This window comes from Patiria miniata, unplaced genomic scaffold, assembly GCF_015706575.1.
Source record: "Patiria miniata isolate m_02_andy unplaced genomic scaffold, ASM1570657v1 HiC_scaffold_16, whole genome shotgun sequence".
NCBI lineage: Eukaryota > Metazoa > Echinodermata > Asteroidea > Valvatida > Asterinidae > Patiria > Patiria miniata.
This window is the reverse complement of record NW_024037054.1, coordinates 4,593,562-4,665,650: the sequence shown is the minus strand read 5'-3', so window position 1 is coordinate 4,665,650 and position 72,089 is coordinate 4,593,562. Positions and strand designations below refer to the sequence as shown.

At 39.6% G+C, this 72,089-nt stretch overlaps 2 protein-coding genes and 1 non-coding gene across 7 annotated transcripts in view; 1 reads left to right on the top strand and 2 right to left on the bottom strand.

Moving 5' to 3' along the window:
- The first annotated feature begins 12,104 nt into the window (after positions 1 to 12,104).
- Positions 12,105 to 68,136, top strand: LOC119722725 (collagen alpha-1(I) chain-like). Of its 5 annotated transcripts, none has more exons than XM_038192998.1 (40): positions 12,105 to 12,662; positions 13,831 to 13,905; positions 16,706 to 16,741; positions 17,929 to 17,958; positions 22,276 to 22,965; positions 23,595 to 23,958; positions 26,595 to 26,648; positions 32,113 to 32,246; positions 35,174 to 35,260; positions 36,202 to 36,237; positions 36,728 to 36,799; positions 37,289 to 37,387; positions 37,942 to 37,986; positions 38,399 to 38,641; positions 39,727 to 39,789; positions 41,028 to 41,072; positions 41,833 to 41,937; positions 42,581 to 42,637; positions 43,105 to 43,260; positions 43,707 to 43,742; positions 44,479 to 44,523; positions 45,636 to 45,779; positions 47,193 to 47,276; positions 48,600 to 48,707; positions 49,742 to 49,822; positions 50,940 to 51,056; positions 52,025 to 52,087; positions 52,277 to 52,300; positions 53,450 to 53,530; positions 54,264 to 54,342; positions 55,713 to 55,792; positions 56,663 to 56,725; positions 57,648 to 57,786; positions 58,970 to 59,148; positions 60,754 to 60,882; positions 62,943 to 63,026; positions 64,078 to 64,155; positions 65,613 to 65,810; positions 66,481 to 66,596; positions 67,156 to 68,136. In XM_038192998.1, the coding sequence occupies exons 1-40, from the start codon at positions 12,177 to 12,179 to the stop codon at positions 67,355 to 67,357; spliced, it is 5,007 nt and encodes a 1,668-aa protein (XP_038048926.1). In that variant the 5' UTR covers positions 12,105 to 12,176; the 3' UTR covers positions 67,358 to 68,136. The 5 variants fall into 5 exon arrangements, with proteins under 5 accessions (XP_038048926.1, XP_038048924.1, XP_038048923.1 ...); XM_038192996.1 differs by lacking the exon at positions 16,706 to 16,741 and adding an exon at positions 15,484 to 15,600; XM_038192995.1 differs by lacking the exon at positions 17,929 to 17,958 and adding an exon at positions 15,484 to 15,600.
- On the bottom strand, positions 31,347 to 31,419 carry Trnaa-agc. Its single transcript has one exon. It is a non-coding gene; the product is annotated as a tRNA-Ala (tRNA).
- Positions 68,137 to 70,945: 2,809 nt separating the features above from the next.
- LOC119722724 (NADH dehydrogenase [ubiquinone] 1 beta subcomplex subunit 3-like) overlaps positions 70,946 to 72,089 on the bottom strand; it is a 2,130-nt gene continuing 986 nt past the window's right edge. Inside the window, exon 2 of the mRNA XM_038192994.1 lies at positions 70,946 to 72,049. Coding sequence (XP_038048922.1) covers positions 71,887 to 72,049 — 163 coding nt within the window. The 3' untranslated portion in view covers positions 70,946 to 71,886. The remainder of the gene's footprint in view (positions 72,050 to 72,089) is intronic.

Below are 72,089 nucleotides of genomic sequence, written 5' to 3'. Positions count from 1 at the left end.
TTTACAATTCCTCAAAGTCTATAAATTGCTCCGTTTCATCTTAAGTGGGGTCAAGGAACCAGACTACAAGAATATGATTGGTTTTCTTGGTTTTTCCAGCATCTACGAACCCAAAACGTGAAACAAGTCAGTGTAACAATATTTGCTATAACATATTAATCCTCCAAATCCATTTATTTCTGAAAATGGCATGTTGTACATTCCCTTTAAAGGCATCTATATTGGATCATTTGCATTTATCTCAAAAGTACTGAATTATTATCAAAAAGGTTACTTAGTTAAACGATTGCACTGGTACTAAACACCCGGTGAAATTATTCCGTCTGGCTTGCTGTCATTTAGAAGAAATCTAGAAATGTAGGTGATTTCCAATGATCAGTCAACTGACTGATTTTTGGAAGTAAAGAGTGCTATCGGTGAAATCGTGTTTCGTGATCAAAAGGTTGTGCGTATAGTATTTCATTGTTTTCCTGAAAAGTGTCATATCCACTGAGCTGAAACTTCAAAGGGTTAGATTTTGAACATTCTTCTTTTTTGAGTAGTGTTGGAAATGAACACAGGGCATGAAATGCAAATGAGCCCATTTTGCCAGCAGTGGAACTTGTGATGATTGGTGGGGGGGGGGGGGGGAATGCAAAGGAGTTATCTGATCATAACCTTTATGTCTTGAACATTGTCTGCTTATTTTTATCACTTCCTATCCTTTCCCCATAACCCAAACACACAGACTCTCAGCCTCCAGACTTATCAACAGGATGTTGTTCTTATTTTCCAGACAACAATAGGCTTTTTGTTGCAATTGGGGGAGAAGAATTATTTTCACACTATGAAACTAATAAATTGGGAAGTGGCCTGTGAAACCACAAGACTGCGCAGGTCCCCTGTGGAGCACAATAAAATGTTTGTATTTCCAGCACACTGGGACAGGCTTCTTCAAAATGATGTAATCCAGGGAGACGCAGCTAAATAGGCAGTTAAAGGGAATGTACAACATTTGCTTTTGCTGGAATTTTCAGAAACAAATGGATTTGGAGGATTAGTATGTTAGAGAAAATATTGTTAAACTGACTTGTTTCACGTTTTGGGCTTGTAGATGCTGGAAAAACAAAGAAAACCTATCATGTTCTTGTAGTCTGGTTCCCTGACCCCATTTAAGATGAAACGGAGCAATTAATTCACTTTGGGGAATTGTAAGGTCAGAGAATCAGTCTAGCAGGCTTGTACCCCTTCACAGGTGTGTAATCAATTGCAAAGAAAAGTCAGAATAACTAAATATGAAAAATTGGGAATAGTTGTTGGAAAAAAGCCAGTTTTCTCCAACGCTGGTCGACCGACCAGCGTTGGAAAAATACAGGTTTTCTTAAAAATGTCAGCACACCAGGAGCCACGATTTTAAAGGATGCTTTAGAATGTCAGTCCCTAACAAGTCAGTCCCTAACAATTCAGTAAGGTATTTCGTGAAAATTTGATCATTTCGTTTTTTGATGTGTGCAAATGTTGTATCTTCCCTTTAAAATACAATATTTGCAAACATCAAAAAAACGAATTGATCGAGTTATCACGAAATACCATACTGGATTGTTAGGGAATGACTGTCTAAAGCATCCGGTACAATCTTGGCTCTTGGTGTGCTGACATTTTATGTAAAGTGGTGTTTTTGTATCAATTTCCAACCAACATAGGAGAAAACTGTTGTTTTTTTCTCAAAAACTGCTCCTTATTTTCATATTTAGTTATTCCGCATTTTCTTTGCAATTGATTACACACCTGTGATGGGGTTCTCTGGATTCTCTGACCTTATAAATTCCCCGACCAATCAATTGCTCAGTTTCATCTTAAGTGGGGTCAGGGAACCAGACTACAGGATTTTTCTTGGTTTTTCTAGCATCTACGAACCTAAAACATCAAACAAGTCAGTGTAGCAATATTTGCTATAAAATACTAACCCCCAAATCCATCCATTTCAGAAAATTACAGCAAAATCAAATGATGTATATTCCCTTTAAAATGTAAGCTCCAGGAAAACAATTTTTGATTCCGAAAAATTTCAGAAGACCTAATGTAAAATCAAAAAGATTTTAGAAATAGTATCTTTTACAAAATTATTTTCAAAGCTCCAACCATGTGCTCCCCCACTGTGTTCTGTTGTACCATGCTTGGGAGTTTTCAAAACTGATTACACTGATACTAGCTGATAGCAAATAGATATTTAGAAGATTAGCTCTAAGTGTTTGTTGGCAATGCAAATATAAACAAGGGCTCTGGCATGCCTGAGTGTGTTTGCTCCACTTGGACTGAATCAATATTAATTACATACAGGGGGATAATAGTTGGAACATTCCTTTGATACCCTAACAATACATGTACCTTATGTCATTGTCAGTCCTTTTTTATATTACGATTTAAGAATAGGGCAGGTCTTAACCTGCAAAATTTTTACTTTGAAAACAAGTGAATGCATACTATGTATCGGTCCTTTCACAAAGTGACAAAAACTTGGAAAATCGATAATTTTTCGATGTTGAGTTTTGCTGGCCGGTTTCACGAAGGGACGGGCACGTCAAAATTGACAATTTTTTTCGATTTCGAGTTTTTCACTATTTTGCTTTAAAACATGGTGCTTATGCATTCTGACATGTTTCCGTAAGCAAGACATCATTAATTCCTGAATAACATTCATGACGTCAGGGGCAGGCATCTCAATAATTGCATTTTGCGATTTCACGAAGAGACGCGAACATGCCTGCCCCCGTGAACACGTAATAATAATAATAATAATAACTGGATTTGTATAGCGCCAAATTACCAAAGGATACAAGGCGCTAGAAAAGAAGAAAGAGGAACAGAAGACAAAAAACAACAAAAGAAGGACATGCAGCTACGTTTGGGGGAAAAGGTAGGTCTTGAGAGCCTTTTTGAAGGAAAAGACACTGCATGAGTACAAAATGTATTGCACGGAAAGGCGATAAAAGTAGGTCAACGGAGATTTTCATTTTCATGAAGGGACGGGCATCTTTGTTACATTCTCAGCTGTGTGCGTAATCGAACACGCGCGCCCTTCCCTATGGAAAAGCACATTAAACAAGAAGGGCGTCGATGTGGAACAGTTGGGTTTTCGCTTTCATGAAGGGACGGGCATCTTTACTAATTAATTTTAGCTAATTAAACACTCTATTAATTATAATTACTGGGTTCAAATTAAAGTTTACCTATCAAAGAATTACGTCAAGGTTTCCTTATTGCATAAAGTTGTTGCAAAGTAGTAGTTTTGCTGTTTTAAAAACGGCGAAACTTCTCTTGCGATTATCTCGAAAACGGTTTTTCCTCAAAATCCACATGCCCGTCCCTTAATGAAACTGGTGACGATTTTATTGCATTTGACAAAAAGAACAATTTGACCAAGTGTCAAAGCATAATATTGTTTACTTTTGTAATTATCGTAAACAAGCATTTGACAAAAAGTCTGAACTCTTGTGTTTTTCTGTTTTCACGAAGTGACAAAAACTCACCTTGTTAGCAGGGCCAGAGGGATTACGCATTTCTCTACATGCGTTATGACGGGAGTGGACTTGCAACAGCGAACGATGTTGATAAAGAACAGACGCGCGCGCTCTGCGCTGACTTACGACGCATAAATGTAACAATTTCTCACAATGATTTATGTTTTCACAGAGTGACAGAGAGTGTGAACAAAGTAATAGGGAAAAAATATAAAGGTCTCTTCCAGTGTTGTAGTCGAGTACTTTTTTTCCGAGTGCCGAGTACTGCCGAGTACTAAGGTTGCCGAGTACGAGAACGAGTACTTGTACCTCTGAGTACAAGAACGGGTCTCCGAGTACGAGTACTTCGAATATGGCCATACGGCAAATGGTTCATTGTGCGTAATTGGCGTAATTGGCCCAGGCCCAGTCAGACCGATATACAGACCCACTCACGGCTAGCTGTTAAATGTGTTTGTCCGGACGTGCACAGAGGAAAATCAGGAAATCTTGATTTCTCCACGAGCCAATCAACCTTTTCAAACTGAAAGTGTGATAAAATAAGGCCATGGTAAGTGAAGCTATATACCATTTCCGCCCCCCCCCCCCCCCCCCCCCCCCCCGAGTACTGCTATTCGAGTACGAGTACTTTAATGATTGAGTACAATTTTGATATGTTGAGTACGAGTACTTTGCTGCCCGAGTACGAGTACCGTCATTTCGAGTACAAGTACTTTGACATTCGAGTACGAGAACAAGTACTCTAAAAAAGTACTCGAGTAGTACTCGAGTACGAGTACCGAGTACGAGTACTACAACACTGGTCTCTACATAGTGCTGTTTTCACAAAGTGTAAAAGATCTTTATTAACGAATTACTGTTTAATTAAGAGAGACTTTTAACAAACAACTTTGAATTAGCAAAGAACAAAGCATACGTTACTTGACTATGCCCAAATTTCCCAAATCTGTAACTACAAACTAGTCCAAAATGTGTTTTGAATTTTTTTTTTTTTTAAAACAGTGACTTGATTGATTTTGACTGAAAGGACAACTTTTTAAAGTGTATGTTTGCGTCTTGTAGGAGGATTACTCCCTAGGGGGTGTGCAAAATTATATTGAAATTGGAGGATTCAGGACTGTTAGGGTTAAGCCTTCTTGTGTTCATTGATGCTGTTGCATTAGCACATACCCCCCCCCCCCATTTCAGTTAAAAGGGTTCTTCTTATCACTGTTTCACAGCACTTGAACCAGTCAAACACTTGATGCATTTTTGTCAAGAGCTTTTCTTGTAAATACCAGACACTTACTACCAGCAGTCATGTGCATTATACTCATTGACAGAGTTCGTTGACTCATCCAGGCACAATTTATCACTCCAAAATGACGAAAAACAAAACGATAAGCTCTCGTCAAATACAGTGATACTTGTATTTCTTTCTTCCTACAAAGTTAGATAACCCAGATAAAAGTACAACTACAAACTGATTTCTGGTGCCCCGGAGAGGGCAAGAAAAATCAGGGTGATCAAATTTTATAGACAACCATAATAGATACATGTAGATTATTTATGGGCTGGTGCATACACTTTTTATTGTGGCTTATCTTTGTTGTTTAGAATTGTATACTTTTCATATAGCTGTTTATTTTGGGTAAAACTCTTTGTTATGTTGCTGCTTTGTAACATTGTATCAGTACTGATTCCCACAGGTAGGGGATCGATGCCGAATATGTACAAATATTTTTTTTCCCCGTAAACTTTTTCAATCTGAAATCAGTCATGTACATCATATTGATCATTTCACATTATACTTCTCCTACCTTAATTTATTTACATTTACACATTCATTCATTGTTCAAACTCATTTTAAAAATAATGATGATCTTTAGAATTTGGGCCCAATCGATTTCCCCTTTGCAACCTTGCACCGGTTCCTAGAAATAACACCATGTATGCCTCGGAAACTCTTTTCAAAGGGAAATGTGTTTGGCCTGCTGCGTTAGTGAGGGCCACATGTACAAAGAAATTGTTGTGTTTTTAATAAGTGATTTTTTGGACCCTGCATAGTCTGGTTCCCAGACCAAAAGATTTTGACTATTCCCGATGAATCTTAGGTCCGGTAGCCTCCGGTAATACATTGTATTACAATTAACGTCACGTGACTAAAACGGGAGGAATTACTCTTTTGGTCTGGGAACCAGACTAGACCCTGCACTGCAGCCCATCGAACAAAAAAAAATGAGCAACAGCACACAAGCCATCAAAATGTATTGCTGTCATTGCTCAGTCAAACGTGTCCTCAACAAAAAATGGCACAGATGTGATAAGGTTATCAAAATGTATGGGGCAGCATTGAACTTTTGAAAGTGTTACTACTTGAGGTAGATTGCACTGATACTGCCATCTTGACAAGCTATCCTACTTGAACACTTGTACTTTTGTAGGTTAGCTTTCAGGACGCCTGTATCAGTAGTGTTTTCTAGGACCAACGTATCAAGACAGGGAAGTGGAATGTGTGTGCAAACAAGCATTAACCCTGTGGAAATCAATCATTATGTTAAACCACCCTGGGATGACATTCGCTTTCCAAAGTCTGTTGGCTTGCCCAGTGTACACTTTACACTTGCATATTCATGTGACCAGCTCCACAAAAAAGTCAAAAGTGAAATCAAGCTACATAACCTTGTTAGAATGCTCACAACGTAGGCTTTCATTTGGTATATAATAGAGCTTCATAGCACCTCCCGTTCTGGAGATATGACATATTTGCATATTAATTACTTCCTTGGAATTCGAATTACACAACTGAGAATTTCTAACAGGCTTTGAAATAGCTGGCTCTGTTGTAGAATTGGGCACGATGCACTCAAAATTGTGTTTTTTCCCCCTCTCTGTTCATCAAAATCAACACTTCTGTGAATGAACCCTGAAACCTTAGGCATTAAAGATATCATTCATGACAAAAACTGTAAATCACATTTTGACGAAATTGTCACCTTCTCAATGTTGAGTGGGCCATTACATGATAATGCCCAGCGGGACTAATAATACACTTTTTTTGTGGAGTGGGTCGCATATGATCAGGAATCACAAAATGAGGCAGGAAGTATCTTACTCAGGTTGGCGTAGCGGTACTTTCCTCGTCTTCCACCGCTGTGACCCGGGTTCGAATCCCGCCTGGGCCAACATGTGGATTGGGTTTTCAGTCCCTTCCTGATTCCGTGGGTTTTCCTCAGAATATCCTTCTGGGCTTTTCCTCCCACCTCTAAAACTGTAATTTCTTCTCATTGTCTTCTCTCTACAGGTTTCTTCAGGCTTGTGTGCTTACAGTGCCTAGGGCGCTCTTGAGGATTCCTTGGTTTCATTACCAGAAATAAAATAATAATAATAATTAAAAGTGGACAATTTTTTTGTGTGTGTGTGGATTATTCACGATTTGCAGAGGTCTCACCTCACCTGGTTTGTAAACATAATGAAGGTGTTTCAGTTCATTTAAAAGTTAGTTCATCATTTTTTTCTTCCAACTCCCCCCCCCCCCCCCCCCCCACCGCCTTGAAATTTATGATTGAGCTGTCAAAAAATTTCCTCACTGTTGAGGAGAATTCTTGGAATTAATTCTGTTATAAAATATGGTGGCCTACCCGTCGGCAATATTTTGCGTTAAAATAAACACGTTGTCCACTCTCGAATGTGATTTAAACCTTCTAGGGGTGATCTGTGATTTTACTGGAATTGCATACCGCGATTCGTGACATGTAAATAAAGAGACACCGCTTGGGTCAGTTGGAAATTATAAACAGAAAATGCTGTTTACGGTGGGGAACGTTTCCACTGGAATTTGAAGTAGCCGAACTTGTCCAAACAGAGAGATGTATACAACGTCTTTTCGAAGAAGAAATATTGAAGGGAGTGGAATTTGGGAGGCATCGATTGAGGTCAACTAGAGGTGTTCCAAGGAAGACTGAAGATTTAAACCCACATCGCGGTGGAGGCAATTTTTATACTGCCCATTTAAGACGATTGTCTTTTTCATTCAGAGAAAATGACTTTGTATCTTATTATTGAAGCATTTTTTAATAATGAAATCAAGCTTTCATCATTTGCTCTAGTCTAGGGCACATTGTTCCAACGGTGGTGTGAAACACGCCGTAGGCTTGAGCTGCTTATGTTGGTTGGTAGGTGGGTGGGTTGGTTGATTGGTTAGTTAGTTGGTGGACACTTTACTCGGCCATATATTGTTTTCATACAACTCAAGTATTACAGCTTTGCAAGTATCACAGCTTTGCATTCGAAGACCAGTTTGAATAACACTGTTGTGCATGCATCTAATTTGCATACTTTTTTGCATATTAGATCACGCCCCATTCCTTTTCATTTTGTGTACTCTTGAGGTACCGGTACGGCCCGGGTGCACGGACAGTGCCGTATAGCCGTCTTCACACGTTACCTGGCCTCGCTGCTACCCGACCGCCGTGGGTTGTACCACTTAGTTTTTCCTTTTCCCAAATAACAAACAAAGCAACTCTCAAAATCTATTGCAAAACCACCAACACAGTGCTGGATATAGCTCAGTTGATAGAGCACCGAGGGCTGCAGGTTCAAATCCTGTTCTAGTCAATTTCTTGATCAACTTTATAATTTCAAAATCCTTTGATTAAATTTTGTATTGGATACTGAAATGTATTTGTACATGTACAGTGAACCAGTCAGGGGTGGATTATGAAAAGATTTGAAACTGCATGGTGGTGTTACCGCTGGTTACCAGTGCTGTGCACAGTAAGCTTTTATTGAGAAATAAGTGAACTTGTAGACAAATTTGTAGCTGAAATAAAGTGATCAATGGGCCTGAGACCTCATGATGTCACGCTTTGTTTAAAGGTGCACTTTCCTATGAGTGGCAGCGTACCTACTTCGTCTGGTGTCCCGACTTCGCTCCCACAGGAAAGCGCATATATGGAAACAAACTAACAAAGCCTTTACGTCATTACGTCGTAGGTCTATAAAGTGGAAAAAGAGTTGAAAATAAAAATGCTGCACACATCCAGCTCTACAGTGCATAGGACATAACATGATATTTTGGGATACTTCATCAATCACAGCTCATTCTAGCACGAGATGCAAAATTGTCCTCCATTGTAACTGTCTGTTTCAAGTGAATTACAAAAACAGAAAAAATTTCAGGTTTTGATCTTATTTGGAAAGCAAGGGGAATGTTGCCCGGTTGTACATTCTACCGTTAGGTAGTCGGTCTTCTTGCATACCGCCATTGGCAATCATGCCCTCCCCACCTCCCTAAATTGGAAGCAAATGTTCAAACCGCAAAGCGTGTAACGGGGTCAGCTTCCTGCTGGTTCGCACCCTGTAACCCCCTCCTGTAGCCCTGGTGACCCCCTCATGAGCACCCTAACGGCTCTGCTTGCCAGAAACTATTATTTCACCAAAAGCTCTGCGACGAGTGTCAAACTTTTTTTTTTTTTCCAAAAATCAGAAGCATGGCGTGGCATCATTTCCTGGGTCACATGAGTTGATACGCTGTGATCGCTTGCGGTCTTAGATGGCCTGCGATAATTTGAGTGGAATTTTTGGAGGTGTGTTTGTGTGTGGTACCGACTGCTGTGCGAGGGGTCGACATTAATGTGCAGAAATGCAATGCGTGATTCGCACATTAGTTGTGGTAACAGCTGCGCTGCTTATTTTGCACAGTTGTGTCGATTTTGACATGAGGTACGATTTGATGTACTTCTTGTAGGGCTCAATCTAAACGTCTGTACATTGCACTAAAGAAACGTTTTCTTTTACGACTTTTTCATGGGGCATATACATGTATGTTAGAAGATTGTAAAAAAATGTTTGGAAAAAGGTTCTAAAATGATTACAATGTAATCACGGAGAACAAATTGAAAACATACATATGTACATTAACCCTAACGTACCACTACCAGAATCCATCAAAATCCACACCCCTGTTTCAGGGGATTTTGGCGGATTCAGGATACCTCCATATTGCTCAAACTGCGGGATTTTGATGGATTCAGGATTGTAAGCCTAGGGGAACTGCAGGATTTTGATGGATTCAGGATACCTCTATATTGAGCTGTTGGGGGCCTTTGGCGGATTCAGGATCTCAACAGATTTACTCCCGCCTAACTGGTGGATTCTGATGGACTCACTGGCCACCAACATTTTTTTGCATGGCAAAATTGATGGATTTTGGCGGATTCAGGATACTTTCTAGTAAAAGAGCCCAAGGGGTTAGGGTTAAAAAAGTACTAGTCTAGGTCGAAAAAGTACTAGCTTTTTGACCAGGTTTCACTAGCGGATCCAGGTCGATAAAAGTGCTAGCTTTTTGACAAGACAGTTGTGACTTTGGAAGTTTGCCCTCAAATTAATAAACTTGGATCCACCACTGGTACAGGGTGTACATTTTGTATGATCTTGCTCATTTGACAGTTCACAATTGTGCAAGATAAAAATCAATCATTTAAGTGAAAAGGTGTAAATTTTACTTGGGCCACTCTCACCTGGACATGCTGAATCTGGGTTAAGCAGTGAATAGGCATTTAAGTTGGCGACATCAGAGGCGAGAGTGGCCCAAGTAAAATTTACACCCTTTCTCCAAAAAGGAGTGGATTGAGAAATAGTCAGCCTTTAATGTAATATGTAATTTCATTGAAGAAATAAAATTAGACAACTTTAATTATATGTTTCCTGAAGGTTGCACTTTTTTTGGCACTCTCTTTAGTTTCCTCTGAGTTATTTAAACGTGTCATTTTCAATAAGTTTCTCAAGCTATTACCTCACGTCCCACAAATACATCACAGATGTGGAGAGTGGGAACTGCTGTTTGCAGTGGGTCAGGCACTCAAAGCTTTGTCAAGGTCATAGGATACATGTACATGTACTGTACTCTATCAAGTTGCAGATTAGTTTTCCTCTGAATGTGACAACAGCAAATCCAAATACATGTAGTATTAAAGGGAAGATACAACATTTGCAAACATCAAAAAACGAAATGGTCAAATTTTTACAAAATACCTTACTGGATTGTTAGGCCCAAAAAAAAGTCTCCGGTTTCTGGTATGCGCGCGCGTCGCCGTAGCCATGCGCGTCGGCAAAATGAAAAGGTTTTTTTTTCAATAAAAGATGATGTCTCAAAACCGCCAAACTCACTGGTTTGACTGGAATCCTGCTGCTGCACAATTTTAACGTGTTTTTAGATGGGGTTATGATCGAGAATAAGCTTTATGTGGCCTCTCTGGACTCCCATCTTTATGTGGCCTCTCTGGACTCCCATATATTTGCACTAAGTTTAGTCGGGCACCATTTGCAGTCATCAGCCGACAATTGAAGCAAAAAAAAACAGGTAAAAAAAAAAAAAAGCCGCGTCGCCGCACCACTTTTTGGGCAAGCTCCATACCAGAAACCGGAGACTTTTTGTTTGGGCCTTAGGGAATGACAGTCTAAAGCATCCTGTAAAATTGTGGCTCCTTGTGTTTGACATTTTCAAGAAAAAGTGTATTTTCCAATGCTGGTCAGCCGACCAGCGTTGGAAGAAAACTGGCTTTTTTTTAAATGCTCCTAATTTTTTTCATATTTAATTATTCCGCATTTTCTTTGCAATTGATTACTTACCTGTAAGGGTACAAGCCTGCTAGACTGATTCTCTGACCTTACACTTTCCCAAAGTCTATAAACTGCTCTGTTTCATCTTAAGTGGGGTCAGGGAACCAGACTACAAGAACATGATTGGTTTTCTTGGTTTTTCCAGCATCTACAAGCCCAAAATGTGAAACAAGTCAATTTAACAATATTTGCTATATCATACTAATCCTCCAAATCCATTTATTTTTGAAAATTGCAGCAAAGGTAAATGTTGTGCATTCCCTTTAAGCGCTCGGGGCTGCCACTGTACAATGTACTTGTGCTTTTAACATTTATTGATGTTTTGGCGAAAATAAATGAATATATTTTTCTTATCAATTGACTTGTGCTTTGAGCTGTGATTGAATATTACAATCAGTTACAACTTTGTAGAAACTAAGGAAATTAAAACTGGCTGTTGGTTTCCATTTTATTGTGTCGTCTAAACAAATTTTTTGGGGCACTTACCGGTCCTAAATTCTGACCATATTTATGTTAAAGTTTGGGTTAACTTTTTGTAACAAAATGTATAACTTCTACATGCTTTCATGGATTTTGATGAAACTTAGATGCAGTGACCCTAAAAAAGCCTGAGGTCAAAGGTTATGTAGGGGTCATTGTTCAAATATGCTTCAAATGTTTCTTTGTCTACAGACTCCCATGGACTTTAATGTAACTTGGATGGAGTGATCCTTAGGTTGGGGTTCATGACAACTCTTCCGAAATTGCGGGTCAAAGGCCATCCACGGGTCAATTGAGGTCATAACTCACGATGGAAAAAATGTGAAAATGCTATTGTTTCATAAAAACAAATATATTCCAGGAGCCAATCATTTCTTCAACTGAACATGAACAGCTTCTCTAAGAATAAGAACACGAAACATGTATGTAAAGGGATCGACTGCGTATAAAGGCGACACCTTGTTTTCAAATTTATTGTCTTCTGTCATAACTTTCTAATTTTCTTTTATTTCTGCAGGTCTGAGCTATGACAGGTTAAACTTTCTAAGTTTGACCGGGTACCCTCTACCGGAAGGGGTTACATTCGCAGAGGGGATGCGTCGCGGGGACCCAGCGTTCCATCTGGACAGAGACACAAACATTGGCCGTCTGGCAGATTATATCTTTCCCCTGGACTTCACCGAGAGGTTTTCGGACTTCACCCTCCTGGTGACGTTCAAGCCCGAGTCGGAGGACGTGGGCCCATTACTCGTGGTCACCGACAACCTTCAGACGACGGTCATCCTGGCACTCAACGTGACCCGAGCCGAGGAGGGCCGCCATCGAGTCACGCTTCTCATGACGGACGTCTCGGCGGGGACTCCCAGCAAGGCCTCCTTCGTGGTACCCTCCCTGACCGGCCACTGGTCCCAGTTCTCGCTGAGCGTCATCAACGACATGGCCACCTTGTTCTTTAACTGCAGCACGTACACCAGCACGTCGCTGATGCGGCCGGAGGGCTGGAAGCTGGCCATTCCGCAGCAGGCCGCGGTCTTCGTCGGCAGCCAGGGATTTGCACTGGATAATACGGCCACGTTTGCGGTAATAATTCTGTATCATTTGAATTCCTGGAAATGGGGGAGTGTTGCCCAGTTGCTAGAGTTTGTGAAGTTATAATCAGGGCCCGATTTCATGGATTCTCTAATCCCGGATTCTGTGCTTACGGCCTGCAATTCTCCGCTAACGGAGCTAGCAAAGAAATAATGCGCTGGCCCTATTAGCACAAAAGCCTTTCTTACGGGATGTATGCATGCGCTCAAGCCAAAGTTCTGTGAAATACACTAACCATTAGCTTAGACTTTTCTGCTTTAGTAAGCGGCGATTTTTCGCTAACGGTAGGCAGAGCCTTGAAATTGGGCCCAGTTTGTCAGAGGTTCAAATCTAGCATCTGGCCAGATGTTGTATGCTAGGAAACCCAGAATATTAACCCTAACTCCCTACTGAGTTTTACTAAGAGCCGTGGGCATCAATCACTTTTCAAAGTGGGGGGATATCATATCATCCCCCCCCACTTTGTTCGTCCCCAAATAAAAATTGTAGCCTATATTTGATTGAATGACTCCAAACTCGAAAATGGTGTTTAAATGATGATCTTTTGCTCCATAAAAATGGTAAATATGGTCAGAAATTGCCTCAGATCAAACCATAGAGCATCGAATTCAAAAACAAATTCGGGACCCTTAAGCTGTCTAGTGGGTGATGGGTTAACCCTAACCCACCTCACTCCTCCAAAATCCTCCTGGAGGTTTTGGAGGATTCTAGAGGATTGAGGATGAATGGTGATTGAATCAAATGAGGATTCTGGAGGATTGAGGATGAATGGTGATTGAAGCACATGAGGATTTTGGAGGATTGAGGATGAATGGTGAATGAAGCACAAGAGGATTTTGGAGGATTGAGGATGAATACGTTTTGAGGCAGGACTGTCTGATGATTTTGAAGGATTTGGCGTTGGTTATCCTTCATTTAAACACGAGTGCAAAGTTTTGGGATGAGGAGGATTTTGGAGGATTGAGGATGAATGCATTTTGAGGCAGGACTGTCTGACAATTTTGAAAAATTTAGGCGGAGTTGAAAAATTTTGGAGGATTTTGGAGGATTGAGGATGGTTGTAAGCAACAAGGGCCTAGGGGGTTAGGGTTAATCTGTCCAGTTTGTGATGTTTCACTGTTTATTTTTGTAATACATTGTTTTTCCCTCTGTTTATCAGGGTACGATTCAGACCTTGGAGATGTCCAACGACCCGGATGAGGCTGAGTTGGGCTGTGATGATGGTGACCAGGAGGTATAACAAACTTTCAGGCCCTGTACAAATATCCCCTGAATTTTGAAGTTTCAAGTCCCGAACCAGTACTATTTTCTTGACTAGGTGGAGGGGGGGGGGGGGGGGAGGGAGGACAACCTTTTAAAGAATTGGCCCTTTGGTTCAGTAAACTTTGACACATTTGTAGAAGTCCTCGTGTTAACAAAAATTGCCCAGAATTTTGAGGTAACACAATGTGGTTGATATTGTCCCTAATTTTGTTTCACATTTTTTTGTAATTCTTGAAGTTTTCAAAGGTTCCTTGCAAGTTGAATAACAAATCGATTATCAGAAAATTTATTATTCTTGAAAAATAACCCTTCAGACATTCATTACAATTTCTCTTAGATAAACAAAAAAATACCGTTTGGGACGAGGATTTTGTGACAGAGTATTGTTGACTTATTTTTGGAGTTGTTTCAAAGTCCTGCAAGAAATTGTTACTATTGACAGGTGTGGTCCTACGTGTAAATCCATTGTATTATTTGGATTCGTTTAAAAAAAATATCTTTTTCTTGTTTTTAGTCAAATTCAGGCCTTTGCTGTGAGATGAGCAGGAACCAATTTTGACCAATTTCTTTTTTCTGGCTATTTTGGGCTAAAAAGGCAATAAAGCGGGAACCATTTACAGTCCGGGAATTCTCTGGGAACATTTGGTATACTTTCCTTACCACCAGGATCACAAGGCTTTACACGATTGTTTTGTTTTTCTGAAATCATTTGGAACTGAGATTTTGCCCTGGCATTCCCAGTGGCTGCAGGTGACGGGAAAATAGTTGTGGCAAACTGTCTTTCTCAATGACGCAAGTTATATGATCTCTAGTGGCATAACTTTTATTATTTAACTGACATACAGATCCTTGTCATTTGATTGCATTCACAGAGCTAAAACTTTATCGGGTTAGTTGTTAAGCACCCTTCTTTAGATTTTAAGCACCTTTGTTGCTCCAAACGAAAAAAAACTGCACAAATGACAAATTATTATCTACCCTACATTACGTGACATTCGTTATTGCTCCCATTCACGCCGGGGCTCAAAAAGTCCCATTCGCCCATGGTGAATGGGATTTACTATTCAACAGCTAGGATTTACTTGTTCCATGGCGCGGTATGTGTGTGCAAATGCATGCTGGTGTGCGCATTGAGCTTTGCGCGTAGTGCGTATTGTTCCCAAGAGCCAGTAGCTACAGAGTTGGGTTCAAACATTTTTGTGAAGGGGTGGTTTAGAAGAGAGCAATACATTTCCCACCAATCTTGTATTGAAATAGAAGTTCATTTCAACTGTAAATCAAATGACAAGGATCTATAAGCTTCACAAGGCAGCTAAAAGGCAAGCTGTTTTGGGCCTTCTTATGAGTTTGCTATTGCATATTACATATATTTGCCTTTCTGTGTGATTGCTACCAACACGTAAATTGGGAAGACTCCGTCCATTCTAAACCAAACCCATTCCGGCAATCTCATGCTTTCTGCAACATTGCTCATTTCTGACTCCAACCGAAAGCCAATTGACCGTTTCCCCTCCATTTGGTTCCTAACTGCTTCGGGCATTGCTCACAGCTTCGCAAGCAAAGGCTCTACAAACGAGAAACTTCATCTTCCAATCTCGCCGACGCTTTAATAACAAACAAAGACATCCCAACTTTGCCAACAAACTCTAAGCAGAACGGAATTGTGGTCAGTATAACTGTCGCTTGTCTATCGAGCACGACTCAGTTCGCACGACCATCCGTTTTTCATTCAGTTTTTCATCCTTCATTCTTGCATCTTTCGCATCTTCAAATATTATTTTCAGGCACATTTGACATTATTAAGTTTTCAATCATTGTCTGCTTTAAAGGAGCATTCAATCGGCTGAATACAACAAGCCAAGTTTGACTGTTCCTTTAAAACATGAGCCATTATCACAATACCTCATTTTCATTCAGAGCATTTTGTTTTTCATTCATTTCACTCTCATGGAAACGTGAACGCAAGTCAGATTATTTGATCAATTAATCTCTTCGTTCTTTGGATCATTTTAATGTAAATCAGTGCAAATTATATGCATTTTTGAAAGCATTTTGCATTTTCCTGTTTTCTTTTTTGGTTTGTTTTCTGTAATTTACACACAAAGAATTTCCTATTTGATGTGCACCATTACTTAACCAGTTCTCGTCGGAGGACGTGATAACACGCATAGCTGTTTTTATGCACAAGCACGGCTGACAGGTTAAAATGTCAAGATTGCCTCGACTCGCCTGAAGTTTATGCTAATCCCTTGTGTCTTTTGTACACGTGTGTTGATCTTGAATTGCCCATTGCGCATGGCCTGTTCTACAATTTATGCTCCAGTGCACACCTCGGAGTATTAAAACATTTAAGTTTTCAGCAAGAAATATCATACAAATACTGTTGAAATGACTCTTGCGAATCAGTATTTGTGGCGTTTGGCTGTATATCAGAAATTGGCTGGAAAATGTTGCCTTTTGCAAAAAATTTAAATTTTCAGCAAAAATAATCCTGGCGCGAAGTGGTTAAGGAGCATTTCACTTACATCCAAATTCACAAAAAAAATTGTGGCATGTCTTTATTACAGCACACTGAATTTTTGTTATATTTCAAATGCTCATTAATTGGCTACTGCTCTTCATATTTCAATATCTTTGCTTTTCATTTATACTTGCTTTTCACATTGATGCCATTCTTGATGCTGCCGTTGCCGCACTTGCTGATTTACCAATGATGATCTGTTGCTATGGCTTGTTGCTATGGCCCGTTACCATGGCATGTTGCTATGTAGACCTCAGGCAATAACAATGGAGGAGTAAAGTCCAAGGTAAACAGATATGAGGAGTAACTGGTTCTCTTTACCCACATTTTGGAAGTTTTGTGTAAAGTAGGTTTTTTGGAATTTTTGGTAAAAGTGCATTAATAACAACTAGATATATCCTCGTGTGCCAAGGAAAAGGACGTTAGCAGCCCAGGCATGACCCAAAAAACCACTTTTGGAGATGATCTAATTTAAAGGTTTTGTGCTCCCATTTCTAAATTAAAAATCACATTAGGCTGAAAATTTGACTCATGATTTTCATTAATAATTGAAATAATGTTGTCTATTTTATATTGCCAAGTATCACTTAATTTTGAAGTTACTCACTTTTTTATGCTAACGACTTTTTACCGGGAACTCCCCTTGCCTTAAACGTGCGCTTAAGTGGCACGTTAAACCATAACGTCCTTTTACCTTTTGGGTTTAAAATTTTTGGTATTCAGGGGATGGATATACAGGGTGAGTAAATAAAAAACGAAACCCAAATGTTGGGACTATTGTTTTAGTGACACTTTTATGTTTTATGTAGCACTTTCAAAATCTAGGACATGATAGCCCAATTCATAAGCTTTCTTTTAGTACCAGAATCATTCAAATCACTCGTGCACTTTTCAAGTTACGGAGTTTTAAACACAACCACTGTTTTAAAGTTCTGTTCACGGATCACAAAAAAAGGTGTGCGTTCTTTCAGCAAAACGAAAACAATTCACACACATCCCTATGTGATTTGTTTTCGTTTCACTGAAAAAACACTGAACTTTTTTTGTGATCCGTGGACAGAACCTGAAAACGGTGGTGTTTGTGTTAAAATTTCGTAACTTGAAAAGTACGTGAGTGATTTGAATGATTCTTGTACTAGAAGAAAGCTCATGAATTGGGCTTTCATATCCTACATGCAGAACTTTGAACAATGGTCGCAACATTTGGTGTGCAGGGTTTTTTTACTCTCCCTGTAGTAATTTCAAATTGAAAAGTTCATAAAATTTTAACTTAAAATGGTAATGAATTATTCTATTTCCAAGATGGCTGACCTCTTCACAGAACAGAGGAAACCTCTTCCCAATCTTAGGCTCATTGTTTTTTTTGTTTTTTTTCCCCCAATTGTTAAATTGTACTGATTCTGTCCTGGTGGACGAATATACTATCGTGATAATTTTGCATGTTACCATGGTTACCCGTATGTTGCTTTACAGTACTCTGGCAGTGGAAGAGAAAATCAGGAGGTAAAATTTCAGACTTTTTTTGGAAAAAAAACTGTTTCTTCTATTTTCGTACTCACTATTTTTTGTCTGCCTGGTTGTAATATTTCTGAGGTACTGGTATCCTGACTTTTCTTGAGATGATTGTCATTTTTTGTTTTTTTGTTTTTTGGTTCTTCTGTTTTCTCTTTCACTATAATCTTCATTAATTTTTCAATATTTCATAACAAAGTTTTCTCTCTTTCTTGTCATTAGGCCCCCCCCCAAAAAAAATAGTTCTGCTTCCGATTACCCTACCTGCCCTATTCTGACAGCCCCTACTCTAATTTTTTTTGGGGGGGGAATGAGAATAAAAACCTGAAAACCATAAATTACTACCTTTTACCCTTGACTACACGCAGACACCTCCATATGATCGTACACACACAAAATGGCTTAAAAAATATTTCCTTACCTTCCTACCCCATTTTTAGATGCCATGTAATCGGAAGCAGAACTATTTTTTTCTTGGTCTTATGAATATCATTTTGAAGCACAATTGCTTCTTGATAATTAATGTATCAAATATTGCCTATTTGTAAACATACATGTAAATCTTCATAAGTTTTATCTAGTAAAATGGATGTCCAAATTCTCAATACATGTTATTTAATTGAGTATCATGCTGTCATAGCATCATATCTGCATGCTTGCATTATATTCATTTATCCCATCAAAAAAATTTGCTAAACATGGTTATTTAAATAGATAGAGCCTGAAAGTTCGTTCCTAGTGGCACGCTTCCTGAACTCTTGAATAGGAAAGTTAACGTGCAAAAATAAACAAATTTGCAATTGTTTTTGGTACATTGATTTCTTAAAATCATCCTTGAATAAGGTTTTGTAAAATTGTTACTAGCGTCTCAGTTTATGGAAACTGAAAAATCGCCTGCTGTGAAAGAGAGATATCGTGCCGAAAATTGACCTCTCAGTTCCAATAATCTAAAATACATTTAGACTAGTGAAACTCATTGTACTTGTACAAAGATGAAACTTTATGAATTTATTTTGTGGCAGTCGTTGGGTGAAAACTGAAACTTACATAGGAGACTAAAATGTCTTTTAGGATATACAATTTTTTTGGAGTAAACTTGAAGGACTCGTTAGCATTTACCAAAACAAATCTAAAATGACCGCTGATAAGGACTGCACTCAAACCAGCCTTACTAAATCTAGAACCCATCGGCTGTAGGTAGGTAAATCTTCGCCTCATTATACATTTTCGTTCTCACGCAAGTAAGCGATGTTAAAACAAACATGAACAAACATGGAGACCTAGGAACGAAAACACCAGATGTGAAAGGTCGTAAGTAAAAATTCATTTTTACCCATCTGCAAGTGATTTCTCATCATTTTTTTTCTTGAGGAATACCAAGATAAAATTCCAACATGAATGTTTCTTGGGGTGATTACCATTAGAAACCATTCTGTCAAAAAATACAGCAAGAGAAAGGGCAACCTCGTGTAAAACGCCCGTAGGCCGGCCGCGCGAGGGTTCCGGAAGCTGAGCCACGTGGCCTTTTACTTTCAGGCTCTATTGTAATAGACCTTTATCATGCTGCCACCATTTCAGTCATGTTCCCTGTATCAATAACAGTACTGGATGATAATGTCTTTTGTGAAACAAGGAACCAGACGTTTTTCCTTCCAGCCTCGCTTTGGTTACGTTGATTTGAATGGGAAAAAAATAAAGATGGCCGCAACATGATAATGGTCTATAATCATCCAAGTAACGCTGCACACGTCATCTATAAGCATGTCCCATTCATTTCAATGAAAAATATATTTTTGGTCAAGTGTAATATAGACAATATAGACAATGGGCTTCTTACTGTATGTGAGTGCAAAAAAACTCATTGCATTCATACATGTGTATACATCTACTTTTAATCATGACTGTATCTGTCTTGGTCAAGCAGTAATATTTCGAGGAATATATGTGACGATTTCTTGCAAAACGAGGCAGAGGTCAAAATGAGGGTTTGCGGGTATTATAATAAAGATTAAAATTCTCCTTGCAATACTCGATCGGACTTCCGTTGACAAGTTATGGTTGTCTGAAGTTCGCTTTTATCGACATCTCATTGTGGTAGCCTAGTGTTGATATATATGTGTGGGGCGTTGGAACTGTTCGTAGTGGAGAAAAATGCAAATAAAATGAATAGAGTGATTTTTTTTCTGATTTCTGATTATTGATATTTGTAATCTTTGATATGTCTAGTACACATATTTTAAAGAAATGGTCTGAAAACCATAGGATAAAAGTGGTTTTGGAAAGATTTCCATATACGAAGTTCACTCAACACCCTGTGTACAAACCCTATGAGATTGGACTGAAAAATTCTAAGTGTTTTCTAAGAAAATGCTTGTATTTTCTCACTGCTCAAATTGACTTTGATGACATGAAATTGCTATCTGGGGGCTTGTTAGTCAATACAGAGGAAAATTAGTGAACTTCGTATATGGAAATCTTTCCGTGGTTACCATTTTCACAAATACAAAACTCAAAATTTTAGAGGCCTTTTTCTCATTATTTTACTTTTTTGAAATGTCGATAAATGCAAATTTTAAACAGCCATAACTCTTCAACGGAATGTCTGATTAAAGTGTAACAAACAGTATTGCAAGGAGGATTTTATTGTTTTTCCCAATACCCACAAATCCTCATTTCGACCTCATCTTGTTTCATTTTGCTGGAACGCCTCACACATGCCTTGATATTCCCTCATTTGCAGTTCCATGGAAGTAGACACATTACATAACTCATTTTGTTCATTAAATGCATTGTATGTGACCTGTCCCCACAAAAGGAGCATAAAAAAGTCAAAAATTGTCATTTTTAAAGGGAATATACATCATTTGCTTTTGCTGTAATTTTCAGAAATGGATGGAATGGAGGGTTGGAAATATATAGCAAATATAGTTACACTGACTTTTTTTGAGGTTTTGGGTTCGAAAATGCTATAATAACCAAGAAAAACAATCATTTTCCTGTAGTCTGGTTCCCTGACTCTATTTAAGAAGAAACAGAGCAGTTTACATATATTGGGGAATTGTAAGGTCAGGGAACCAGTCTAGCTGGCTTGTACCCGTTCATAGGTGTGTAATCGATAGCAAACAAGTGCGGTGGTCAACTGGGGCCAGTATTTGAAAAAAAAACACATTTTTTTCCAACGCTGATCGGCCGATCAGCATTGGAAATTGATACAAAAATACCACTTTTCTTGAAAATGACAGTATACCAGGTGCCATGATTTTACAGGATGCTTTACACTGTCCAGCAAGGTATTTCAAAATGATTTGGTAGTTTTTTCTTTGATGTTTGCAAATGTTGTATTTTCCCTTTAAGGGCGGTTGATTTTTTTTGTTTCCAGGTGAACCTAAATTTTACCAATTGTTTTTGTTCCGTCGAACATCTTCTCAACCTGTTTTCAGTTCACCATTTGTCCACTGCAATTCGCTCTTTTCACACTCGTTCATTGGGCAAGCAGAGTCTCAATCTGGCAACTTTACACGATAAAAATAGCCGGTTCAGTGATCTGAACCCCGACACGGGAATCACTGAACCGGCTGTATCTATTGTGTAAAGTTGCCAGATCGAGGCTCTGCATGCCCACGGCGGAAGTGCGAAAAGAGAGAATGGCACAGTGGGATTTTTAAATACTATTTTCTCAAAAACGTTCTACAAATTAAGTTTAGTTTGGCAGTCTATATTTCTGTTACTGAACTCAGTACTCTGACTTTGTACTGAACTTTTTGATGACAGGTCAAATATTTATCGAGTTGTCTATAGATCAGATTATATAACACCCAAGTAAATCCTTGTCATTTAATTGGAGGATTGTAGGTCACACGGCATTCATTAATCGAACTATTGCATGGCCTATGTCATAACCGTGCATGTTTGGTTCCATTCACCGTGCATTTTCGTCCCATCCCTTTCGATCTATTGCACGATGTGCACACGATAAAACGCGCAGCGGAAAGCGTTACATGATCTTTGTGCTATTTAGACCATATGCAATATAGCAGTATAGTACAAAACTTGCCTTTGAAGTTGATGCAGTTGCCTTGATGATTTTGTCCTTCAATCGAATGACAAAGATGTACTTGGATGTTATATGAAACAAATAATATTTTCTTTCGATGAAAGATGGAATGTTCCATTCAACTCGGCTTCGCCTCGTTGAACGGAACATTACATTTTTCAACTCATGAAAACATTCTCACCATTGCACTCATAAACATTCATTATTTGCATAATAAAAGATGACATGTGCCTTTCAATTTCGCATAACTTTAGTTTGGCAGTGCTGAAGGGAGTGGACTTAAAGCAACGGAAGAAACTGAAATGTTTAGTGGCATGTTTGACAGCACCTCAGCGCCATCCTCAGAGACAGTAAAGCCTACCATGACATCTACTGGGGAGGGAATTAATCCAAATTCAGTGTCTCCAGATTTCATCCATGGAATGGGATCGACTACAGAAGCACCCACTGAAATGAGAACGGCCTCGGTGTCACCCTCTGGAATTACAAAGGCAGCAAGTGATTCCCCCTCTGAAATGGGAAGGACCACCAAAACCCCCGCTGAAATGAGAACACCTTCCAGTTCTCCCTCTGGAATGGAAACAGCTTCTAAAGCATCCTTGGAAGCATCTTCCAAGACTCCCGATGACATGGGAGTTTCTTCTAAGGTGACCTCTGGAATGGAAACAGCTTCCAAATCATCCCCTGTCGCGGCAACAACTTCTGAGACGCTTGTGGAGAAACCAGCCACGAAGAAACCTGTCACACTTCCAAGACCTGAGCCAGAGTCTAACACGAGCCCAATCACCCCTTCTGTAACGGACTCAGTCGCGTCAGCGTCACCAACAATGCAGCCAGCCACACTGCCAACAATGGCTCCTACGGAGTCGCCAACGACACAGTCACCATCAAGAGGACCGATGGTGACAGTCCAAGACGTCTTATCTCCAGGAATGGTGTCTGATGTAAGTACACGGTTGATAAAACACCGGCTGACTGGTCTTAAACACTTTTCTAGTGTCACATGAAATTTGGACTGCTATGAAATCTGGTACCTTTTTACCCTTTTATTAGTTGAATGTTCACAATCCTCGGTTAGGCATGCGCAATGTTACCAATGAGTCTGTATTTCATAGTCCTCTAAGATTTATGCATACTACACCGGCACAGCTGCATTCTGCACCACATCACACAGTACATGCAATGCGCACGCCAATCTCCATACAAGGAGTTGTTTACAACTACTAGTGAGAGGCACATACCATAACAAAGCTAGAGGGGTGTTTCAAAAAAATGAAGTAAACTTGTTGATCAAAATCGTTTGTTTTGACTTGTTTTGACTGTTTGACTGAAAAAAGTATTTATGAATGGGAATAAATATATGCTTGGCAAGTATTAAACACCATGTTTAAGACCGGTTTGGAGTCTGGACGCTGATGATGACCTGAGCCAAATATCTGCATCCAGACTCCAACCAGTCTTAAACACAGGGTTTAAAACCGGCCAAGCACACATTATTACCTTATTATCCAACTGAAAAAGTCAACCTTTTAACCTTTTGTCTTTTTCTTCAACCTTCTATTTGATCTTGCAGGGCCAGGACAGAATGACAGTCACCCCTACAACACCACTTGTCAGGGTTATGTCCGAAACTCCCGTACCAACCGAGAAAGACATGTCCACCCCAGCAGGCAAGGCCACGCCCGCCCCTGACAAGGCCACGCCCGCCCCTGACAAGGCCACGCCCGCTCCAGTGGACAAAGTGGCCACCACAGTAACCATTGCCACAGTTGCTCCGGTAACGTTAGCCACGCCCACCCCGATCGTCAAAGTCATCAGCGGGTCGCCGGGAGTACCGGGCGTTGCGGGGGAACCCGGCCCCAAGGGTGACCCAGGGGTGGATGGGAATGATGGCCTCCCAGGGGAAGATGGGGGTCAGGGGCCCGCTGGGGTAGCAGGTAAGAAGGCTAGACTTAATTCAACTTGCTCATCGTTTACAAATGTTTTTGCTGCTAAATAAACCTCAAACCTCCCAGATGTTTCAAAATCTGAAATGAATTTTTGGAATTTTTTTTGCAAGATTCTGAATGGTAAATTGTACTATGTGTAAAAAAAAAAAAAAAATCCTACTTTTGATCCTAAATAACTCTGTTGTTTACTGATGGAATTAAACCATAATTTTGGATCATTTAAACAAGGCATGGCAAATTTTAAGGAGGAAGTTTCATGAGCTTTGTGCAAGAGGGTGAGATTTAAATGCCATACGAAAAAATACTCACTTTCAGAATCTGCAACTTAAGACTTGGCGTCCTTCAATGTCGATACAGAGCTGGAGATGGTGGCGGAAGGCTCATGCTGCAGCCGAAAGCTTCTGAAGGAATGCAGGATCACCCCCATTTGTAATTGCATGCTTCCTTGATCGTTTGGTGCAACACATGATCGAGGTGTGCAATGGCATCAGGGGTGATCCTGCTTTCCTTTAGAAGCTTTTGGCCGCAGCACATGCCCTTTCTGCCGAAATTCTGAAATTGAGTAATTTATTTGTATGGCATTTTACTCTCACCCTCTTGCACAAAGCTGATGAAACCCGCTCAATAAAATGTCATGCCTTGTTTAAATGATCTGAAATTTTGGTTTAATTCCATTGGTTAGGAACAGAGTTATGTAGGATCAAAAATAGGACGTGTTTTCTGTTGTTACACGTAGTACAGCCCCAATACCTTGATAAGTAAAGCAACAACTTTTTTATCAGGTGATGTGAAGTGGGTGATATAAAATGTGTACTGAAGACTAAAAAAACTGAATCTGACCTTAACAACACAACATGCTTCTGTGTGTTAGTGATTGTGAATTAACCTTCGGTTTGTACTTATTTAGTTTGACAAAAGCTTTGCTCCAAAATTCCCAACTGTTTGTGATTCCAGCTGAAAGCAACATGTATACTTAGCTTTGTTTCCCACTCCGTAAATTAGTCTCCCAGAATAACTGCTATAGGGCGAGTCAAAAAAAGCGGAACCCAAACCCCATATAGTATATTTCATATTTAAAAAAATATGTAGCACCAAAAGTAATAATAACTGGAAAGCCAATTTCATAAGCTACTTTTAGATGAAAAAATTACTGAAATTGGTCAATCCGTTCAAAGAATATCACCATTTAAACACAATGACCCTAAAACCTGTCTCGTCCAAAAAATGTGATTTTTATCAATCGTCGTCACAATTGTCTTCAAACATCACCAGCGATGAAATCTTTGTTTAAACGTTAACAATGTGCAACAAAGTCCTTTTGAAGGCCCGTCTTTTCAAAAAGTAGATTTTATTAATCATATTGTTTGCCTAACCAGGGTTGTCAATCAAAATATTGTGTTCTACAGTCGGTGACAGTTGTTGAAACAAGTATTCTGTGTCATTTTCTTTGTTGTTCCAAACAGTCAAAACACACAATAAATTGTTTTTTTGGACGAGACAGGTTTTAGGGTCATTGCGTTTAAATGGTGATATTCTTTGAACGGATTGAGCAATTTCAGTAATTTTTTCATCTTTTGAAATTGGCTATCCAGTCATTATTATTTTTGGTGCTACATATTTTTTTAAATATTGAATATATTGTTTGGGGTTTGGGTTCCGCTTTTTTTGACTCACCCTGTATTTTCCCTCCCGTAGTCATTGTCTGTAATTGAATGTACATGTAAGAGCTGTCAAACAATCCAAGAAGTGTCATCATTTTTACAATTCATATGTCGAAGCATAGAGCAAGAACCTTGCTCTAAGTAAGTTTTGAGTATGAACTGTTGGTTATTAGCTAAACAAGCTCAACAAGCATATCTTGCACCTGAAAAAAAAGCAAAAAAAAAAAAATTGGTCTTGGACATCATACTGTATATCATCATGAAAACTGCCAAATCCTTACTCCCAACTGCACATTACTGTACACTCATCTAAGGGTAACCAGCTGTGGTATAGGTTTGTTCCAAAATAGTCAACGTGCCTAGAAATTGACCAACTGTAGTTGACGAGATAAGAAAAATGTGTCTAACTATGCAGCGATGTTTATGAGGCCTTCTGGCAAAAATGAGACGGAACTGGGCACAGGCCCTAGTGGAGAAAGATGGAGAGAAAAAAAATGGTGTTTTTCCCCCGATTTTCAGATATTTTGATATTTACAGTCTTTGATATGTCCACTGCACATATTTTAAAGAAATAGTATAAAAATACTGGAATATAAATGATTTTAAGGGGAAAAAAGGCATCTTTCATATTCATGATTACAAAACAGTGAAAACACGACAGACCTTTTTCTCAGTATTTTACTTTTTGACATGTCGACAAACGTAAACTTGAAATATCCATAACTTGTCGACGGAATTTCTGATTGGAGTACAGCAGACAGTATTGTAAGCAGAACTGTATTCTCTTTCCTAATACCCACATAGTCTCATTTTGAACCCTGCACAGTTGTGTCTCAATTTGCCAGACCGCCGCACATTTTTTGGATTTGGCTTTTTGCAAAACTTGCCTCATTGTTTCCGTCCCCTAGTCCCCCCTGCTTATTAGTCTCTGCATGGCTCTGTTCGTTTGTTTTGTCTCCCAAGGTGACAAAGGAGAGAAGGGAATGAAGGGTGAAGCAGGTAAAGCAGGACCCAAAGGTGAGTAGCAATCAACTAACAAACCTCCTACGGGTGTAGGCCAGTAAATAGGACCAAAGTTGCCTACGCCGGCCAAACCACGATTTGCATGCCCTCAAATTCTCCGGTGTTTGAGAATTTTGAGGGCCATGAATTTGAGGGTTTTTTTTGTTTTTTGTTTAAAAGGTGGAAGCCGTGCAAAGGACTGCGAGCTCATATTTCTGTGAAATTCGAATGAAATTAGGCCCTAAAGTGGCTCTAGTATACAATCGAGTGTAGGCATCCTTTTTCAAAATGGCGATAAGCTTCACGCCTACTTTTAGGGGTGATCATCTTTGGATGGAATTTTCTCCCAAAAGTCATTTGTTTACCCCCAAAAATTGAACAGAAAATTAAAGAAAATGAAATAAGCTTTAATCTGATGCATGTCTCAAACACCTTGGAGAGTTGTGAGTATTTTTTTATAATTTTGGAAGTGCGCGTAATTATCACTGAGCTTTATGGCAGTCTATTTACTGGTCTGCAACTCGACAGTTTAAGGTAGCCATGTTGTCTTGTAACCAATCCCCAACTGCATGCTCTGCTGTAGGAATTGTCCTAGCAGACTAGTTGCATGATTTCGTAAGTGATGGCATTTTTTTTTATTGGGGGGGGGGGCATCTTTGAAGTTAAAACACTATCAAATGAATGCATTTGCTATTAATAATTATTATCTGAGTCTATCCTTTGTGAAATGTTCTACATTAAATGTAAAAGGTAGGGGTATAACAACAGATTTTTGTTGTGAAAAATGGTGGACTGAATCCATTTTAAAAAACAATCCTCATATACTACTCAACTTCATACAGACAGGAATGTCACCTAAAATTGTTGGACTTTCCAAAAGACTTGTATGACGTACATGTATATTAAATATATTACAGATGAAAGAAACACTCGATCATAAATTTGAAATTGTGTTTTGAAGTAGTGTCTTCAATATTAGGTTTTTGCCCTTCACCGACGTATAAACGCTGTATACTCAGTGTTGCCCCCCGAGTGAAAGTGAGAAAAAAATCACTCGGGTGGGACTCGAACCCACAACCTCCTGCTTTCTAGTGCAGACGTCTTACCACTCAAACAACCGAGCTTATGGGATCAGTTGGCCGGTTCGAATCTCATGTAGCAGCAGGTACTGCCATGAAACTATTCACTAAATGGAAATAATGTCTTATTTGGGATATAGTTTATATTTAGCCTTTTTTTATATTAATAACTAAGTATTAAATTAATGTAATATCACATTTCTTAGCCATAAAAGAGAAGTGACAAATATATTGACCTTAACTACATGTAGAAAGACAGAAAATATTGCTACTTATAAGCATGTGACGTTGCACAGAACTTATGGCACGCATGTACGTCCACACCGATGATCAAATCAACAGATGTCTCCTAATTAAATCAGTCCTGGGATTAGTCACTGATCATCCTCATAAAACCCATGGTCATTAGGTGTCTAGTCTAGTGGGAGGTCTGACCTTATATAATCAGTCCGCTGGATCACCTGTTCCTTGTCTTTTTGATGATGATGATGAGGAGGATTTGTGTAGCGCCAGTGTCCATACTGCTTATGATTTTTCATCAGCAAGGTCAACTGTAGATCGGCTGTAGGTCAGCTTTAGTTTGGCTGTAGGTTAGCTGTAGTTTGGCTGTAGGTCAGCTGTAGTTCAGCTGTACATTGATTTTCTACCTGGGTAGAGCCTTTGAATCCTCATCCCAACCAGAGTTGAGGCCTTTTCACACTATGTACATCCGATCCGTGTCTAAATCTTCACGGTTCTGATCCGTGTCTAAATCTTCACGGTTCCGATCCATGTTGACTTCTTGAAATTTCAACACGGTTCAATTCCGCTCCGTTTTCACACTACTCAATGCAACACCAGCATATTGTGCTACACGTGTAATGTTTCAATCCGTGTATTGTGTGATCGTTTCACACTACACTCATGTCCGGCCGTCTTACACTGCACTGCACAGCCAACTTCTGAGAGTCGGCAGCCATCATTTTTTGCAAAAACTCTGCTGTTTTTAGTTGTTCCCTCAAGCTGCATTTGGACGGAGCTATCAGCCCAAATACCTAACATAGCCTTCACCTCCTCCTCACTCCATGTTGGTATTTTGTCCGATTTAGGGCCCATTTTCTGAGAGGATACAATGTTCTGTTGCAGCACGATCAAAATCCAGATTAATAATTGTTCATAAACACAGCAAAAAAAAAGAAAAAAGTCCGTACTCATTGGAGGAGCCATAGTTTTGAATCTTATCATCTCACAATGACATCATTTATATGGACCTTTAGGAAATGTTAGCTACTTTTGATACCCCGTTTGCTACCAAAGACTGTGAATCTGAAATCGTCCAACATTGACAACAGTTTATGAAACATCATGCAGTTGGAAAAGTTGCAAATTTAAAAGATTATGTGAGTGGAAATGCGGCGTGACAATTTTACACTGCCCGAAACAAATGCTAGGGACTATCAATCACACAGTGCTTGAATGCATGGGAGCATGCGGGCTATTCGAGTGACCCACACTTTGTTCGGGCACTGTGCAGTTGATAGGAGCACATTACGAGCATGTGTGGTTATGCTTTGCGATTTCCCCTCGCGTAATCTGCTTAATTTTTCAAAAACCATTGTCAATCTTGGACGATTTACTGTCTTTGGTTGAAAAGGGGTATCAAACTGTAGCTAACAAAATTCTCCCAAGGTCTGTATTAAATTACATCATCATACGACGATCAGATTCAAAATTATGACCCCTCCAGTGAGTGTGGACTTTCCTTTTTTGCGGTTGTTTATTTTCCAACCCTGCAAATCTTGGCTGTGGGTTACCGAATTCAGAGCTCAAATACTACCTTGCAATCTTGAACTTCAAATTTACTGGTCGAAAAATAGGGTATGAGAATATTGGAAAAGGCACCATTAAATCGAGCCCCAATTTGAAAAAGAAATTGCAGAGGTATAGCCTGGCCGGCTGAGCTTGCCAGATGATCCCTTGAAGCAACTCACCATTTCCGTCGTCTTGTGTCAATGTTGGCATGTTTGCTTTTAGTTTTCAAACTTGGAAACTAATAACTAGGTAACATATAATTTGCTTGTGATTCATGTAGTTATTTTAGGTGTAGTAAATGACTGCCACAAATAGGATCCCAACTCATCAACTGCAGTATTAAACATTTATGTGCCTGTGGATAGTCTGTGTGTGTGTCTGCTAGATACATGTATGTTAAGGATTAACATTTTTAATTTTGTTTCCTCAGGTTTAGTCTTTAGCAAGTCAAAACATTGATTTTTTGTACTTCATGTTTGTGAGGCGTTTTGACAAACTGATACAGAACTGGGCAGACGTCGAAATGAGGGTTTGTAGGTACATGTATTAGGAAAGAGAATAAAATTCTCCTCACAATACTGTTTGTTGCACTTTAATCAGACTTTCCATTGACAAGTTGTGGGTATTTAAAGTTTGCATTTAATATCGACATGTCAAAAGTGAAATACTGAGAAAAAGACCTTCAAAGTTTTGACTGTTTTGCAGTCGTGAATGTGAAAGATGCCTAATGTTTTTCTTAAAAACACTTTTATTCCACAGTTGTTATGCTGTGTGGTAGACTTATCAAAGATTACAAATATCGATCAATCTGAAGAAAAAAAAATCACCTCCAGTTGGTTTTCTACATTTTTCTCCACTACAGCCTATGCCCAGTTCCGTCTCATTTTTGCCAGAATGCATCACATTTTTAAAATTTCTGCACCTTGCTATGAGACTTAAATAATGTGTTTTTGAAAAAAGAATGGAAAAAACATTTGTATGACGAAGCTTGTGTATGATATACGGAAAATGAGTAAATACATGTACATATGTAACATATCATTTGTTGAAATGCCTGTGACCAACTCACTAAAACCTACACCCACATGTACATTCATTGTAAACAACCCTTCCCTTTTAGGTATATTTGTCCTTTAAAAAAAGCAAATAGAATTGAGTTCTTCAAGTGGTTAATAAGTCTGTACCCTTATTGTTTTTACACCAAGCAATTTTTGTTTCAATTCAGTTGTTTGTTTTTGATTGCAAGACGTGACACGCAGACAAGTTCATTACACATCGTTTCCCCTCGTCTTCCCTCATGCCCGTCAGCTTCGAAGACTGAATCACTCTCCAAAAAAAGGAAAGAAAATTAAAATCTTCCTTTCCCGATGCACATATTTATACAGCTGATGTCGGAAGGAAGAACCTTGTTAAATCAAACGATTCTCACTGATGACAGAGCGTCGCCGGGATTCCCTCTTCCACTTTGTTTAAAAATAAAGCAAGAAGTTTCCTGACCAGCCGCCAAATCAACATGGGAAAAGTCTATAAAAAGCTGTCATCTTGTTGAACGCTCTTCCTGCTTACTTGGGAGAGCTGACAGATGTCATCTCTTGAATTGTTTTTTTTTTCTTTTTTTAATTTCATTAATCTATCCTGTAAAGCCAAAGGAAATTATGATAATGCCCCGATAAGATTTATGCCCCAGGCATTGATTTTTGGAAATAGGAAGTTTCCCTGTCTTTCGCCATTAGAGACAATTTTCTAGCCAGCAATATTGTTTGGATTTTTTTTTCTTCAAATGAATCACAAAGGGAAATTGACTAGGTGCATTATAATAGTTTTCAAAGTTGAACAAAGAAATTGACTGGATCAGGGTTTGAACCTGCGACCTCCGGATTGCTGTTCCGGTACTCTATCAACTGAGCTATCCAGCCCTACGTTGGCGGTTCCCCAATTTGTCAATATCTTTGTTCAAGGGGCACTAGTTGGCGGTCTTAAGTCCCAACCCCTCTCAAGTCAATTTCTTTGTTTAACTTTAAAAATGATATTTTCGTCGCGTCAGTACAACAATGTCGTAACTCCATTCTGCAACAAAGTCGTATATTGCGCGAATATGCTCCGTGCAACAAGGTCGTATTTCGACGTCCTTTGACTTTGTGTGTACATCCAGGTTTTTTTCATGTGAGATACAACCTTTTGACATTCTGAAACTCACGTTTCACGTACGGGCCATTTTAGGAGATACGACCTTGTTGCACGGACAAGACGTTTTATATTTTACAGATTTTTCAATACTTTTTAAATTGTGTTCTTTTGAACAAAAAACATGTCTAGAAAATATTTGAAATGACAGGCAAAGTTGTTCGGCAGGAAAAAGAAAAGATTTATTGGTCAAATGTGGAAGTTCAATTGTAATGGTTACTGTCAATTATTAATACTGAAGAGGTATTTTTAAATTGGCTCTTTCTATTTTTCATAAGATGGATTTTGCTTCGGGGTGCTGTATATGCAATATTGGGTTTTGCCCTACGCCGACATATTTTATAAACACTGTACACTCAGTGTTGCCCCAAATATTGAATCTCTCAAAACCCGATATTGAATCTCTTCTTATTTTACATTTGTAGGCGATCTTGGGGATCCAGGTTTGTCGGGACCCACCGGCCCAGAGGGGTTGCCGGGCGCGGCCGGCCCACCCGGCGATAAAGGGGTGCAAGGGGATACGGGACCAATCGGGCCTGGCGGAACGAAGGGAGTAAAGGTAGGAATGCTTCAAAGCTTACTGCACGGAGCTGCTTATCACCGAACTGGGCTAAGCACTGAAAGAATTTGACTTAGCATTAAAAGGGGCCGATTTCATGAAACTCGTCTTATCTTACGACTCATCTTAGGACTTGAGATGAGTCTCAGATCTTAAGATCGATCTTTGCTAGGACGCGTCCTAAGACCGATTTCACTAAACCCACCTTAAAGGGAATGTACAACATTTGCTTTTGCTGCAATTTACAGAAATAAATGGATTTGGAGGATTAGTATGTTATAGCATATATTGTTAAACTGACTTGCTTCACATTGTGGGTTCGGAGATGCTGGGAAATCCAAGAAAACCAACCATGTTCTTGTAGTCTGATTCCCTGACCCCACTTAAGATGAAACGGAGCAATTTATAGGCTTTGGAGAATTGTAAGGTCAGAGAATCAGTCTAGCAGGCTTGTACCCCTTTACAGGTGTGTAGTCAATTGCAAAGAAAATGCGGAATAACTAAATGTGAAAAAATAGGAGCAGTTTTTAAAAAAAAGCCAGTTTTCTGCAACACTGGTCGGCCGACCAGCATTGGAAAAATACAAATTTTCTTGAAAACGTCAGCACACCAGGAGCCACGATTTTCCAGGATGCTTTAGACTGTCATTACCTAGCAATCCAGTCAGTTATTTTGTGAAAATTTGATCATTTTGTTTTTTGATGTTTGCAAATGTTGTATCTTCCCTTTAAGCAAGACGCATCAAAATTACCAAGTTGATGGATGGTTCATGTCCTTAAAAGAAACGTGCAAAACCAATTTCCCGCTCGCGTGCATAGAACACGAACTTTCACCTGAAAAAGTTCTCTACTCATTAATTTTCACACGCAAAGTATGTCTACCCAAGAAAGATAAAATCATTAATACCCTAGTGACTAAAATGTTATGCTCCCAAGTTCATCACTCTATTCCAAGAACCCAAAGTAGTTTATTTCAAAAAGTCAACAAGGTTATGGCATATAATTAAATTTTGTAAATTTGTATTAAAAACTACCCACGTGTCAGAAATCATTTCAAATCTGCTTCTACAGCTTCTTTCCTCAAAACTATGACTCTAAGTAAAAATACATTGCAATGATGTCCCTAGACGATATACAAGTTAACACACTATTAATGAGATAAGACGACCCTAAGACCGATCTTAAGTTAAGACGAGTTCAGCCATGTTGCTAAGGAAGTTAGGACGGGTTGAACGTGTCTTAAGTTTGGTGAAATTTATCCTAGGATGAGTCGCGAGTTAAGATGAGTTATCCTTCCTAAGAAGTGTCTTAGCATTACGTGAAATCGGCCCCAGGCATCATGTCTTGTGATGTGTAAAGCTGTTGACTGGTTACTTAACGATTTTTTGGGTTTTTTGGGCCTAATGCATAATATTGCCAAGCTGTATTTTCTGCTAGCCAGTTCCTCATCATTTCCTTCTGCCCTTGGCAGTGGCTGAGAGTTGTTGGGTGTTGACTTTATGAGAGATGTACAGGGTGAGTCAAAAAAAGCAAAACCCAAATGTCGGGACTTCTGTTTTAGTGAATTTCTGCATGTAGCACTTTCAAAATCTAGGATATATGAAAGCCAAATTCATAAGCTTTCTGTTAGTACAAGAATCATTTAAATCACTCATGTACTTTTGAAGTTACGGAATTTTAAACACAACCACTGTTTTCAATTTCTTTCCACGTATCACAAGAAAGGTATTCATTCTTTCAGCAAAACGAAACAGTTCACACACATCCCTGTGTGATTTGTTTTTGTTTTGCTGAAAGAACACTCGACCTTCTGTTGATCCGTGGACAGAACTATAAAACGGTGGTTGTGTTTAAGATTCCGTAACTTGAAAAGTACATAAGTGATTTGAATGATTCTTGTACTAAAAGAAAGCTTATGAATTGGGCTTTCATATCCTAGATTTTGAAAGTGCTACATGCAGAACTTCACTAAAACAATCGTCCCGACATTTGGGTTTCGTTTTTTTTTACTCACCCTGTATAGAAATAAATTGATTAGTTGTGAGTGTAGAAAAGGTGTATCATTTTAAATCATACTTTGCATAAATCAAGTTACCAACATCAGTAGCACCAAACATAGTTCAAAAATCCAGGGCAAACATCTTGTAGACCACATCTGAATTTCATTAATTACAACCTCCACACATCTCTTGAAGCTGTCTGTTTACAAACTTGATGCATCCAAGCTGGGATTTTTTTATCAGACCGTAGAATTCCCCTCCCCAGATACTCATCCACTTGTGATGTCCTTACAGATTAACGTGATGCTGGCACAGAGGCTGAAAGTCCTGTTCACATAGGCCATTGTCCTACCATTACTGTACTTCTTAAGAAAATGGACATGCCCGTAAATTTTAGTGAAGGAATTTTAATAGTAAAGGAATTTGACATTGATGTGACAGCTAAGAGATTTATTATGCGAGTCCATTTCTACCCGGCGGCTTTTGTGTTAAACATCACCCTCTGCTGATTGTACTTCATGCATTCAGTTCCCACATGTAAAACAGTCATGTATTAACACTCCTTTGCAAAACATGCGTTCTTTGCCAAGTTGCCCTTTCAGTCAAAATCAATCAAGTGACTGTTTTTAACAGTTAAGAGCTCCCAGCCTACACAAAGCAGGATTGACTGGCTGTGACTGTTCATGTAACTTGATACAGCTATGCATTGGATGTAAGAGATTGATAAGCCAGCTGTGCCTAACACTTGTCTGCTTTTGTCTGTTAATGAATTGGACTAGTCACAGTGCTTGCTTGAAATGCGATCTGACTGTTGGTGACTAGCCTGTGTAAAAGGCATGCAGGGGAGAGGATTGAATTTTTTGGGCTGTCTGTGACTGTTCAGACAGCAGGAGGGTTAATGGTTTTGTTGTTTCATTTTTTTTGTCAGGGTGAGCCTGGGATTGGACTGCCTGGCCCGTCTGGTCTGTTCGTGACCCCTGACCCAGAAACAATCCGAGGACCCAAAGGAGACCAGGTTGGTTTGAGTTCCGAGGAAAAATGGTATACAAATATTGAGTGGCTCAGAGTGCAATGGGATGAATATTATCGCAAGGTAAAATCTGGACTTTTCCATTTCACGAGGCGAAGCCGAGTGAGAAGGAAAAGTCCAGATTTTGCCTTCGCCTTGTGAAATGGAAAAGTCCAGATTTTACCTTGCGATAATATTCCTCCCATTTCACAATTTAAAGCCACTCAATATTGTTTTATATAACTGGCATATAGATCCTTGTCATTTGATATATTTGAAATTTTATTTCAAAACTGGAGGAAAATGTATTTCTCTCTTCCAAACCACCCCTTCACGAAAATGTTTGAACCCAACGCTGTAGCGCTGGCTCTTTGGAACAGTACGCGCTACGCGCAACGTTGAACGCGCACACCAGCATGCATTTGCACACAAATACCGCGTCATGATCCTAACTGTTCAATAGTATTTCCCATTCCCCATGGGCGGATAGTACTTTTTGAGCCGCAGCGTGAATGGGAGCAATAACGAATGTCACGTGATGTGAGTCCCACCAATCAAATGACAAATCAAATGTTGGTCGGTTATATAAAACAATTCATTGCATACTTGCATAGACATTCACTCAAAGTTTCTGAAATTTTGTGGACTTTTATGGTACGAGGCCTCGCCTGCCTCACAGGCAGGAGACGGCTTTGCCACCTAAATGAGAAGAATCAGTCAATCAGTATTGGCAATGTAGTGTACTTGTGAACACATACATGTACATGTACAACTTGAAAAGACAATGACTCTCTGGCCATTCTCAAACTCCACATCTGAGAGAGACACTGGGTATTTTTTTTGGACTATTCATAGCTTTACATCACAGCTTATGTTTGAATCACCATTTATTGATGACAAGCAGAATGTGTTTTGGCATATATTTGTGTTTTTAATTTTTCTTTTAGGGAGAGAAAGGAGAGGCTGGACCAAAAGGAGATAAGGTAAATTAAAGAAAAGTATACAAAACTGACAACCCATTTTACAAAATATATTCAATTTTTTAGGGAGTTTTTCCCCTTGGATATTCAGATCTTGGAACTTTGGCACTTGTTACAACTTGTCAAAAAAAAAAACATGTCCTACTTTTTATCCTAGATAACTCTGTTGTTTACCAATGGAATTAAACCAAAATTTCAGATTATGTGAACAAGGCATGACAAATTTTATGGAGGAGTTTCATCAGCTTTGTGCAAGAGGGCGAGATTTAAAAGACGTACTAAAAAATTGCTCACTTTCAGAATGTCGATACAGTTCAATTACTCCATGACGAATACATAGAAACTGTGTTGCGGTGTAAGGAGTTACAGTATCGGCACTTTGGGGCGGTACAGGGGCTGATGGGTGAAGTGGTGTTGGGGCTTGAGATATTTACAAATGTATCTTCCTGCACATTTACGGTGCTTTCTTTTCGTAATTGATTTTTTTTTGTAGGGTGACCAGGGTGACATCGGCCCAGTTGGACCCGAAGGAGAAAGTGGCCCACAAGGAGACAAAGGAGAGAAGGTAGTTATAGTGTATTCTGCTTTGAGCATGAGCTGTGTGCAATTACATCAAACTTCGGAGCCTTTTTCAACTTCTGATGCTCACCCCGGGGCAAAGTCACCCCTGCTCGTTTTACACTACAGTTCTCGCCCCACCTAAAGTGTGTCGCCCTAGGGATAATATTTTCAACCCTGGTCCCAAGCAGGGTTAAAATCGCCCCAGGGAAAGACCCTTTTGGTGGTAGCACAGGGGAGTGAGAATTCCAAGCGTGAATCATGGCTTAGTCAAGTGTGAAGTGTGAATCGTGGCTTATTTTCAGCCCTGCGTCACCCTAGGGCTACCCCCGAGATTTTGTCTAGTGTGAAAAGGCCTTAAGTCAGTGCATGTCAAAGGGAACCTACGCCTAAAATTGTAAGCAGTGTGTGTGTGTTTGTGTTAAAGGAAATGCATCCAAACATCGGCACAGAAATGAAATGTTTTTTAAAATTCTGGACCCTCTTTTTCACTTAGGGTGAGGCTGGTGTTGGGTTGCCCGGACCACAAGGATCGGTGGGACCCCAAGGACCCGAAGGGCCGCAAGGTGAAACGGGACCACTCGCTGAGCTACCGGTAAGAACCCTGGATCCGTGGATGTTTGCCTACTGACAAACTCACACTTCATGCGAATTCCATTGCTAAGCAAAGTTGTTGGGGTACTTAGCCCATGTCACAACGAGACTTAATTGTATAGCAGTACATGTAGCTGCAGTCAAGTTCCTGTTCTGAACCACTGCTTAGCTAGGGAGCTCCATCTGCATCATCCAACAGTGCACCCTCCATATGCTTATATTGCCAAACAAGAATATAATTTGTGGTTTTGTTCGTTTACCTGAAATCTTTTCTTTCATGTTGAAATTCAAACAGGTCTACAAAAATGCAAGAACTTCATAATGTGACCATAGACTGTAAAGTTACTGAGAATGTTAGATAATTGGTAAAGTGTGTTCAGTAGAAGGTACAGCTCAAATTTCATGCTGTTTCCCTTTAAGAGTACTATTACTTACTGCGTTTAATCTGACATTTGCCTTCAAGAGTACTTTTACTTTTTGCGTTAAATCCGACACTGTACAAATTCATCCATTTTAATTCTGCCTTTCATGTTTCAATGTTTTTTTTCTGTGCAGGAGTTCTTTGACTTATTTGAAGGATCAGGATTTGAGGATTTCAGGGTAGGTGACATTTTTAATAACATGCATTTGTACAATGGATTCTTGCATTTACCGTTCACTGATGTGACTTTAAAAGAGCTGTTTTTCTCAGTGATGTGCAAGAGCAATAAAAAGAATAAAGTTGCATTCTTTTGGGGGCTGCTTGATCTTACAAAATATCATTAAGCACTGGGTACATACTTAGCCATAAAAAAATTAACTCTGTGTAGAGCAAACAATAATTTGTGATATTAGGGTGATGGAATTTTGTGTTTAGCTCATGACAAACTTAAGACTTAACCCACAAACTTTTCCAAAAACCTGCATCAAAAACCTGACTATAAAGTGGATCCAAAATCTTTGAGAATGTGCAAAAATTGTTTTAAGACCTGTGTTTCTACAAAATTTGTTTCATGTTCAAATTTTTCTTCAGGGGCAGCTAGGCCAGAAGGGCAAAGATGGCCAACCAGGGCCAGTGGGTCCAGAGGGTCCCATGGGGCTAACGGGCCCACAAGGCCCCCAGGGGATCCAGGGGGCTCCTGGTCCTCCAGGTATGCCAGGGGTGCCGGGCACACCAGGCCGGCCTGGGACGGTAGCCATGAACTACACTGGGCCAGATGGACCCTGCAGCTGCCGGGATGGATTGAACGGTAGCCAGGGGCCACCTGGGATACAGGTGAGCTTTTGTGAAATTTTTGTTGACAAGGATTTTGCCCCCCCCCCCAAGTAATAATTAAACAAGAAGAGGAGTGAAGATATCAGTTTTTAAATTCATGCTACTCATTGCACATCAGATTCGAACCAGCCAACCGATCCCATTAGCTCGAGTGGTAAGACATCTGCACTAGAAAGCAGGAGGTCGTGGGTTCGAGTCCCACCCGAGTGATTTTTTCCAACTTTCACTCGGGAGGTAACACACTGAGTGTACAGTGTTTATACGTCAGTGAAGGGCAAAACCTAATTTGATTTACATCACCCTGACGCAAAATTCCTTCTTATGAATAGCTACTCATTCTGTTTCCCTGTACGGATTGTGAAATAATCAAAAGAGAGGGCCGCATTCGGGCACTGTGACTGTAAACATGTTTCTGGTTAAGGACCGTTTTGGCGCTTCGGTTACACTGAAATGACATCATTGTCCCACCAAAGTTGGAGCAACACTTGTGATTGGTTCACTTACGTTTCAAGATGGCGGAAAGGTAAACAAGTTTTAGCAGATGACATTACTTTGTTAGCACAAAAGGGAGTTAAACAGTGGGTTTGTACTGTCGGTTGGGTAAAGTTGATATATAACAATTACTTTGCCTAAGGAAAAGTAACTGCCCAACTTTTGCTTGTAAATTGTGTAAAATTGACCAAAAACATTCGTCTTCCCATGTTGGTCATGATGGTCTGCTCACCGCCATGTTTGTTTACAAAATGACATCACAAATAATTTTTCTAGTGAGCTGTTTACGCGGTGCACTGGAAACATGTCTATGTCGTGGCTGTGATGTCAGAAACATGTTCCAGTTCAAGGGCCGCCAAAACGTGGCCCAGATTAGAAGAAAATGGAAGATAGCACCCCCTAGTGGCAAATACAGTCCAGTTTTGTGAACAACATTGATAACTTAATCGCAGGGGGATTCCTGCAACAAATACTCAATGTAATGAGCCTATTGTAGATAAACAGCTCAGCAACGTAGCCCAGATAATTATTAAGATAACTCCTTAGTTTTTAAGTAATAAGGTTTTTGTTCATAATTTTTATTTGGTCTTCAGGGTCCTGCTGGCCCACCTGGTACCCCAGGGAGAAATGGAACTGCAGGAACTCCTGGTGAAAATGTAAGTTATTGGTTTTTAAACATAAAGACATGTTTGACATGATCCACTCTTAATTACGTTGGCAGTATTGGAAGAAACTGTAGTTGAATGAAGTAGGCCCTATACTTTTTGTTTTAAAATTCCCATGCAATATAATTTTTCTCAGTGCACGTTTGTGTCCCATTTAACCCTATTTTCAATTTTCATTTTGCCATTTTCAAGGGTATATTTTGGTGATCTGTTTTGTTTTAATGCCAATGCAAATGTCCATATTCATGAACAAGTGTGTCATTTCAGGCAGAAACCTCAATGTTGCAGGTATTTCAGCACCAAAAGTTGCTAGAATTTAGGACATTTCGCTGTCGTAAATTTTCTTTTCTTGGGTGACACGTTGTGTCAGAACAGGGCAGTAAGCCAATGAGCAAACTTTTCTCACAAATTTGTTCAATGAGAGCATTTTGAGTTCACAATTTGAACAGAAAACCAGTAGGCAAACGCAAGATTAATTATATTCCTGCAAGTGCCAGACCCTAGTAGGGAATGCATTCATTTGTCCCTACCACTGTTTTCCCCCAACTCTTAAAGCCGGAGTCCATCATTTGCAGCTATCCAAAAAGTAACTGGCGTAATTATTGTTGAAAAACATACTGAGTTGAAAGATAGTAAGGGGACTAAACTCCCTGTGAAATTATTCTTTCTGGCAAGCTGTCATTTTGAAGAAATCAACGAAAGAAGGCCTTTCCAACGGTGCGTCTTAAGAAGCACCGTTGGAAATTTCCGTTAGTAGTTCGTTTTTTTGTTCGGCAAAGCGCGCGCAAGCGTTGACACGACGCACACGGGCGTGCGGTTGCTATAATTCGTGGGATCGGTGCGAGACATCGCGTAGCTGCAATTTGCTAGTGAGAAGTGTTTCAGACGCTGAATTCAGACCCAATTCAAAACATGATGCAGCAACTTTTGATTTGAAATCGAGATCCTAGAATGTTGTTTTTCTCGAAATATACAGCTGAAGCTGAGCTGAAACTTCATCAGGTTAGCTGTTCAGCACCCTTCTTTAGATTTTGAGCACTTTTGTTGCTTCAAACGAACAAAATGCACAAATGACAAATGATGGACTATACCTTTAACTGTTGAGGTGGTACTTGGGCACAGAACAAAACAAGAAAGATGTTGAAGCATTGGCTGTTGCATGCGATTAAATGCAATTAAATTTGATAGTGTTGAAATAAAGTCATATTTACTTCTCTTTTTTTCCCAAGGGGAAGCCTGGTGTTCCAGGTATTGAGGGGCCCGCTGGAATGCAGGTAATATTTGTGAAGGATTTTAAAGTGTACAATTTAATATCAGTTTGCTTCATGAGCAGTAAAAGTTGACTTCAAAGTTAATTATTTGACAACTTTGACAACACAGCATAGAAAGTACAGAAAAGTAGTAATGCTTTTCACTCACTGTATTGTACACAGCAATCGGTGCCTGTCATGATATGTTCCCCTTTCCTGAAATATGCCGAATATGCTGACCTCCGAAACCTCCAAAGTTCGAAATGACATCAAGATGATGCCATCAACTGATTATTAAATGATTTTTTTTTTAAATGTTTAAACTTTTATATATGTGATGCGATCAAGCTAAATGAGTCGTTTGTCGGGAACTTTCATTTGGAGATTCAGGCCGAAATAGGGCCACTTCATCGCATCACTTCATCACATCTCTTGGTGTTTCGACTTCCATAATTTTTGAACTAAAGATGGTATCAGCATGCGGTTTTCACAGCAGTAATGCTGAGATCGTGCTCTTTTCAAATCTGGTAAAAAAAAAAAAATGACCAGGGTTGACAAAAGACTCATTTAGCTTGATCGCATCACATATTTTGGCTACAAGCAAAATGTTACATTAAATGCACTTTGTACACAAAATTATCATTTACATGACTACATCACCCAAAAAAAATTAACTCATAAAAAAAATTATAATGCGGAAAAGCCCTAAGTTCTGTTCTCAAACAGACATCGACCTCAAGAAGTTAGCGTAGATAATTATGTGTCGTCTTGTCTGTTTTCATAGGGAGACCCCGGTATGGCGGGGCCACAAGGCCCACCAGGCCCACCAGGGAAAGTGTACATCATGCCCTCGGAAATGACACCAACGGCAATCTCCAAAATGCTCACAGTAAGTTTCCTGAACGAGTTCCCTGATGTTTTGTGAAGTCTGCAACTTGGATCCAAATTCTACTAGTTGTATGTGGGGAGATGAGTGTTGTCATTTTTGGTAGACAAAAATGCGTTGTATATCTCATTATAAACGTTCAAGGGAAGACGGACAAAAATTGATCATTGGCCTCAATAAGCCAGTTTGGTATTTCAACTGCGCATGTGCACAATGATATGGGTCATGGGTCATTCGGGATAATCGAACGTTTCGAAGGCGCATGAACGCGGGCGCATGACGCTTGCGTTTAAATTACCAGCAGAATGGGCGTGTGCATAACATCGCGTAAAATCACGTTAGCGATTTTATACTGAATGACCTCGGGTCATTGAAATATCGAACTGGCTTATTGAGGGAAAAAAAATGTTTTGCCTAGTTTTTCCACATTTACATTTTTGTATCCAAATCGTCAATCTTTATTAAACTAGGAATGAGACTATTGAGAAGAGAATGTGACAATTAAAATTTTCATTACTGGAAACGAAGTTTAATTTCATAGGCCTTTTTCTAAGTAATTGAAGTAATTGTAAGTAAATGTTTTTGAAGAACTTGCTAAATGTTCTTTTACAAAATTAACGTATATTGAATTTTTTATCATATCCAGGATGGAGATGCCCTAACTGGAAGTGGATTTATGCCTTTGACAAAGTCACCAATTGATGTAAGTTAACTTTTTTGCAAATCAATCAAACATTTTTAGACATTTTATTATTTTAAGTAAGGAAAATAAAGTTGAAAATCCCTCTTTTTTGGGGTGGCTTTTCTGCAAACTTTGCAGAAAAGCCTTTGTTTTTGTTCTGATTTGTTTTCTTCTTCTTCTTTTCTTCTTCTTGTTCTCACAAATCCCATAGACTTTGTACATGTTTCATTCTCGGTGCCACTTTTGGCAATAAACAAACTTCAATCTTGATGAAACTTGGCATGGACTTAAGCCCCATAGTAACGTCGTGCATGGACAAGTGACATCATGATAATGTCATCACAATTTATGTGACGTCATGATGATGTCATCACAAGTCATGTGATGTCATCTCAAAGCTGCATTGTTCAACAGCCTGCATGTAGTTTTGTATTATATTTGTGGCCTTCACTGATTATAGTGGTCGTCCATTTTATTCCCCTCCCCAGGGTGGTGGAGAACTCATCACCGGTGAACCAGGTCCCCCTGGGCCCCAGGGACCTCCAGGCCCAGCTGGTGAGCGTGGTGACCGTGGTGAGATAGGTTTACTAGGGGAGAGAGGGCCGAAGGGCGACGTCGGACCTGCTGGGCCCAAAGGAATGCAGGTAGGACTAGGGGACAAATACTGGTTCTCAACATGGTAATACAGCGGTTGATTGATAAGTTTGTGGCCTATGGGCTCAGTCAGTGTGCCAACAAAAGAGGGCGCATTTTTACCGCTTTTGAGAGCTCCGTGGACAGGACACACAGCGTGTGAGCGTACTGTACTGGTTTGCCTGCAAAGTTCCTGAATGTGTCTTCGCTATTTTTTAAAAAAAATTTCAGAAAAAAATCCTCCTATAGAAAACACAATATCTGACAGTAACAATAATGTTTCAATTGTGATTGATGCCGCCATGTTTGGTTGTGTTATATGCTTTGTTTTTCAAGGTGGTGTATGCTGAGAAAGGTCTACGTGTTATGCGCATTCACAATAAAATTGGTGATGTGTACGGCACAAACAAGTAAATTTTGAGATTCTGATGAAAATTTACTTTCTTTTTTTTCTCAGGGAATTCAAGGAGACACTGGACCACCAGGCCCATCGGTATGACCACCTTTGTTTTTTTTAGCCATTCTTCACTCTCTTTGTTTAAAAAATCTTGCTAAATCTCTGAAACTTGCACAGTTTCACATTAGGTCTAATAAGGTATTTCACGATAATATGCGCCATCTTGCTGATGGGGCAAGTTTACACGCATTGATGGAAAACTTTGGCGCTTCCACGTCATTATGTGGTCATTCCAAAATGCGCCCTCGTCTAGCAACGCGTGTTCTTTTTTGCCCCGTGAATAAGATGGCACATATTACCATGAAACAGCTTATTCTGCAGGCATATTTGCTTAAAAATTAAATTAATCCCCCCAAAAATTTGATCATAGAGTAGGATCAGATTGGATAACCTTGAACTACGGAACGTAATAGTTGACTAGAACATATAATTGGTACAGCTACAATCCCGGCCAAAATGGTTGGGACACTTGGAAATAACCTTAGCCTTCCACGGTCACCCGCTCCCCCGTTCCCCTGGTCAATGTTGTTCTCTCCAACTGATGGAGCACACACCGTGCAATGAGAGACAACATTGACGGGGGGTCGGGGCCCAGCGAGATTTGGCCAGGATTGTAGTAACATGTTTGGCAGTACTGTTATTTAACTATTTTTTATACTCGGGTAAAAATAATACATCAATTTGAAATTATGTTACATGTACACATGTTTGGCATCTATTGTCCTCCTGATCACAGATCAATTTCAAGACCATAGATTTTTTTTTTTTTCAGGGTAAACATGGTAAAGACGGTAGAGAAGGCCCTCAAGGAAAACAGGTATGTTTGTCAAAAATTTATCTTGATGAAGCCGATATTTGTTTGTTGGTGCTATAGAATATTGTTGTAGATGTTGTAAATATGAATGACTCTGTGAATGAATCCTTGAAAATACATCTTTGTGTCCAATTTAACTCTTGTTTTTCAAGTTTTGTTTTGCCATCTGAAAGGGCATTTTGGCGCTTTTTTGGTTTTTATGCAGATGTGAATTTCCATATTCATGAGCAAAACTGTGATGTCATTCTTTGCAGAAACCTCAATTTTACAACGATTTCAGCACAAAAAGTTGCTTGAATTTGGGGTATTTTTTCTTTGGTGATTCGTTGTTGTGCAAGTATATGGCAGTAAGCCAATGAGCAACCAGTTCTCAAAAATATTTTCAAGGAGTAAATTTTGGGCTCACAATGTGAACAGAAACCTCCTAAACTGAACAGTGTATTCCTGGAATGACATCAGAGCAATAGCGCCCTCAATTGTCCTGAAAAGCATGGACAATTTTGTAAATGTTTAAAAGAAGTGAACTTTCCAATAAAATTAACCAAAAAGGGATGTCAAATATTTTTCATACATTTAAGAGGAGTAGAAAGTTGCACAAAATGTGCTCTAAGAAAAATTCATCTCAAGGACCCTTTAAGCAGAAAATGTTTACAAGAAAAAATATGTACAGACAAATCCGGGGGCAGCCATTTTCTGCGGTGGCACCAGGCTGGCATGAGTCGTGCTCAGGTAATACGCATGCACTCCAGGCTCCTTTAACCAATAAGAATACCAAATAGCACACATGCCTTGCTTCAAGAACACGTGCAGCATGCGCGTAAGCGTGACACCACCGCAGTAAAAGCTTTGAATTCTGGTCGCCGGATTCCACTATAGACAGAAAATATTGGTTAGCAAATATATTCAGCCGGTAACCAGTCAAAAGCAATAGACATTGCATGACAGTTTAGCTGGTAAACGTTATTTTGCTTATCAAGCCATTTCTATGCTGAGCAAAGTTTGCTAAGTAGCTCCAGAGGTGCTACGGGAAGATAGATGAACCTCTTTTTAAATCAACTATGGGCAGATATGAGCTTGACCTGATTCTGAAACCTAACCTTTGACCCCTGACACAGGGCGAGCCAGGCATTGGCGTGCGAGGACCTAAAGGCGATGTAGGACCAGAAGGACCTGCAGGAACACCTGGGAAAAATGGCAGTATGGGATCCCTAGGGCTACAGGGACCGCCTGGCCCACCTGGCCCTCCTGGTGAAATGATGGTAAGTATTTCATCGGCAGAAATAAAAGGGAACACTCTCTCTCTAACAAGTAAACATACGATGAAACAAAACAAAAACGGAGCAGAAGTTCTTGCATGCATGGTGTATGTAGTACGAGAGATAGGTGATGGGATTGTGCCTTTGATGATACAAGCATGACATTGGCACACAGTCAGATAATGTCATGTCTTGAGAAAGATATTTGGTTATAGGGCCATCACAGATTTGTCCTTTCAAAAAAATGTAGGTAGAATAACGAGCTATGGCAACCATTTGAACATTTTGAAAATTGCTTTTTATTGTACTTTTATGTTGTCAAAGGATAAATCTGCGATGGCCCTATATAGCCAAATATCTTACTCGTGATATTCTCTGACTGTGTGCCAAATGCCATGCTTGTATCATCAAAGGCACAATTCCCCCAAATATTTCCCCTATCTGCTCCACCAATGATACCTGACAACACTGCGGAAGCAGGGGAACTAAGCAGAATTAACAAAGAAAATAGGCTCCACCTTCACAAATGAAATAGTTGCCAGAAAAATATATATGATTCTTTGACTTAAGTTTCATTGGACAGATCAGGCAAAGCAGTGTTTAAACAAGCACTGTTAATGTCAGTTGATGATATTTTTGGTAATGGCTTGTTATAGGGTAGTGAAGCCGAGAATATGTTTTGTTGACAAAGTTGCCTTGTTTTGCAAAAACATGTTTCAGATAATCCCCCATATTGCTCATGCTTGCAATAAAAATAACAATTTCAGTTCAGTGTAGAGGATGACTAAGTTAGTTGATGTGTCCTCTAAAGGAAGTTTTGGGGGACAATTACATGTACCAGTCCTAGATTCTGTATGACTGTATCCCCGCTTGACCGTACGCATGTTAGAGTTTAGGTTAAGTTTTTGAAAAAAAATATAACTTCTACAAGCTTTCATGGATTTTGATAAAACTTGGATGCAGTGACCCTGGAGTGGGAAGACACAATTCTTCATCAGATTACTGAGGTCAAAGGTCATGTAGGGGTCATTAGAGGTCATTGTTCAAATCTGCTTCAAATAGTTCTTTGTCTACATAATTTGACGGATTTCATTGCAGCTTGGGTGGAGTGATCCTTGTATGGGGGTTCACGGCAACTCTTCAGAAATTGGAGGTCATCTAGGGGTCATTTGAGGTCATTGTTTAAAAATGCACCCAAAAAAAAAAAAAGACGACACCTGTGATCCGCAGATCACTTGTTCTGATGTGTTAGGCACCATTGCCATTGGTGATGCATTCAATGGGCCCTTCCAGTGGTCCCTTTACTCTTTTCCTTTGAAACCATTGAGTACTATGGAGTCCATGTTGACTTAAACTAACCCTAGGTTTTTTGCCTTGATGGTTTATGTTGCAAATTGTTGGTGTTTTTTTTGACAGATTGATATGGATGGTCACATGGCTGAGAGGGGTGAAAAGGGAGACCGTGGTGAAGTCGGCCCACCTGGACCCACAGGACAGAAGGTAACCAGCTAAATCCACATGCTAAGCACACAGTAGCGGGAACCAGTCACAGGCACTGTTACAGTTTGATAAGCTTTGGGTAGTTAGAGAACTATCCCAAGCCCATCAAACTCAGACAGTAGGTTTTGTCAGGATTAGTACCATACATTATGAGCATGTTGTTGGACTTGGTTTGACTGGGTACCAAAGGCCCAGGGAGGCCCTGTTGAATTCTGTGAGGTTCAGGGAAGAAAGGCTTGAGACTAGTGGAAATGTTGCATTTTGGGGGAATGCACAGGCATTTTTTCATGGGTGAGCTCACGGTTGTTCCCTAGCGTAGTCACTGGTCAACTTTGTGCTGTACATTTATACTACATGGATGCACACTGCATACAGTCTACAGTGCATTTGGCCTACATACAGTGCAGTAATGAATGCCTTTCATGACTTTCTGTTGCCAACACCTTGTTTCAGTCACTAGCCAGTCACCCAACAATGCAGAGACTTATCCATACCAAATCAATCCAAATTCAACAGTTTTGATCTGTTGGAGTTTGGCAGGTTTTAGTACTGTTGTCAGTACAAGGCCTGTTGACGTTTCGCAGGTTCTGTCCAGTAAATACTGAGCCTGTGTGTGTGTAGCTGTTCAAATTTGGTTTAGGACTGTTTAGGGGTTAGGTTAAGGCATTTTGCTTGGTGGTGACCAAGGCCCATATCATGGGGGTTGCTATGCATGGAAAATATACTAAGCACCGAAAGTATTAGCTTAACAAGAACATGTTACCAGTTAGTTTGGCATGTTACCAGTTAGTTTTGCATTATGGGTCTCATTCAAATGACGTCATTTCCTACAGACCATCCACGTGCATCGGCATTTTGAGCGTCAACTTGCATAACGCGCATCGGCTGCGTCCTATTTCCAACACATTCCGACAGGGATGCAACTTTTCCTCGGATCCGCTGATTTCCTCGGTTTTTTACTTCTCATGAATGCCATAACAAATTGAAAAACACTATACAAAGTCTTGTGTGGTTCAGAATTTCTTTGTTTTTCCAAAATTCCAAGTTGCATGCCTGATTTTGAGCAACAACCGTGCGTGTTTGGAGCATTTTCAACACTTCACAGTGCATGCTTGATTGCGTAAAACACGCAGTTGCAGTTCTCCTACAGAGATGACCGTCAGTGAGCGAGCCCTATTGCATAATATTTTCTGCTCAACAGCTACACTGAACTTTTTTTGTGCTCAAGAAATTTTGTCTCAGAGCAGAACTACCGACTCTGTAATTTCACATATTTCCAAATAATTGTTCACGTAACAAAAATTGCATTTCTTCCTTGCTTAGGGTGATGGTGGTCTGAACGGAATACCAGGTTTCCATGGTGACAAGGGAGATGCTGGAGAACGGGGACCTGCCGGAATAGACGGAATAGACGGCCTGAAGGGTGAAATGGTAAGGTCTTTTTAGAAAGAAGCATTTCATCAAATTAATTAATTCGGGCGATTCACAATGCAGTGCGCCACCAAGAGTTTGCCACGGAGAGTCCATTTTTCAAGTTTACGGTCGACAAAACATGGCCCATTTGAATGAGTGTCAGTACACAACTTGAGCTAATATGTTATAGACTGGGGCATAACGTTCTGCGGCCTTACAAAAACACCATATTGATAACAAGAAAAGAAATGGGCAAACAGAGCCTCGAGTCATACGCTTACGAAACCACTGACCGGAAAAACTAACGATTTCAAATGTCCCGCCCTGTGAATTTGTCAACCATCTCCCACAATGCACTGGGAAAAATGAATTCTCCGTGGCAAACTCTTGGTGGCGCACTGCATTGTGAATCGCCCGAATTATTCGGTTACATTTTTTTATTTGACTGAATTTTTTTTTTTTTGAAGGTCCCATGCAATGTAATTTTTTTAATGCAATCCTTGAAAATGCACCTTTGTGTCCCATTAAACCATATTTTCAATTTTCGTTTTGCCATTTTAAAGGATATTTTGGTGCCCTTTTTGGTTTTTATGCTAATGTCAATTTCCATATTCATTAGCAAAACTGTGAGGTCATTCCGGACAGAAACCTCAATGTTACAGCTATTTTAGCACCAAAAGTTGCTAGAATTTCAGATATTTTGGTGTTAGCCGATGAGCAACCCTTTCTCACAGATGTTTTCAATAAGCAAATTTTTATTTCACAATTTAAACAGATAATCCCTAAACTAGACAGTGTCTCCCCGGAATGACATCACAGCAACAGCGCCCTCAGTTGTCTGGGAAGCATGGAATATTTCAAATGTTTAAATAAGTGCACTTTTCAATAAAAATACAATCAAAAAATAATCAAAAAAAATAAGGATGTCAAATAGTTTTCATACATTTAACAGGAGTAGAAAGTTGCACAAAATGTGTTCCTAGGAAAACTTCATCGCATGGACCCTTAAAGAAAACTATTCACGCTGTGTTTTGATTATTATGATTCCATAGGGACTCAAAGGTGATACAGGATCAGAAGGTACCCCAGGACGTGATGGGTTGAATGGATTGCCCGGACCTAGAGGACCTCAGGTGAGTCAGGAATATCCTCAGAACATTCCCAAGGAACTTCTACAGGAGCTGGTTTATTGACCATCTCCTAGCTGGAAGGACAGGGTAGTTCGGGAAATGCAATGAACAAATTGTATGAAATTTGATGTGCGTGTAGAGAGATTCATACTAACTATATATGCAAAGTTTTAGCTCACTCGTACAAAGCACGAATAGGTCGCAGACATCTGTCATTCATTCCGAATACCGCAGAACCTTTGTATATACATCATCTGACATGAACTGGTCAAACGTGTTTTATTTCAATCTTCTAATTGAAGTTTGCCAAATATTCTTTTCAGAATGACTTTCTTATTCCTGCTTAGTTACCAAATGCATTTCTGAGATTCTATTTTATTGTTGCCAGGGACAAATCTAACATATTTAGGGCGAGGAATCAAATGTTCTTGATTATAGAGCTTTTAAAAGCGCGACATGATATACAGCCAGTCAAGTGCTGGCCAGTGGCTATTCCTTCCCCCATGCCGTATTACTAACATTGTCATTGAGCATAGTGGCGTGGACGACTTAAATTCTTCATTATTTTAAAGAATCATCCACCTTACGTGTATTTGCATAATTAGGTTAGGCAAATTTGTATCAAAAAGTTTTGATAACTTTCATGGCACGAATGAAAATTATCCAGGCACAAAATATGTACGACTCCTTGCATGCTCTTTTATGCTCCATTCAATCAGCACACAGTTTTTTTTTTGGCAAAACCAAAAAAAAAACGACCTCTGACCCTAATTTTGGAAATGCATGTGATAAGAATCAAAAATTATTTTGTTCTCTGACTTACTTCTTCACTTGAAACTTTAAACTTTCAATCCATACCTTTCCAGTTCAGGAAGTTGTAATGCTTGTGAAATGTTTATTCTATATTTATTTTTAAAAATATTGTTAATCTCCTCTGTGTTTTGTTGAAAAATCTTCCTCAGAGTTCCCCAGATTTGCTCTGAAATGCAGAGAGCTTCGCGTGTTAGTGTGTCACAACAAAACTTCCTGTACAGGTTCCTCCCCGTTTTGGGAAATCCTGGATCCACCCCTGGTTCCAATTCCAATGTAACACGCTGTATTTGTACATGCTATCTTGCAGGGCCCGAAGGGAGACCCATACGTTCCTGACGACACCACGATGTTGTTGTACAAGGGAATGCGTGGCCCTAGAGGACCACGAGGACCCAAGGGGCACTTCGGTATTCCTGGAAGACCGGTAAGCCAGTCAGCAGAATTCCATTTTGTAAATTCGCTTTGAATTTGTATCTGTGGTCAACACATTATGTGTAGACATGTTAAATGGTATGTAAGATTTGAAACTCTGCCTAGCGGTAGTGTAGACTTGTGAAAGTTTGCGGTAACACCACGTGGAAGAATCTTCTTTGAGAACATGTGTGGTTCTGGAAAGAAGCGGTTGGTTGTGAAACTTGACGTTCCGATCAGTGTCCTCTGATTGAGGAGAAGTCTCCTGAAGACGATCAGAGCATACTGATCGAAACGTCGAGTTTCACAACCATCTAGTTCTTTTCAGAACCATACATCTTCTCAAATGAGATTTTTTCAAAATGTTGTTAGCACAAAACCTCACTAGTCAAATGTTTGGGGTTTTTTGGCTTTTTGATGTACAAAGTGCTCTTTCTACTTGTTTTCGTTGGTGGTGGGGGGGGGGGGAAGTGCCTTGGTGGAGTGCATGACGTAAAAGTTCATATTATTTCTGTGAACAAAGACCAGTCAGTACTAATTTTTAAGATACAGACAAATCTGGTGGCAGCCATTTTCTGTGGTGGTGCAAGGTTCGCGCAATCAGGCTCAGGAATTACACACGCAATATGGGCTTCTTCGACCAATGAAAATACCAAAATGCACTTAGCGCCCTGTCTTCAAGAACGCATGCAGTATGCGCGCGCCTGAACCTGAAACTACCACAGTAAAAGCTTCTAATTCTAGTAGCTGGATTCCACTGTACCCTAATGCAAAATTGTAATGCAAGTAAAAAAAAAGGCTTCGTGAAGTGTTATCAGATATATGTCGCCCACTTACACATTTTTTTTAATTGTACCATTTATAACAACTTTATCCCAGTGTTCCATATGTGCCTTTCCCAAGTGTACTTTTTGTTTGTGGTTTTTGGTCAAGAAAAGCTGATTGTAAAAAAAACGCTGTTTTTGATTGGTTACTTTACAGGGTAGCCATGGTGACAGTGGACCACCTGGTTTGCAGGGACCACCGGGAATTAATGGCCGACCAGTGAGTTAGAGTCAAAATAATGATGGCATTTGTTACATTTGTTTATATCCTTTTCCCATGTTTGATTGAGTCGCCTACAAAGAAATTATGATATTTTTTTTGATCTAAAACCATGCATTTGGCTTTTATATTTTCAATACTGCATTGTAACAGAAAATTACCTTGATTTTCTTCTTCTTTTTTCCCCAGGGTATAGGCCTTCAAGGTGGAAAGGTAAGATGCTGTCAGTTTTATCGATCCAAATTGATCAAACTCAGCTTTATAAAACAATGAACTTCTATTAATATTGTGTATTTATGCAGGCAACATGAACTATGAATTGACACAAACAGCTGACAATGTGAATTTGTTTTCTACAGTAAATCACATTGTTGCATTAACATTTAACAACCTATAATAAGTCAATGGATATCGCACTATCTACCTAAACTGATTGATAACAAATGTCAGCATTCTGGCAAAATGAGATGGAACTGGAGAAAAATGCAAAAAAAAAATCAAATGGGCCTTATTCACGAGTCGGCCATATTGGATTGAGAGTGAGGTAAAATCTTGATTTTTGGAACTTGTTTAGAGAAATGAAAGCAAGTTAATTACTAATTAATTCCAGTCTGTTTCAATGAATAATTTCAAATTTGTAATTAATCGTTCCATAATGTTTAAAGCCAGATTTAAAAATGACAGTAAAATATTATGCCTGCATAAAAAGTCTGGCGCCATCCCATTCAACAGTTAACAATTAATGAAATAAATTCAGGGAACTCGACAAAAATGGCTAACTCATGAATATGGCCCTTGGGGGGGGATAATTTTTTTTCTTCAGATTTTCGGATTTATTAACAGTTGTAATCTTTGATATATCTTCTACACATATTTTAAAGAAATAGTATAAAAATCATGGAATAAAATACTTTCGAAGGAAAAAACAATTGGCATCTTTCATTTTCACAAATACAAAACTCACAACTTTAAAGGCATATCTCTCAGTGTTTTACTTGTCGATAAACGCAAACTTTAAACAGTCATAACTTGTCAACGAAATTGTCCGATTGAAGTGCAACAAACAGTATTGTAAGGAGAATTGTATTCTCTTTCCTAATACCCACTAACTCTCATTTTAACCTCTGCCCGGTTCTGTCTCATTTTGCCTGAACGCCTTACAAAAGCAATCGGTAAAAAATGGTGTTCACATTTTGAACATCTGTACTTGTCATTTCTGGGTTTTCATCATGCAAGTTTTGATCATTTTGTCGAACATTTTGTCAAACTTACAAAGTCATTTTACGGTCTTGTTTTCAAATTTTGCATTTAAAATGTCGGTATTTTAAGATTCATCATGGACTGTACCATTTGTTTTTACAGGGAGAGCAGGGTATGAAGGGTGAGAAAGGAGAGCCTGCTATCTATGGGACAGATGGGACAGATACTCCCATAGCCCTTGGGGTACGTGAAAGTATTACAAATATATTTGTGTCAATATTAACGATAGTAAGCTAATGCTATTTAACCAGTTTGCGCCGGGATTATTTTGACATCGATTGAACCCAGGCGCGGGATTGTTTTTCACGAACCTCGATGCCAGACGGGTTCAGGCCGCCATTTGCGGGTAGCACACCCTGATATTTCCGGACTCGCTCGCTGCGATCGGGTCGCTGACAGATACACCGACAGATATACCATTACGAATACCGCAAAACCTTTGCAAGTATACAGGTCATCCGACGTGAACTGGTCAAAAGTGTTTTATTTCAATCTTCTAATTGAAGTTTGCCAAATATTCTTTCAGAATGTCTTTCTGAAGCTTGCTTAGTCATCAAATCCATTTTTGTCACTCCTTCTGATATTCTATTTTATTGTTGCCAGGGACATATTAAACATATTCAGGGCAGGACTCCAATTTTCTTGATTATAGGACAAGTAGCTCAAAATGTTTACGAGACCAAAAGTATTTTTATAGGCCTGGTGTCAAAATAAGAAAGCCCACAATTGGAGATTGTATTGAACAAAAAAAGGTGTTGAACTGATTTTGTCGAGATATGTTCAAGAAGAGATTTTTTATTTTGTATATAAATGATACATGAAGAATAAAATTGCAATAATCTTAATGATTCTGTTCAATCCACTGTCAAGCAATATCAGTAAATTTTGAATTGTGATGTTTTTTTTTTTCTTTTAGATAAAGGGTGAAAAGGGAGATTCAGGCGAACGTGGACTTTCAGGGAAACGAGGACCAGCAGGGCCACAGGGAGTTCCAGGTATCCATAACAACATAACCTGACTAGCTATGGCAACAGGCCACACCTTCTTGCATGCTCAATGACATCATTGGCTACATCAACTTAACCACTTCATGCCAGGGTTTTTTTGGCCGAAAATTTCAAAATTTTCAAAAGGCAAAATTTCCCAGCCAACTTCTGATATACAGCCAAATGCCACAAATTCTGATTCGCAAAAGTGATTTCAACTGTATTTGTACAATATTTCTTGCCTAAACCTCATATGTTTCAAAACTCTGGGTGTGCACTGGAACGTAAATTGTACAACAATAGGCCATCCACAACGGCCCACACAACGGTCAGCACACGGTCCGCCTCCACAGACAACACAGACTTTGTGTGTGTGTATAAAAGGCACGAGGGATTAGTGTGTTTAGACGTCACCCGGAGGCAAGTCGAGGAAATATTGAGTTCTTAATCATTCAGCCGGGTACAAAAACAGCCAGTGCGTGTTATCACGGCCTCCGGCGCGAACTGGTTAAAAATAACCAGAGGCCAATTTGCTTAACAAATAATATTATTGCTTATGGTTGGTTACCACCCTCTGATTTCTGCTTAAGATATGAATTAGCACATTGCATTGGAGCACACTGCGTTTGTTTTGCACACATATGGTGCAGAGTATACAAAACTGTTTTTCTTTGGAACGTGCACGAACCTGTAGCGTCTACTCTTGGGCATCAGACGTAAAGTGCCAATGGCATGAAAGTATCCCTTGTTTCTGTTTCTTAGTCCTCTTACAAGTAGAGTCCATCATTTGCAGCTATCTAAAACGTAACCGACAAATTATTGTTAAAAAGCTTACTTGGCTTAAAGATAGTAATGGCACTAAACTAACCTGTGAAATTTTTCTTTTTGGCAAGCTGTCATTTTAAAGAAATCAATGAAAGAAGGTCATTTCCAAAGATGTGTCAAGTGACACATTTTTTGAAAATTTCCGTTAGTAATTAGTTTGCAATTCGGCAAAGCCGTGAATGGGTGCAGGCAATTGTTGACATGATACACACACGCGCACGGTTGCCACTATCTGTGGGTTCAGAGCAGGACAAAGTGTAGCTGCCATCGGCTGAATGAGAATGTGTCTCGGATGCTGATTTCGGGCGCAATTCAAAACATGACTTGAGAAATCGAGATCCTAGAATATTGTTTATTTGGAATATATAGCATTCACCAAGCTTAAATTTCATCTGGTTAGTTGTAAAGCACCCTTCTTTAGATTTTGAACACTTATGTTGCTTCAAACGAAAAAAATGCACAAATGACAAACGATCTACCCTACCTTTAGGGGGGCACTTGTACAGAGAAAATCCTTAATAACTTTGGTTTTTTTTCTTTTCCCTTTTTTTCAGGTTTCCCAGGAGTAAACGGCTTGCATGGGCCGAAGGGATTAATGGGAGACAAAGGAGAGGAGGGTAGACCAGGAGCCATGGTAAGATCATCCTGCTCATTTCAATTCTATTGAATTCCACCTTTGAGTACCTCACGAATGGCTTTATTTCAGTTGCCTTGGTGTGAGTTTTTTTTAGAAAATGTAAAAAGTTCTTGTTAATTAAAACAGCTTCCATTAAAATAAATTAGTATCAACCAGATTTCTAAATCTACCATGTAACTGTAGATCTCTTATTGTCTATTGCTGTCATTGTTGGTTTTACCTTTGCTTGTTTTCTTTTTGCGTGTTTGTTTGTTTGTTTTGAAATAATGCTTGCCCCTTTCTTAAAGCGTTTTATTTCTTGTGATGAATTCATCCCTTGATATTGTGCAGGGTTTTGTCAAATTCTTTGTCCATTTTTTTATATTAATAGTTGGTATTAATTTGAGGCTAGTTTTCTTGAAACAGGCCTATTTCCCCATTTTGAATTTATAAGAACAAAAATAGTGTCTTTTCCCTGATGATGCTTCCCTTCAACTTCTTGGTAAATTTCTGCGGCCATTTTTAAACAAAAACTTGAGACACTGTATATTCTTATTCTGCTTTAGCAGAAATACAAGACATTTCATCATCCTGCATTAAAATCATTTGTTGAGGAGTCTAATAGTCTGTAATCAGCGATTCGCAATTTTGCAAATTTGCAACAGATAGTGTAGGAACCCAGTGGCACTCAAAATGTCTAGTTTTATCAAATATGCTGTTAGTGGCTGGGTCTTCCCTTAATTCAGAGAAAAACCTCCAAAATCTCCTGATGGAATCTACAAAAAGTCAAGTCCAAGCTGAACTAAAAAATGAAGTATTTTAACTTTCAATACTGCAATAAAAAGTTCTTGATGGTGAAGTAAGTATTTTGTATTTTTTTTTTGTCAGGGTCATCCCGGTGTGGACGGTGTGCCCGGCGGTGAAGGACCTCAAGGACTAAAGGGCGAAAAGGTGAACTTCGGCAGCCAAGGGAACAAAATAATCTGTCGCCCTAATTACCTTATAAACTCCTTGTGCACCCATTGCGTCTGACATTGCAACTGAGGGCAATTCTTCGTTCCTCTGATATGCACAGGAGCAGTGTTTTAGCCAGCGAGCTGTGCAGGCTGTATTAGCACGGCCAGTTCTGAAAAAAAATCATGGGCTATATTTTCAAGCACGGCTTATATTTTTAAATCGATGCCATGCTAGTAATATAGGGCTCGCTCAATGATGGCCATCTCTGTAGGAGAACTGCAACTGTGTATTTTACGCAATCAAGCACGCATTGCGCAGTGTTGAAAATGTTCCAAACACGCGCGCTTGTTGCTCGAAATGTGTTTGAAATACAATGCAGCCGATGCGCGTTATGCAAGTTGACGCTCAAAATGCCGATGCACGCGGATGGTCTGTAGGAAATGACATCATTTGAACGAGTCCTATTAGAAAATCAGTTTCAGTAATAATTATTCATGTGAATAATGAGTGATTTCATCATTCTCTGAATAGAGAAAACTGATCGAACTTGGAAGTTTTCCTTTTCTTGTGGACAATTTAAAACATTCAAGCAAACGTAGACATAATTTATTTCACCTCCGTTCGTACGCGCTCCAGACAGTGAGTCAATTTTGATTGTGGTCGGACTTAAATCTGGTATACGTTTTGTTCGGTGTGAGTTTGTATCGGTACGTGCACAACCAAAAAAGGAACTTGTCCACAGGGTTCTCCCCATGTACTAACGTATGTATCAGCCCGATACGCTGTAACTGTAGCCCAATACGCAGGAAAAAAATGGCCACAGCATTCCACTTAGTCAGTCAGAGGAGGAGAGGCTGTTTAAAGAGTTGTATTCTAATTCTTGTATTTTTCCCTCACGTTTTTGTATTTAATGTAGGGTGACCCTGGTATTGGCGTGCAGGGTGACCAGGGCAGATCCGGATCACCAGGCCCTCCAGGCTTTGGCGTGCCTGGTATTGATGGGCCAGAAGGGCCCCGAGGACCTCCGGGCCCGCCAGGACCCCCAGGAGCCCAAAGTAAGCAGGCTAAGTCTCATTAAGTCCAAATCTATAGGTCACATCGAAATTACTTCGATACAAATAAAATTAGGGGTTTGCCCTTCACCGACGTATAAACACTGTACACTCAGTGTGTTACCTCCCGAGTGAAAGTTGGAAAAAATCACTCGGGTGGGACTTGAACGGGACTCGAAGGGCAAAACCTAATTTGATTTACGTCACCCCAACGCAAAATTCCATCTTATGAATACTTAGATACAGCTATTAAACCTAGCCTTCCCAAATCCTTCAAAATGCTTTTTTGCAAAATGGAGGATTTTGTAGGATTGAGGCTGTATGGCAAAAATGTGTGGCTGATTTTGGAGGATGCACTGTGTCAAGGTCTTGGGCCGGACCTTTTGATGTTTATGCTCAGGCATGCATAAATTTTGGTCTACACTTGAAATCCTCCGCACTGCTCCAGGATGTCACTGGCTCTGACTCAACATATTGACAGTGATTGCCGGAGGATTTTGCAGGATTGAGGCAGTGGTCACCTGTCCAAGGACCACATTTAAGTTATAACGAATGATTTTGCAGGGATGAGGCAATTTGAACGTTTTGCAGGATTTTGCATCCTAGCAAAACTGCCTAGGGAGTTTGGGTTTAAAAAAAACAAAACATCAAGCTGAAGCAACTCAACCACTGTCCATTGAAATGTTTGTTATTATCAACCATAGCTATGGTATGCAACCATATTTAGGAATTTATGTGGTCATAAGAATTGTTTTACCATCCAACTTGTACTGCATTCCATGTCCGGGTATTGGCATCACTCAAAGATCAAGGGTCTTGTGAGCCAATGTATGGGCTCCGTGCGCCAACAAAGAGGGCGCCCTTTTACCTAGCAACGACGTCCCTCCCATGGGCGGAACACATACATTTTGCTGGTTGACGTGCGCGCACCGTTCCTTGTGTGTGACGCACGTACACCAGGGGATTTGTACTATGTACACGCAGTGGCCGCGCTTCGCAGCAAAATATTGCAGTGAGGCAAGATGGCGTCGTTCGGTCACCCCCAACTGTACTTTCTTTGCCGGTGAGGGGGTACTTGTGAACGGAGCGGATACTGCCTTGCCATATGCCAAAAGTTAACATAATACATGTATTGACAGTGCTGTATTTCTCCAACCCCAACCCCCCCCCCCTTTCACCAAATAAGGTTTTCCTGAATCACCGGATGGCTCCTACATACCAATAGAGGGCCCACCAGGACCCCAGGGGTTCCCTGGCTTGGACGGGCAGCAAGGCAGACCTGGCCAGACTGGGCCCCAGGGCCCCCAGGGTCTGCAAGGCGAGAGAGGGCCAAGAGGATACCCAGGGACAGGTAGTGCTGGTCAGGTGAGTAGCGATGCGCCTATCTTTGTCAAGTTTCACCCGAAAGAGTTCAGGGAAAATTTCACTTGTGGCAATTTGTAGCTGAAATGTATAGCTCAAAAAGAGTTTTTAAAAGGTGAAGACTTGTTACTACTGGTTTGTGATCGGCAATCTAGAGTCACACTGAGCTAAAAAATATTCGGAGTCACTAAGGTCAACCATGGATCCTCTACACAATCATAAACAACTTCCCCAAATTTCTGGTTAGATGCGCAATACGGCACTTGTGCGTGCACGTGCGGGAGAATCAGCCTGCGACTGCAGTCTTTCAGTGGTCAAATTTCTGTCAGGACGCCAGCTGTCGGCAATCATGGCGCACGCATTGTTCTACATGTTCTATGCGTTGTTCTATGCATGCGGCATATCACCCATGTAGACAATCCGTTCTGTACATTTTGTACACAAGCTCAGATGAGTCATTTATACTTGTCTAGAGGATCCGTGGGTCACCCCAATTAGATTTTGGTATCGAACAAGTTAACTGAAGTTATTTTTTAGTTTTATGAAAATGAATAAGAATGCTGCAAACTGCTGTCTGAGTGGATTGACCTGAAATATACAAATCTTAAAAATGAAGGCGGCCCAACGTTCCGATCTTAGCAAGATCTTCTTCAGAACAAAATGAAAGAGGTACAAGAAACAAACATGTAGGGACTCACAAGCATGCAGGGTTGGAAGGAGAAACACAAAAGAGGTATAGGATATGAGGACAGACCAATGTGGATGAAGACACTCATACCTGTATAAAGGGAGGGAATAGTATGGTTAGTACAACATAAAAACGATAAAACATAAAGACGAACCAATAGCAATGACACTTACAAGTCACGAAAGAGGATCTCCAGAAAGGGATACTGCAACAGAGAAGTAGAAACATGAAAGTGAGTGAATAAGACTGCTGCAAACTGCTTTCTGACTGGATTGACCCGAAATGTACAAATCAAAAACTTAAAGCTATAGTCCATTATTTGCGACTACCCAAAAAGTAACTGACGTAATTATTGTTGAAAAACATACTTGGTTGAAAGATAGTAAAGGGACTTAACTCCCTGTGAAGTTATTCTCTCTGGGAAGCTCTCATTTTGAAGAAATCAAAGAAGGCCTTAAGACGCACCGTTGGAAATTTCCGTTAGTAGTTCGTTTTTTTATTTGGCGAAGCGCACGCAAGCGTTGACACGACACACACAGGCGCGGTTGCTATAATTCGTCTGATCGGTACGCGACATCGTGTAGCTGCAAACGGCTCAGTGAGAAGGTGTCTTGGACGCTGAATTCAGGCCCAATTCAAAACGTGATTCAGCAGCTTTTGATTTGAAATCGAGATCCTAGAATGTTGTTTTTCTCGAAATATACAGCTAAAGCTGAGCTGAAACCTCATCAGGTTAGTTGTTCAGCACCCTTTAGATCTTGGGCACTTTTGTTGCTTCAAACGAACAAAATGCACAAATTACAAATGATGGACTGTACCTTTAAAGTTTCTGGATGTTAATGCTTTCTGATGTCTTTGTAGTACACGTGTAATTTACACAAACTAATCTTAAATTTTTTGTTTAATTGTCTCATTTTTAGTTGACATCCTTCAGGTCCATCAATGATATGATTCATCAAGGGGCTAGTCTTTTGCCGGGCACCATTGCGTTTGTTGCCGATGTTCAAGAGCTGTATGTGAGAAAAGATAACGGAATGACGCAAATATTGGTGAGTTAATAGCAATGACACAGTAATCCTCCTGGAAAAAAAAGGCTATGTGACACACATACCTGTGTCTGATCTGCTCCCACGAAATGAGGACAATGCCACAAAAACCAAGTGAGAATTGAAAAGTGAAGCAGTGTTTTAGTTGAGGTGCTTGTGATGCGTCAAAGGTCACAAATAAATTACGAGTCAGTTCTCAAGTCTGGTCGAAAGTCTGTGATATGACTTGTGATAGGCTTATGATGGACTTGTGAGGACTTGTGATGGACTTGTAAGGGACTTGTGATGGACTTGTGATGACCTTGTAAGGGACTTGTGATGACGTGTGATGATTCATGATCTATCACAAATGGGTCATTCTTCGTTAAGTGTCTACTTTCATGTCCCGATACTTTGACGCTGTAAAGACGGAGAATGCGTAAATTTATGATATGTATTTTTGTGGATATATGTTAACAAACATATTTCTGATAATAATTGATCATAAAAAGCTAGAGAATAAAGTTTTTAGTGTTCTTTATTTTCTGATGTTTGATGTCCACCCCCGAAAAACCCATGTCCCAATCATACTATGTAAAAATTCCGATTGTTATATTTATTTGGTGGAAACTCCCCTAAAGATTGCGCCGTGCTCTAATTATAGTTGCTGTACAACATATGATCACATCGCATGAAAGAAATTCAACATTTGAAAATACAATTTTCAAAATTTTCAAAAGGCCCAGAGTAGACATTAATACTGAAGAATGAGCCAAATATCTTTTCTACAACAGCATTTTGGTGTCATTATGTGGACAGAAAATGGAGCTTTTTATACCTCTGGTGATTGATTAATTTAGGGCTTTTTAACTTTTGGATACAGTGGCAATTTTAAAAGCTTTCTTCAGAAACTTATCTCTTTTTAAGCAAGGACTAATAGTGAATGACTTTGTGCAATTTTTAACTCATTTTGTGGGATCAAATCAAATTTAAGTGATTTTTAGTGCCAGTGACAATCAAAAAAAAAATATCATCTTTTAAACTAGTAGGCTTGAGATGAATTTGTGTGTTTCACATAGAGACAAAAACCATGATTTGTATCATATAGAGTTAGATGATTATCTAATGTTTCATATTTTCTCTTATGGTTAATAACCATTTTTCTTTTTGCATAGTAGTTCTTTTGATCCTAGCAAGAAGTACAAACATGTCTTTTTAGTTTCTTTGCTTTCATTTGGTTTAAAAGTTATTACCCTTGCAGCCGATTTCACAAAACCTTACACAATGGCGCAACTCTGCTTGCGCCACAATTTATTGCGTAAGCTGCGCATTTCACTTATGACACATTTCACGAAAGTTTGATAGTGCGTAAGTCCGCGACTTGCGCAATGAATTATGGCGTAACTTGCGCAATCATTTTAGGTGGCGTAAGTTGTGGCGTGGCAACTGAAAATGACATATTTTACCAGCAAATCGGCACTGTCGTAGAGCCCGTTATTGCACAACTTTTCAAGGTTGATACAAGACACTCAAAACTTTATGTTTCAAGTAAATGAATTGCTATTTTACTCGTAACATAATTTAAGAGTTGCCGAATGATTCCGAAGAAAGTCGGACAAAATAATTTTCAAAATGGTGGGCTGAGGTGATCCAACGACTGTTTCGCGAACGAACAAATTCACACACAAACAGCCGTCGTAAATGCTGTTTTTAACCTCGTTCGAGATGTTTAAATTATTTGAAACATTGCGCAGCTATGCCAAGTGCATTTTCTAGGCAGGCCCGTCACCAAAGGGGGGGGTGCCTGGTGGGGCCAGGCCCCCCTTGGCGAGCAATTGGCCCCCCCCCCCCCCAACAGCAAAAGCCATACATGTGTATTTTTGTATTTTTATGGTAGTGGGCTGGTGACGGGGACTGTTTCAAGGATTGCATTTAAAAAAATACATTGCATGGGCCCTTTCAAGAATCAACTGAAATGTGTCCAAGTTTTATTTTCTATAGTAGTAGCGTCACACCAGACAGCATGCTGTTTGGTTGCTTGATGATCATGTAGTTTTGTCATGCATTTTCCCCCGTATCTTTAGCTCGGAGCTACATTTAACCTAGACCCTGTACAACCTCCTCTTCCCACCACTACCTCTACTCCATCTCAACAAACTCACTCTACTGTAAGTTGGCTTCAATTTCTTTTCTTTTATGTCATGTGTGTTAAATGTATCGCTACCAGTTGCTACACATGTGCATTTCATACCTAATGTGCCAAAGCAAACTTTTAAATTCATTGTGATTATTGTGTTCAACTTTTGTGAAATTTGCATACTTGCGGTGGTTTCAAAAATTTTATTTGTTTTCATTTAAAGGTAGAGTACATCATTTTTGCATTTTTTTTTTTGAAGCAACAAAAGTGCTTAAAATGTAAAGAAGGGTACTTAACAACTAACCTGATGAAGTTTTAGCTCTGTGAATGCTGTATATCTGAGAAAACAATATTCCAGGAACTGGATTTCAACTCAAAAGTTGCCGAGTCATGTTTTGAATTATGCTCGGATGCCGATTGCAGCTACGCAATGTCGCGCTCTGAACTGATGAGTAATATTAACCATGCACGCGTGTGTGTTGTGTCGAATGCTTATTGCACATGAACTACTGACGGAAATTTCCAAAAATGCGTCTTATGACACACCTTTGGAAATGACCTTCTTATTATTGTTTTCTTCAAAATGACGGCATGCCATAAAGAGTAATTTCACAGGGAGTTTAGTCCCATTACTATCTTTAAACCAAGTATGCTTTTCAGCAATAATTTGGTCAGTTACTTTTTGGATTAAACTGCGAATGATAATTGATATACTCTACCTTTAAACTTGCTTGAAAGAGATAAAGGCATTTTTGACAAATTTGCAATACTGGGGAAAAAGGCTTCACTTGACAAACTTTGGGCTTGTTCGCAGTGTTAATATTTAGGTTGCTATTAAGCTATTGCATATAAGTGCTTTCGGGTAGCAACTTGAATAAAAGAGAGGGCTCTTTCTGGTTAAGTATGACTGATGCTTTTGCTGATCTTAAACTTATCGAAAACAAATTCTTGGTCATGTTTTTTCAGCCCTTTAATTGTGGCATGTAACATTTGTCACCGCCGAATTGTGTTCATTATTGTCCATAACATCTGAATTGACAAAAGTCTGAATTAATCAATGTGTGATTCATCTTGACCTGCAGACAGAGAAAGTGGTCACAGTCCCAACCACAAAGCCCAACCTTCCCGGACCCGAGATCCCACTTGGCGATCAGCCGATGGTAAGAAGGTTAATTAGCAACACTAACGACATGAGTTACTTTGAAAATAAGTCACTTGTTTAGGAAAAAGTCTTGTTTATTATATAAGCACTATAGCATTAATCACCCTGACACAAATTCCAGCTAGAGAAAATATTACAAAACCATGTCAACAAGGCCTAAATGAATACCATTTGGCAACCTCTTTTAAACCTAACCTCACCAAAAGCTACAAAATACTACTAGTAGTAAACTGTAGTATGCAGTACTTCAGCATATATTTAGTGGGCACAGTACTCATTGTATTTTTTATAACACCTCACCCACAGATTCTGTGTCTTGATTGGCCGAGAGCGAGTCACATGATACTTTCTATTTTTGCTATCTTTCTGTGAACGGCCAAAAGTACTATGCCCGTAGCAACCAAAGTACTATACCATCAGCAACCAAAGTACTATATCCACGGCGCGGTATTTGTGTGCAAATGCATGCTGGTGTGCACATTGTGCGAAGCGCGTTTTGTTCCAAAGAGAGCGCGCCACAGAGTTAGGTTCAAACATTTCGTGAAGGGGTAGTTTGGAAGAGAGAAATACATTTTCCACCAATTTTGTATTGAACTTGAAGTTTATTTCAACTGTGTTCAGATTTAAATAATTTAAAATCTTAAAACCAAGCGGAATCTGTGTGTGAAGTGTTATGAAACAAATATTGAATGCTTTATCTCGTTGTGAAGTAAAACTAGCCTCCCTCGGTGATCCATGGAGCATTCTATTTTCCCTCGGCTTCGCCTCAGGAAAAATAGAATGTCCATGGATCACCTCGGGAGGCTAGTTTTACTACACCACTCGAAGCATTCAATATTTGTATACTACTATTTGGTACCTGCAAACATAATTTTTGTAGTACTTTGTAGTTTCTTGTACTTTTGTAATACTATGTAGTACTTTGTGGTATGAACTCTTTGGGGGTTAGGGTTAGCAGATGTTGACTAGCAGACTCAGCACTGTCAAAAGTGGGTTTTTTTAATCACTTCAATTGGCAATCAGGCAAAAGCTGGTTTTATTTTTGCCCTTTTTTTATCCCCTGGATTTCAAGCCAGACACAGGGATATTGCAATGGGCATATTCCTGCCTGTGTGTTCCATTTCACTGTCAAGTTCAGTCATCAATCTCAACCAAACTTGCACGGTGGTCTGTGGAGAGAAGGCCGACATCAACAAATCCTTTCCAATATGGATATGTACGAGGTCTCTGGAGAGATTCTAATGACTCTAACATATGTTAGTCCGGTGTCTCACCGAAACTCTCCATTCAACCCAAACTCCCCCATTCAACTGAGAACTGGTACCTGCCGGGTGGACAATCAAGGCCGTCACTGAAAAGTGTCCTTACTAACTGCTTGTACATGTACATGTATACAAACTGGCAGGATGCCGGGGGATCGCGCAAGTTTTACTTGTATTATTTTTTTTATTTCAGCTGTACATGTATGCTTTAAACAAACCAATGACGGGAGATCGTAGGGAGGGCCTGCCTGGTGCAGACCACCACTGCTATCAGCAGGCCCAGCAGGCAGGACTCCATGGAACATACCGGGCGTTCCTTTCCTCCAAGGTCCAGGATGTCAGGTCCGTGGTCAACAGGGACTACCATCATCTACCAGTGGCCAACGCCAAGGTTGGAATGCTTTCAATTATGTCAGGATTCTCAGAGTTTACAAAACATTACAGACACTACAAAAGAATTACAGTAGCCAAAAAGTAAATAAACCCATTGCACTGTTCAACAACGGATCCAGGGTAGGGGGTGGGGCAACAGGGGCCATGCCCCCCCCCCCCCCAAAAAAAACGAACCCAATTTTTTTTCTTCTTAAGTGACATCGCAATAAAGGCAGGCACTGCGTACACCACCATCTTTTCCTTCAAAAAAATGTGGTTAAAGTGGTCAGAAATTGCCTCAGATTGCACTACAGAGCATCTAGAATCCAAATGTGTTTGTTCGGGATCCACCCTTGGTACTCTTAGCAAGGAACAGTGCCAGCTAGGCTAGCATCAAATTCCATCAAGCACCCCCACCCTCCCCTGAAATTGCCTTTGTAAATTAATTCTAGGGTTTAATTCTGAAATGACGCAAAACAAAATTGCTAGCAAGAATTCCTGCAAAATAGGCAAGTGAATTTTCAAAACCCCTCCCCCCCCCCCAGTTGCAAATCCACTATAAATAGCTATATTGCATTTTGGAAAGAAAGTCTTTGACTTGTTGAAAGGCTTAAATCATGGTTTTTTTTCTGTGGAATTTTTATGATGATTTCATTTGAATTTGTTCCCCCCCCCCCCCAATAATACAGGGTGAAATCATGTTCGAGTCGTGGTCAGGTATCTTCAATGGATCAGAAGCCTCGTTTGATAGTGATAAACACATCTACTCATTTAATGGCAAAGATGTCATGACAAGTGAAGAATGGTAAGTAGGATTTGCAGAGGACGGCACAAACTGGAAATCTTTTGGAATGACAGTGTGGCCTGAAAACCGAGATGTCTTTGGAATCCTTTGATAAAATGGCAACAGTAAATTTCTGTGGTGGCGAGACTTATAGTAGAAAACTATAAGTTATTATTAGTAGTAGTAGTAATCATTTCTGGTAATGAAAGCAAGGATTCCTCAAAAGCGCCCTAGGCACTGTAGCTCGCAAGCCTGAAGAAACCTGTGGAGAGAAGACAATGAGAAGAAGTTACAGTTTTAGAGGTGGGAGAAAAAGCCCAAAAGAATATTCTGAGGAAAACCCACTGAATCAAGCAGGGACTGAAAACCCAATCCACATGTTTGCCTAGGCGGGATTCGAACCCGGGTCACAGCGGTGGAAGGCGAGGAAAGTACCGCTATGCCAACCTGACTTCTTGTGACTGACAGGGTTAAACCTCCGTCTGCTACCAAAATATGCCATACATGTATCTGTATATCCCCTTGTTGCTATCAATCAGCCATGTATCATTGACTCCCAAATCTTTTTTTGTAATCGCAGGGACCAGAAGTATGTATGGCACGGCTCGTACGTGGACGGCAGTCGAATGATGGACAGCTACTGTGAGGAGTGGCGCACGCAGGACTACGATGCCAACGGCCAAGCCAGCCCACTGACCAGCCACAAACTACTAGGCCAAGAAACGCAGCTATGTAGTAACGCTCTGGTAGTGCTATGCGTACAGGTATCGCCAGATACTTAAGAATAATAATAGTCGAGAGGGCTGGTTTAATTACAAACTCTTATTTTGGGTTCAGATTTTGACCTCCGCAGTTTATGATCTTTTGATTGTTTTATTATCAAGCCCATTTGAGGAGCCCGTTTGAGATTGGCCACATGGGCGCCAGTAGTGTACACTTTTGGGGGTTGGGAGTTGGGAGTTGGGAGAAACGAGAAACAGAAGAAAAAATTACTTCATGAAAGGCTTTATTGAAAGATAATTCTGAGATTAAACCAGCCTGTTTGTTTGTCTTTTCATTTTTTCCTTTTGTACAAAAAAAAAAAGAACATTGCAATCATTTTTGGGTGCTACGAGTCGTTTGACACATTTTATGGACATAATTACGTGCGAGTGCCTTAAGTCAAACATTTTTAGTGTATTTTTTAACTTGTGTACGTGTATTTCAGATATTTTTTATGGGTTTTTACGTTTATACAATGCTGCTGCAGTTACTTCTAAACATGGAACGTCACTGTTTGCAAGAGGCTTAAACCATTTCTTTCCGTTGTATTTTTCCGTTTGTATAGTTAACCTAATACATTTTTTATTTATAAACTTTGGAGTTGTTGTGGAAAGTGCTAAGAATTTTGTTTTTCTTTCTATATTTGGACCCTAAATTGACCCGTACTGTGTCATGCATGCCGTACCCTTGTAGAACTTACATAAAATTGGTTTGAATTGTACATTTGTTATTTTCTGTCTAGCTTTTAGTATTGTCTCAGTTGTATTAAATAGTGTTCTTTCATTGTTTTTTGGACAAACGGTTGTGGTTTGAATAGTGATTGATTGTCAATTACAACTCTCTTGGTTAAAAAAAAAGTGTTATCAGAATGCATTTGTCTTTAAAGGTACAGTCCATCCTTTGTAATTTGTGCATTTTGTTCGTTTGAAGCAACAAGCATGCTCAAAATCTAAAGAAGGGTGCTGAACAACTAACCTGATGAAGTTTCAGCTAAGCTTCAGCTGTATATTCCGAGATAAACAGCATTTTAGGATCTCGATTTCAAATCAAAAGTTCCTGAATCATGTTTTGAATTGGACCTGAATCGTTCTCACTGAGCCGATTGCAGCTACGCAAAGACGCGCACCGATCTGATGAATTATAGAAACCGCGTGTGCATCGCGCCAACGCTTGGGCGTGCTTCGCCGAATAAAAAAAAACGAACTACTAACGGACATTCCCAACGGTGCGTTGGAAAGACCTTCTTTCGTCGATTTCTTCAAAATGACAGCTTGCCAGAAAGAATAATTTCACAGGGAGTTTAGTGCCCTTACTATCTTTCAACCAAGTATATTTTTCAACAATAATTACGTCAGTTACTATTTGGACAGCTGCAAATGATGGATTGTAGCTCTAAGGGTGTTGCGTTTTGCTTCATCCAGGTCATTACAAATGGACTCAGTATTTGCTCACTGCACAAAAAGGTGTATTTTATAAAGTGACTACATTGTAACTAAGCAGGCCGTAAGATTTAATCTGTATATTCAGTAACAGAAACAACTCCATGATAACTTATCTCGAAATAGACGTGTTCAAAATTTATGGTTGTGATTGACACATTACTTATGTTGAAATTCCAAGGACAACTCAAATCTGCATCTTCCCAGTACAACTTTTTTGCCAAAATAATCTCCCAATTTACTCTTTTTATACTATTTATAGAAACCAAATTATATATTTATAGTTCTACTCTCAATACCATTAGTGCTTCAACATCATGTACACTGTATGTACGTGATCTTTCTATGCACAGTTTATACATGCACTACTGCAGAAAAATTGATATATTTTTCTGTAATGCATACCCCCCAAAATAATCATGTGTATCGTGTTCTTGTATGTATATACAATGTATTTATCTTTTTTTGCAGCATTAGGAATATTTGCAAGTGCAGAAAATGTTTTTAACTTTAGAACAGCGATAAATTTACTCCACACTACTGGTGCTAATTGTAATATTTAAAATGGTTAATTTGATAAATGTGGCTAATTATGTAGAGAGAAAAAAAGTAGTGAAGATTTTTGTCCGATGTGCTGATATTTTTGGGCGGAAATGTTAGTTTAAAAAGGGGGGAATAAAAGTCTCAGAAACTTTTTAAGTTGTTTGTCCCCTGTGTCCATGGCCATTATTTTTGCTAGAAAGGTGACCCTCTTGCGTCTCTTGTTTGTGACTGTGACGGTGCCTTCATAAACTTCTTTTTGTTTGATCTGTCAAATTGCCGTTTAAATTACATTCGTAAATACCCAAGACAGTGAACCCATTCCTATTGGTCAAAAGCCCGTCACGTGGGTGGTTTTAAACTGCTGGTAAAACACCGTGTGCGCGCCAATTTCCGTTTAAGATTTTAGCACTACGCGCGCTAGAGGCACATACCATGGACTTTGCCAGAGGGGCGTTTCAAAAAACAAAGTAAAATTGTTGATCAAAATCGTTGGAAATTTGTGAATTTTTGACTTGTTTTGAGGGGCCTGGTCGCGAGTAATAGCCTGAGCCGAATCCGCGTCCAGGCCCCCCAGGATTTAAACGTACTTGTTGAAGACCGGCTAATCACATATTTATTCCCATAACTAATTCAAACTTAAATATTGCAGAGGCCCTTTAACTTGCGACACTATCAGCCCACCTCTTCATTATAACGAAAAAGGTAAGAACTCTGTTAGTTTGAATCTTGCATGAACACTGGATTTAGTGATACATAAAGCAAATGTGTTTGATCCCTTCAAATTGGAGGTTCAAGATGGAATGTTACAAATTCAAGGCTTGAAAGAACAATTGTCAATTTTAACCAAATCACTTTTATTAAATCTGCAATTTAAGTTTTTGGATTCGTGCAAACTTCAAAACACATGTACATGGACAGCAAGTTGTTGCAGAACAAGAATGAGACATACATGTACAAAGCCTCAGTAAAAGTTCCTTTGTACACGCAACGTTCTAGGTCTCCCACTCTTATGTACTGGAAAATATGATCTTGTTTAATTGAAGAAATCGTGGAAGTCTATTAGTTCACAGCAATTCAAACGGAACAAGTACATATACTTTATAAGTGAATTGCCTAGTACATGTATTACAATGTACATACTAAATTCATCAAACAAGCGTGCATCCCTCATTCAGATACTGAAGTCAATTCACACCTAGTCGAATCAATTGCTAACCTTTTGAAAATGTCACCTTCACCTGGAAAGTACTTAAAAAGCAAATTGCCAAGCACAATTTGATGTTGCAAAATTCAATGCAGACAACGAAATTTACTGTACATGTGAAATATGTTCAATTGATGCAAAATTGGAGTGTGACTAGTTGCTGTGACGTCATAGCTTTTGGCCAACAGATTTGAAACATGTCCCCCTCAATCAAATCTAACCTGTGCACTAAGATGTAGCAAATTAGCATACTGTGTTATTCTTTATGAAATTGGCCTTCTTTATCACAACAGAACATTCTAGAATGAGAAAAGAAAATGGCGAAGCGAGGGCCTTTGATGTACGTGTACATGTGGTGCCCTCTACAGCTACATAATAGTCATAAAATAATGAAAATTGGGTTGCCAAATCATCATACCACATTTTCACTATTAATTATCCCATGAGTGAGAGTGGAACACGGAATAATGCAGTGCGTCTGTCTCCCACACGCCACCAGGCCAAAGACCGAGTGGTATGTGGGACGCAAGACGCACACTACATTCTCCGTGTTCCACGAGCGCGAGTGGGATAACAAATTCATCTTCATGCAAACTTTACTCGCAGTAAAGTTCTAACACACACGCCGTACACGAACTTTTCAGCGGTTAGCCTATTACATGTGCATGCAGTGGGAATGGCACTCGCATCTTACAAAACATAATACGCCGAGTGCAGTATGGACCGTACTACGTGGGATAATGTTGTGCGGTTTGTTGCCATGGATTGACCAATCACGATTGAGGATTCAAGTTTACTTGAAGATAAGTACATTAACGTCTTAAATGTTTTCAGATGGTGAGCCAATATATCAGCTAAAACTGGAGCCCACTAGACAGAAAAGGCCCATAAATTTGCCTGAACATGTTAGCACACCATTTTAATTCAGACAACTTTTTGTTTTGAATCAACATGTGTTATATGATTAACCTTTATACTTACACATTTGTTTTATTCCTCTAAAATTCAACAAACTCGTTACACTAGGCTTCGATTATGATATCACACGCGCAAAAATTAACCAGATGTTGAATTTTAGTGGATTATGGATAGTTTGATGTAAATAAACATTCTGGTATGCTGAAAGTTCTGCACATGGAAAGTATACCATGTATGTAAAACGTGTTTCCACTATACTCTCGTGTCGACAGTCCAGTTGGGCCGATGGTCTTCTTGCATGAAGATATCCTGATGTCCAACGTCCTTCAGAGTAGCAATTCATTACTAAGATGCATCCTTCTCTTGTTTTATCAATCACAGTTAACTAAACTTTTACTCCAGGAAACTCTGTAAAACCAGTACATGAAAACTTGAGCATCCACCATCAGTGACCTCCGCCTTCACGGCCGTGGCTGTCTGGCTTTGATAGCAGTCTCTCGAGTCCTGCAGCTATGATGAATGCACCAGCGCCCCATTTGAAGCCTTTGAAGATGATGGTGTACCACGGAGCTCCCCGCATGTAATGCTGGTAGCGCCACACTTCATTCCTGTGAGATACAGAGGAGAATTTGGTGGTGGTTAGAGAAT

What these genes read in the sequence shown, in the direction of transcription:
- LOC119722725 (XM_038192995.1), top strand. Translation starts at nt 12,177, where the DNA reads ATGCGTCGCGGGGACCCAGCGTTCCATCTGGACAGAGACACAAACATT. An exon ending in AGGTAAAGCAGGACCCAAAG is followed by an intron (nt 26,649 to 32,112) that starts GTGAGTAGCAAT and finishes TTACATTTGTAG; the next exon opens with GCGATCTTGGGGATCCAGGT. An exon ending in CAGGAACTCCTGGTGAAAAT is followed by an intron (nt 39,790 to 41,027) that starts GTAAGTTATTGG and finishes TTTTTTCCCAAG; the next exon opens with GGGAAGCCTGGTGTTCCAGG.